Here is a 72,089-nt window from a genome sequence, read left to right as displayed (position 1 = left end):
AATATTGTACACTACTTGGGAACTAAATACTAAGGGCATGCCAGACACCTAGGCTGGTCTCTTTCCAGACCACTTGTTTCAAACTATTGACTGGATTTAAAAAAATTAATAAAAAGGCTTCATACAGACCAGTTTTGTAACTATACTTTTTTTGATTAAGAAATACATGGCAATAAACAATAGGGCTGTTAAAGTCATTGTTTTGCCTTGTGACAGTCATCAGTCAAATGAATATGCAAGTACGAAAAACCCCACACATTTATAGTTTCTCCCTACTGAGAATGAGTGTTCATATCTTCACATCATTTCTTATCAGGTTATGCCAAATTTATTCTCTGGCTTTTTTGTAAGTGCAGTTCCAATATATGGCTTATGACTAGACCTTCCAAATACTGCAGCTATATATATAATAAAAAATGCATACTATAAATCTCAGTTGGCAAAGTTTTGATTTTGCATTATGCAACCTAAGAACTACAACATAAGACTGGAGCTACACTGCATGATAATCTGATCCTAGTCTGCATTCAGCCTGTCACTCTTCCTACCAGATGTAGATACTACTCCAGTGCCAACTACAGGCCTTGAGTACAACACACAACACTGAGGAAAAATTTACAATATGGAAGAAGGAAAGATACTTATAAGACATTTGAATTATATTGCATATAATTGATGATAAAAATGAGAATATATGATGCATAAATTAGGCTTTAAGAAGAAAATCATGGTGGTTTTGAATAAGAAATATTTGCATAATTTTACACTGTAGTACTGACTAGATGCAAGAAGCCAGTATGCAACTTCTGTGAGTACAAAAAAGAGAGAATTTTTTTGACAAGTGCCTTCTAGGCTTACCAGTTACTATGCACTATCCTCCTAAACAGAAGGAGTATTGGAAAGAGTGTTCTTAGGAGTTTTACACTAACAACAAATGATTAGGGTGTCACTTTGGCAATAACAGGTTTCAAAAGTTCAATAACCCAGGACATAGGCTTTCTTTCTATATCGTATCATAGCATTGTGCTGAGCTTTACAATTGGATGGGCAATCTGAATGATGGGAAATCGTTGAAAATAGCTGTACCTATTTTTTTTAATAGGACATTAATCGTTAAAAACAGCTGTACTGTTTGAGCAGATTGTAAATTGCCAACATTTTGCTTGTTTTTCCACGAAAGAGCAAGTGTGAATTCTCTGCAATGTGCGGAGGAAGTGGGAAACAGAAACCTTTCCATTTACTCAGCCTCAAGTACTCAGTCATTGAATACGCGGTTTCCATCTTTCACTTCTGGCATCTTCGATGTGTTCAGACATTCAGACAAGTTGGAGTAGACACTGTGAGTCTGAACAGTAATTTACATCATTTTATAACAAGAAAAAAAAAAGTGAGCAGAATTATGATCACAAAACTAGTAATAGAGGTTGTATCACCCAGCTTTAAATATTTATAGTGTGGGGGGTTTTTTAACAAGCACAGTTTTTTGTTCTCCACTACTTGCACTATCTAAAAGCAGAGGTAAAATGGTTGCAAATAGCTGTATTTTTAATAAAAATTAATTCCAAAGTTCCTAATGTTGGATACCTGTGCTTACAGTGAATAAAATAAGGATCTCCTTATAAAAATATTTTTTTTTTAAAAAGTGAATTAAAATTAATTGTTTTGACATTCTAAAGTTGTTATGCTGATAACATTATGCATGATAACTTCATGATCTGTCTGGCCCCTTATCAGTTTTTCTGGACCTGGTGAAGCACATACTTGAGACAAGAGAATGAGCTGGAGGCAATGCAATTTTAGGATTCTGCTAATTGGTGATTGTACTAGAAAGCAAAGTTTAACAATCAAAATAGGTTTGCTCACTTTCTTCATAAGTGCCTTTTTGTTTTTATAATTATTTGAATTATAAAGAAGATGGTATGCACAGTGATGATCAAACTAGAAAAGTAAGATCATAATGAAATAAAAAAAAAACAAGAATCATAATTCTTATAACAAACGAGCAAAAGACAGCTTTTCTTTAAAACAAGGAGAACTAGTATTTATGAGCATGTCTGATGTGAAGATTAAGATAAGCAAAAGAGCAGATAACAGAAGTACCTATAAATTTAAGCAGGTGTATTTTTCAAACTTTACACATCATATCTCCACTCACATCAAATTCAGTGGTACTTGTGCAATTTTAAGCTTCATATCTGACTTTGAAATTCTTTCTGCTTGAGGGAATATATCACTGCTAAGTTTGAAAGTCTGTAATGCACAGTTGTAAAATACAGTTGTAAAATTTTTACTTTTTAACTTATAATTTCTGTAATCTCCTTTCACTAGTCTCTCTGTATAAGTGGCATGTAAGCAAATACTTTAGCATAACAGCAAATTATGGATCAGATTTTACTTGTTTCTTCTACAGATTACATTTATTGTGCTTATCTGTAAAGCATCGTTTTGTATAAGTTTTACAGAAAGGATTGCATGGAATTGCTTTCTAGCAGAGGACAGGACCTGGTGCCAAGGAGGTCTCTGGCAGTCGTATATCCATATAATGGTGTTGGAATACTTTACACAGGGTGAGCACTGCATGAGAGCTACGATTTACAATAGTTTACACATCTGAAAAACTGTGCTATTACTTAATCGTTTCACATTACTTCACTGTCATAGCGAGCTGCCTCTGTGTATACATTCCATAATTTCATGCACTGGCCATAAACTGGGTTCTCATTTGACATAATGAAGATTCTCTAGAAATGGGTGGAGCATGCCTGTGGAATACAAGGAGCAACTCTCAGAGATCACACGTTGGCTAAGATCAAAGGCATGTCTTAATGACACTAACTCTTCAAAGCTTTGTTTCATCCTTATACTTGCAAAAAGATTAACTCATTTAGTATTGCTAGTGTGGCAGGGTGGGGAAGAAATGAGGGAGAAGAGGGGAGAGAGAAAGGGTAAGAAAGGAAAAGGGGAGAGAAGACAAAGATAATAGCTCTCTAGATAGAAACAAGAAGATGAAGTTATCTTGGGCAGGATCTGAAGTGTTTGCTGATGTTTTCCTGCTAATACGGAGCTACCAGAATAGGACATTACTAGGGAGAAAGAAGACTGTAGTGCAATGATTTCATTTAAACACTCAGAGAATACCGATCTGCTCCACTTAACAGCCACCACCAAAATGAAGCAGATAGAAAGTCTGGGTAGCAGAAGAAGTCGATTTCCTTCTCTCTGGTACTTGCATATCAAGACTGTTACATAATCAAGAGATACATATTGCACTCCTCGGAGAGACCTGAGTGTTACACTACAGAGGAAAGTGAAGATGGTGGTTCTGCAGGGATTCTGAGACTGCGGGATTCAGGGCTTGCTTTTGGCTAAATTTCAGAAAAGCTACCCAAGCCTGTCATCAGTAGTCGTGTTTACTCCCACACCCAGGAATGCAGGTCTAGAAGAGAGTCTGTATTTGAATCAGGTATGCACTCCATGTGACTGGAGAGCCAGTAGCAGGCCTCAGGTTCAGATAGTCAGCTCTCCAGGTGGGAGTTTCAATCAGAAAACAAAGGAAGGGAAAACATGCATAAAATCTAAACCTCTTCCATGATTTAGAAAGCAGGATCATATCCCATTCTGTCATAAGGATTGGATGCAATAACCTACCCATCCACCGACCTTAACTTTGTGATTTTATTTCTTCTTGCTAGTCTTCTTAAACTTACAGCACAGACATGTCTTTGTTTAATGTTACAGATTTGGATAATTGAGATAATAATAACTGATTTAACTATAAACATATATGCCACAAATCAGGTGCAAACTTGCAAGAGGAAATGGTCGATTGGCTTCTGCACTTTACAAAACAACTCTTTGGGTAAAATACTATGAGAGTACATTGAAAATCAGTGCCCACCCCCCACCTTCCCCATACTCTACTGACTGATGTAAAATCTCTGCCTTAAAAAAGTTTAACAAAACTGGCATGAAATGAGGCACTGCAAGAACAGCAAAGGGATACACAAAGAGTGTGGCACAAGGTGTGATAGTATCAGGAAACTATATTTAACAGAGAAACTCTGAAAAGCATTAGCCAATTCTTTTTTGTAGAGACCAGCTAAACTATCAGGTCTGGCACAAACATGTTCCTGGCTGATCTAGATGACAGTGGACCATGGAGTCATTCTAAACTCAGGTGAATATGAAATCATAATTTTAGCATGTAACCAACAGGAAGAAAATGTCAGTACTTCACAATTACAAGACTTTGATAGGGAAACAGATACATTAGCATGAAGAACCTTGAAAGAGAGGAAGGGAATTTTACGTTTTGCTAACTCTCAAAGTTAACAACATAGTGGGAGCTGATCTATACTAGATGTCTTTTTAAAGCTGGCAGGATAATTAACCCATGCTTTAAAGGGTCAAACCATAAGATAGAGCTGAGGCAGTTTTCCTCTACTTTGTAATACATTCTCATTGATGTATTGCAGCAAAAAAAAAATTGGATAAAACCTTAGGTCACATTGTGTATCTTCTAGTAATTCAAGGACTGTTCTTTAGTTGAGAGTTACCAATCTGCTTTCAAAAGGCTATAGTGAGAAATTTAACCCATGGTACAGTGAGCCATGTCTTAATAGAGTAATCATCAGCACCATATTTTGTGTTATCTGATGAGCTATCTTTCATGTTTTCATTTTCTTTAAAGAAGGCCAAGTAGCAATGATGCAGTGCATATGCTGAATATAAAAGCATACATATATCCTCAAAACATACATCCTCAAAAGGACTGTTAGGTACTGGGGATTTGCATTTACTACCAACAGGCATGGGAAGACTAATTAGCCAACAGCAATGCCAGCAGTATTAATGAATAGTAGGAGGTCTGGGTAGGCAGGTGACTGGAGCTACTGTTGTCTTGGACAAGAATAGACTCTATAAATGGGTTTAAGTGCTGCAAACCCTTTCTACTATTCAGTGCCACTTTGAAGGTGCATTATGCCTAAGCAAGCAAAATGAGTGATAACACTCCTGTCTCCACTGACCTACATAACAAAATGTACACTGACAGTGTTCCAATCAATTACTTTTCTAACCCAGCTGGCTCTTCCATTCTCAATCGATGAGCTCACAGATGAAACACTCATTCCCCATTTCCTTGGTCTGAATTAATATGGATTTGCTCATGAACTTAACACAATTATTGCTGAAAAGACAGAGTGGAAAAAAAAGGTGCTTCTCAACTTACAAGGCTGGTGACAAAGTCCTGAAGGACCTACCCCTTTTCCTGTGAAGCCAACAGAAACTTTTCTGCTTATTTTAACTAAGATACCAGCAGGCATTCGTCTGAGATAAAGACTGAAGTTACAGATTCCTCATATGCATCTGGAATGTGAAGGTCTCAAATTTCAGAGAACCAGTGATTTGCTTGTGTATGATGAATTTAGAGCACTGCTGGAAAATAAAGAAAAGGTTAGATCTAACATCTGTGGTGTCAAGGAAGAAAAAATAGGTATTAACAAGCTCTTGACAAGGTTATATGTTGATGGCAACCTTCCCATGTCTTTTACTGAGCTACCAAAAATTTTCTTATTTTTCCTCTCAAGAGTTTGGAGCTTTAAAACAATCTGGCAGGAAATTTCAGAAGTAAATATATTTTTGCAAATCTCAGCTAAAAGTCAGCATTAGACAAGTAAAGCCACATTTAAGGATTTGAATATGCCTGACCTGGTTTTCAGAAATGCTGAGTATGAACAACTCTCAGTGTCATAAGTGTTAGTAAACAGCTGAAAATCAAATAAATAAATACCTGTGTTGAGGTTTAACTCCACCCAGCAACTAAGTGCCACAAGATACTCATGCACTCTCCTCACAGTGGAATGGGGGGAAGATAACTGGAAAGGTAAATGTAAGAAAATTCATGGGTTGAGAAAAGAACTGTTTTATAATTGAAATTTAAAAAAAGAAAAGTAATAGTAATAGCAATAATAATAATAATAATCATCATCATCACCACCACAACAGTAATATTGATAAGAATAAATTGTAGTGAAAAGGAAAAAAACAACAATAAATAAAACTAAAGAAAAAAAAGCTATGTGGATGTAAACAATTCCTGACCACTAACTGACTGATGCCCAGACGGTTCTTGAGCAGCAGCTCCATGGAAAACCTTCCCCATAGTTTAATTTGTGAGCATGACATATGGTCTGGAATATCCCTTTGTCCATTTGGGGTCAGCTGTCCTGGATGTGTCCCCTGTCGACATATTATGCACCTGAAGCCTCCTCACTGGTGCAGTTGGGTGAGGAGCAGAAAATGCCTTGAACCAGTGTAAGCACTGCCCAGCAGTAACTAAAAAATCCCTGTTACCAACACTGTTTTCAGCACAAAGCCAAAATGTAAGCCCATACTAACTACTGTGAGAAAAATGAACCCTACCTCATCCAAAATCAGCACAACTCAACACCCAAAAAAACCCCAGACCTAATCCCAAGTAAGGCTTTAAGTGATTACAAAATGCTGTGTACTTAGCAACCATTCTCTGGGAAGTATGGAAGGTTCTCTTTTAGTTATGCATTTCTCTATGTCTGCAAGACTCCAGTACGCTTAAAGAAGTGGTGAAATGTCCCTTTCTCAGTGAGAAGTTAACTAACTAAATGTAGACAAAATCACAAAAGAAATGCTGGGTCCTAGTACTGATAACACAAAAAGAAATTTGAATGCTATTTGTTATATTCATTGATTAAGAGTGTAATCATTTAAGATAACATTATACCAGCACTGAGACAGAACCTAAAAAACTGTACACAATTTAAGTATTACATACTTGCAACATGGAAATTACATCAGCAGTAACCACTTCTAGTTAAGCTTTCTTTAAAACATGGATGGAAATTGGATTTTGTCTCCATTCATCAGTCTTGAAAACAAGAAATCCTTAAATGTAGTCAGAAAGCATTTAGAAAGATGTAGCAGAACTTGGATCAACTCAATAATATTTCACTGTGGGCTGTTTTTGCTATCTATTTTAAGCCATAATAACATCAGCATGATTCTGCTTATAAGTTTGCCTTACAGGACAGGATTTTTATACAGGCTTTAAGTTAGGATATCCTCAAAACAGTAATTAGATTTTTAAAAAAAAATTTTGTTTTTTTGACAGAAACGGACATGGAAGTCAGAAGGTATGCACAGGGTACAAAGTCATTGAACGTATTTAAGTGTGAAGACTCAAAGGAAACACAACAGTAGCTACATCATTTGTGAGAAGTCATCAAGCAAAAACAATTTTTCTCTGACACTGTTTTTTAAACTGCATCCAAAATTCTATTCAGTACAAACATACTGGGATTATTTGCAAAATGGTAGTTCTGTAGGCAGAGGAAGTTATTTCTATTTTTATTATGTTTCAAAAAAATCTTTGTTTCACATGACCTAAATTTCAGGCTTCAACTTATAAGTATCCATTAACATTCTTATAAATTACCCAAATTAATAGTTACAGATTCCAGAGAACCATCTTCTCCATTTGAAAAGCAAAATGCTTCTTTTCTGATGCCTAAATATATCAGATTTTTGACTGAAAAAGAGAGACAAATATAGGTATAACAAAGAAAAATAACTAGTAATCAGATGAAGTGAGCAAACGGACGAATTCCAATTTTACATATTTATAGTTTATATGTTATATTTATAGCATGTGTGTTTTTTAAAGAATGCCCAAAGCTTATGAATGAGAAAAATACACTGTCAACATAAGAACGGGTTTCCAAAGCAAAGAAACTGAACTCGTCCACGTGTAAGTCACAGCACAAAAAATTACCTTTTCTTTGCCAAGACATTTCTGGTACAACACCTGATAATAAAGATAATACTCCCCAGGATCACTTGCCCAAGAAAACTAGATATCTCTATGCTAGCCACTGAAATCTGACAAACTGATCAGCTGCCTATAGTGTATTTGGGTCAGTCATCAAGATGAGTGTGTGAAAATGCTTCAGATAGAAGGAATAAGTAAAATGGAAATAAAGAATTGGAACTTCAGTGATGCTGCAGCTCAGATGTTAGAACTGGAATGTTAGGGAGGGGAAAGTCTTCATTACGCACTTCACCTGTCCTAAGTGTAGGCCATGTAGTCGTTCTGCTGCTTTCTGTAACCAAATACAGGGTAGGTGTAATCCTAACTGATTGCCATCGGATGTTACTGTGCTTATTCCAAGCACATGCTGAGAAAAGTAATGTCACATAAGCATTTGCATGTGAGGTCTGGGACTTGACACACCTCTTGCCTGTGGTGGTAAGGAATGACCTCAACAATCTGCCTTAAAGCAGTTCACAGAGCAGCTAATGCTTAGCATGATATAAGAAGTTTTATATGTGATTTAAGATATTACTAAAGTAAAAACTTCACAAATAATTTCAGGGTTTTTTTCTTTTTTTTTTTTTCTGACCTTATAACTGTAAGTGCAATCATCTAATCAGGCAGTTTCTAAAACTAAACTAAACTAGACTTTTCATCTGGGTCAGCTCTTTGAACTCACATTCTGTTTTGTTGTGATTGTCTGTATTCATAGTATGTCTCTGATCTGTGCTTATTATCCACTATCTCAGCAGCTGAATAAGCGTTTTACAAGTCTAGGTAACAGTTTCACATCAGTTAATCATTTTTACTGACTGCTCATTTCAGTCAAGTAATCATTTAAAATTCGTTAATGTTTGTCTTCTATCTTTTTATAGAGAGCACAGGACAGAGTGAATCTGAAATGTGTAAATATCAGATAAACAGCTTTTAAATGTAAGATGAGATTTGTCCAGAAGAATCAAGGAAACCACAAAGCCACAATCAACGTCATGAAAAAGGTACAAATTAATGTTAAGCTCTATAATTACTTTACAATTTAGAGGCCTCACATATATGCAGAAAATATCCTTTTGTGATGTGGTTGAAATTATATTTCTGAAAACAGATGCTTTCTCCTGCCATCTGTCATAAGCCTGTTTGTACCCTAGCCTTCTTACTTGTTTAGAAGCCAAAAAAAAATAAAACAAAAATGTGTCCTGAAAAACACTGGTAAAATAATGTCAGTTCATTAATTTTTATAACACATCACTTTCCCATGTTAACACACAGCACATTTTTTTTCTCATTTACTGTGAACAATAAACTTATCATGATTTTATTTTATTAACAATTTTTTCAAAAGTTAAAAAAAAAAGTTTTCTAGTCCATTCTAGATGGACTTAACAGACTGAGGAGCCCCTCAGCAAAAAGCTGATAAAATTTTGTGGCCTCTTTCTAGCCACAACCCAACCACGCCTATGACCAAGGAAGTCTTGAGAAGCAAATACCTTGGTTGAGGGCTGGTCATGACCCTTGCACTAAAAGCCAGGAAAAGTGCTGTGGGAAAAAGGTAGAGCTTTAAAATCTGTGCATCTGCTCTAAATTTTGGCCTTAAAGTCAGAATTCCTTCATTTACTATTAAATTTTGTACTGCAAAGTATTTTTCAGTCTATAGGTACATATAAAGGGCCCTGATCTGATACTTATGAATAGGTAACAGTAAAAAACTCAATACAGTAACTAGCTGATATATACATATATATACACACATTCTCCCTATATCTATCTCTGTCTATCACAGCTGCAATGATTCTATGTGTATTGAGTGGGTTTCACAAATATTGGCTTATAATTCACTTTGTTAAACCAGCTTTTATACACTGGATAGAAAATTTAAGAAGCTTTGATGTGTAATAGATCACAGTAGGTGGATATGTCAGTATTGTCCAGCAAGAATGTGAGGTTTTTTCTTTTTTCTTTTTTCTTCTGCGTCCTTTGCTTTTTCACAATGATATCTTACTTGAGATGAGGGCAAAGGAAGCAATAAAAGGGATAACAATAAACTTGTGTCTCAACTAGAGATAAACAGACATTTCAGAGAGAAAATAAGAGAATTTGCCCATGAATTAAATGGTTCAGAACACTGAGATTAATAGAAAGTTTATTTTTGTCCTTCCAATTTCTGTCTGCAGACTGCTGAGAATGACACTGTAACGTGTTCTGATTTAGCGGTTATCTTATGGCTAGGACCTTACAGTGCACTCGAGTCTTTTCATGACTAGGGAATCACTGTGTGCCTTAGTCTTTTCACCTTATTATAAAGAGAAATAATTGCTCTAAGAGAGGATGGTAAGAAGTCTATCAGAGCTTCAAAATATAGAGGCTGGAAAATACTTTATTTCTTTTAAAACTACTGTCTTCCCACTGAACTTTACAGCAAGTGGCAAAGAGATATCACACAATCCAACGGGTCTGTGAAAATATTGGTAGGTCAGCAATATCTGTAAAACATTTTAGAATGGTAACATTAAATCTCTTGCCATTTAGCTATAGTTTATATTTTTTATATTTTTCTTCACACATGTTTATTTTGGACTCAGAAGCATACATCCAAATCATTTTCTCAAGGGCAGTTTAACTCCACAGTAAGACAGAGAGTACAATTAAAAATTATTTTCTTTGAGAAACCTATAAAACTGAAGTCTTCAGTGCGTGTTTATGGCATATCATAAAGTTGGTTTCGTGCTAGCTTGAAAAGTAATATTGCGTAAATAGTAAAGATTAAAGAAAAAAAAAGGCCTGGAACTTTCACATATAAATTCTAAATTAAGGTTTTCTAAATAAAAAGAGATTAAATGCAGAAAGCTTAAATACACACTGCCAACAAAACAACCACTGTGGACTCCTCTACAAGGCATTGTGCCAATTGCAGAAATAAAAAGACTTGAAAGCATTTGTATACTTGTTATAATAAATTGCTTTGGGACAATGTAGTATCATTTTTAGACAGTTAACACTCAATAGAAATAAAAATATTTGCAGTGTCATTCCCAGAATCTTGAACCCGAATTTGGGGGAACAGAACTGAGCAAATACTTGGAGCAAATACTTTAATCGTAGACTGTCCGGATCTCTGATAAATGATCTTGTAAATTGTTATCTACTTTGATTTCAGGACACCAAAGACCATCCAGATTTCTGCATAATGCTGAATCCAAAACACTTAATGTTAGTATGACTGGACTACCAAGACTGACACTTTTATTTATGTACTGATCCTCCTGTAGTCAGCAAGATAGAATAGCCAAAAATAAGAATAGGCATTCTTTCTCAATAACATGAAACCTGATTGGTTTGACATGGCCTGATTTGGTCAGATAAATAAAGCTATACACATGAAAAACACGTCCATAAGTACTCTAATACAGTACCAAAGCTATCAGACTTTGTCCTTAAAATACAAAAAACCAAAAAGAAAAAAAAAATTTTGTTTTAAAAATCTTCACACTGTACTCTAAATTATCTTATCTTAATTCCCTCTTTTCTACAAAGGAGTACTGATATGAACATTTAGGAATCCTGGTATAAAACTCAGAAAAATCTAGTTTTGCTCATATTCTCTCCCTGTGTGGAAAGGTTTATTTCTCAGATCAGAGTGTCTTAGTGTCATATTGGCATACATGGATCCATCCTGGCAATAAAATCTCTGTATGTGTGAGTATTTCTATGTGAGACTGTGTATGCATATTATTATAAATACATGTGCACATATACTTGCATGTGTTTGGATATTTATATATACACATATATCCATGCTTGATTGTATTAGTTACAAAAGACAGAAAATTTAGTCTTCTGTTTTTAAAATCTTTCAACAGTTTATAAGATATACCACTGAAATTTTCAAAATAACAATTATTGGATGGACTTTTTGGCAAGAAGCAAGGAATATAATAAAGGCCATTTACCATTATATATCTAATGCTCTCTATTTTCTCATATATTTTCAATTAGTGTTTTTAATGTTTAATTAATCTTTAAATTTTCACAGTCCAAGGATGAAATAAGAAAAAAGCAGTTTTCAATTCTACTTATGTCATCCACTTGTAAGGGTGGAGGAACAGTAAAAGAAAAACAAAATAGCAGTCTGTTTTGGGTGAGTATATTTTAATGACAAAACAATGACAGAAAAATATGGCAAGCTAGGAATCTTATTAAATAGGATCCAGCTGCATTTATTGGACAGAATGCAGGAGAACAAGGTCCAAGCAAAAAAAAGGGATTTATGATCAAAAATTGATTCCATTTTTCTAGATATATGTGGGAATTTTTTTTTTTTATAAGTTATATGCATACGTGTACCAGTAGTTTTTTAGCTACAGCAGACATACATAAGGTAGAGAAAAATATCCCAACAAATTCTAAGTTATTTTCTCTTTATCTATCCCCATTTCGCTGAGTATAAAGGAATATTCATGCGAATATTGTGAGAAAAATGTTCTCCTATAATATACAATGCCTTCAGAATGGAGAAATGACATAAAGTCTGAAGAAAATATAATTTCTATTCCCAGATTTAACTGATTACTGAATCAAAGGTATTCAGAAAAGTATACCTTCACAGGTCTTGCCATAAACAAGTTTACATGAAAACTGGCCATTCCCTAGGCAGTTAAGGGAAGATATGTTGACACTCACTGAGATTTAACTGGTATATATTGAGAAAGACAGCATATGAAGAGCATGTAAAGAGCATATAAATAGTTACAGTAGTTGCAGTAGATTAAAGCAAGGCAGACATTTCTTTACCAAAGCAAGGATGACAGAATTGCTTATCAATATTAAAAAAAAAAAACAAACCCCATATGGGAATTTATTAATTTGAGCAGGACGAAGGAGCTGGATCATCCTGTGTTTGCCCATACTGTAGCTGCTGCATAGGTATAGCCACCTACAAAGGGAAGGATTTTTTGAGTCCTGGAGAAGAGGTCCACCAGCTGACACTCTGCCTTAGCATAAGTAGATGCAGATCTGTAGTCCTCTCTCACTTATTCATGCATTTTTTGTGCACACACATATTCATGGAAGTTAATACATTTTAAGAGAAAATAAAAAATCTGAATTTAACACAATAATAGAATCATTACTTGAGCCCTCTGAAAGGAAAACAAGTTGACAAATCCTGCTGGGAAAATAAATCGAGACATCACTGTAATCTTACCATTTTAATTCTCCCCAGCTATCTCCAATAGTTACCTACACATTCATTCCTTATCAATCACACTTTTACAGCTAGGAATTGTTTTTTAAAAGAGGTATATCATGAAATATTTGACCTATGCTATTTTTCTCTATTGTTTACATCAGATTTTATGTACACCATTTTGCAGAAGGATAGAAAAGTGACCTGAAGCAAGTTTGAAATTCAGAATTCTGTCTTAAATGACCCACCTGAGTCTGTGCACAGCAGTGTGTGATTGTCTGTGTGTATGCCCATGTTTTCATGTCTGCATCTTTGTGCATAAACAGGTTTCAGCTTTCCATGCCTGTGCTCTGACCTAATAAGCAAGCTCCAGCTGAATTGCATGTCTGTCATGCCCAAGCCAGTTAAGTTCCATTTCAGCTGATCTTATTCTCTCAGGAATAGCACTTCTCTACAACGTCTGAACAGCATCTGGCTAGTGTAATGTGGGCACACACATATGCACACATTTTTGTAGACACCCTAAAAACTAAACTCTCTTCTTGTCATATAAGTCTAAAAAAATTACCCTCAAAAAAAAGATGTCAGGATTTTTTCCACTTGTTTTTGTGGTGAACTGTACATCATATGAACTTACTTTTTTCTCAAAAACAAGAAGCTCCTTGGCCTTTATAAATGTATTGCTGAGTAGCCTGGACTTTAGTAGTATCCAGAGAGTTTTTTGAGGTCTTGTTTTTTTCAGGTGAACCTTCACTTTTTATTATTTAATTCCATCCTCTTTCTACTGTAATTTGTACACTGTAAAACTCTACCAGTTTAGTCAGCAACCAGTATGATCCTTGAAAGTCCATTTAGTAATCTTGTCACACTCATTAATACCACTTAGTGACTGTTATTAAATTACCTTTTCTCTAATTACTTAAATGCTCTGTGTTCACTGATATGGATTAAGTCTTCTGATATGCTAAGAGCTGAAAGTGGTTTTTTATCAATATTTTAAGTGTCATTCATAGATGTGGGAAGTTAGGCTTAGCTAACAGCCAAATGTCCACACAACAGCTCACACGCTCTCTCTCCTCAATAGGACATGGTGGGAAAACAGGAATAGAAAGCTGTTGGGTTAAGATAAAGACAAGGAGATTGATGCAATTCACTGTCACAGGCAAAACATAGTCACTGGAGAAAAGATAATTTAATTTAGTGACAACCTGGGTAGTGAGAAAAAAGTAGATAAACTTTAAATCAACACCTGACCTCTTCTCAGGTCCTTCTCTCCACATTGACCTCACCACTGAGCAGCACAGTGAGGGTCTGCATTTGGTGTGTGTGTTACTGTCAGTACACAGCAGTTTCTGCCTCTCCTTCCTCATCAGCCTGTTCCTCTACTTTTGCTTTGTCTTTCCATCAGACATCATTCCTTCATGAATATCCAACTGCTCCAGCAAGAATCCTCCCCAGGCTGCAGTAGATATGTACTCCTCTGTGAGGTTCTTCATTCTCCTTCTCTGACCTTCATATTTTCTTTATTGTTTGTCATACTCTTTGTATGCTCTTCCTCTCAAATGTGTTTTCCCAGAGATGGCATCATGTGCCTCCTGTGGTAGGAGACAGATGGAACAGGCTGTGTCTGGCACAGGTCAGACACTGACCTCTTCCCACAGAGGCTGCCCCTGCAAGCCCATCCTCTCTTTCCTCTGCCTCTTTGCTACCAAAGCCTTGCCAAATGAACCCAATGTTTTAGTTTTACACTTTCAAAAATACAATTTCAATATTTAGGATATAAAATTATATTAAATTTATTTCAACTATGTGCTCCTTTTGGGACATTTTTTCATATCAGATAAAGAGGTCTTGGATGAAAAGTGGAGGAGTTTTAGCAGTACTTTGTGATAGGTATTCTTCATAATCTATAGATTTTATGGCCAATAGGTGACTAAATTAATTTGTTCTAATGTACTATATAATGCAGACTGCAGAATTCCAGCCCTTGTAATTTATTCTGTTCTGGTCCTAATAAATGATATTTGACTAAAACATATGTGTTAGCTGTACTTAGAAGCTGTGAAAAAAAAAGCCTGTTAATCTTAACCTCCATAGTGACTGCCTTCAGTTTGAGGTGACTGTAAGGAATGACCAAGTCCCTTCAACAATACCCAGATACATGAGAAACCTTAGGTAGTAGTTGCACTGTATGTTTGAAGACATTCCATGAAACTTCATGCAAAATTCTTGTTCTGTATACATAAATAAATAAAATAAATAGAAAAACAAGTAAAACTCCCAGAAATGAAAAAAAAAAAAAAAAAGAACAAAATCCACCAAGGACAACCAGGAAATCTTTTGCAACATGTCTGACTGATAAACAGATGAGAAAAAATTTGCGTGATGTGTGAAAGAACAAAGAAACTAGTTTGTGTTCCTCACGGAAAATTCCTCATACACTGTTTGTAAGTAAGCCCTGATGCATTGAAGAAATACTAAATTCTTTTATGCATTTTTCTTTTTATACTTGTAACTTCTGGACAAAAAAAAAAATATTTAGGAAAAAAAAATCTCCAGTTATTCATGCAGCCATTTAGTCTTAATTTATAGACTTTAAAAAAATATAGAGAATATAAGGCTTTTCTGTTGTGAAAATTCATTATACTCAGGTCTGTATGTCATCAGCACCACCTATTTTTTTTCTACACAATGTATTATATGCCTAAAACATAACTTGTTCCAGCAATATAAAGAGCAGTTTTCTATTGACATTCTTGACAGAGACCTTCCAGCAAACAAATAGGACAGTAACACTACTACTCAAGTAAACTCATGCAAGGGAGCTATGTTGATTTACCAAAGCTCTGATATCATACTGAAAATATCTGTAAGTTATATTCAGCCTCACTGGCTCTGTTCAGTCTGAAGTTAAATCCTGGGATATCAGTGTACCAGGCTGTGGTCAGGAATCTGAAGAGCTATCACACGAAGAACCAGTGCAAAATGACTGTTGTCAGGTTTTTATATATATAAAATATATATAATCTCAGGTGTCAAGACTGGATAGTGAATACTCAGGCTTCATAGTGAAGTTGCAATGAATCGGGGAGATATCTGGATCAGCTGACCAGACGCACCCCAAGTTCAGTAATTCCATCATTATCAAATGAAGTATTTGCATAAAGGACACTAAATTAATCCCCAAGTGCATTCTTGCAAACTACTGTGCTGTATTTCCTAACATTACTAGAAGCATTTTGTGTCACGCTCCAATAGTGGGACTAGCTCAAAAGATGGGCAATCAAATGCAGCTTAACTGCAGGTTAAAAAGGAAAAAGTCAATAGAGGCAAAGGGCAAAGCTGTTAGCCGAAATTTATTGATGTCCTTCACTGTCTTGTCCAAGCTTTGGTCTTTATTGCTCTACCTCTATTCTTGCAGGATGGAAACACTCAAGTCCACAAATAGAAAATAAGCAGAGCAGTTACCACCCAAATCTTGCTGTTTCCCTCAGATCATCAGCTGCTTTTTGGAACATGTTGCTTTTGTCAAGTGATGCTGTGGTTTAATTCCAGAGGCTTTATTGTAAGTGAAGAAAGCACAGCCAAAGCCACCAGCAGTCTGATTCAACTTTCAACAGGCCAGACAGAGTTAATCCTCAGGAATTGTTACCTGCTACAGGAAGATGAAAGCCCAGGCTGGGGAATTAGTGTGAGCTTGCACCATTAAACAGGCACAGATACAGCTAAAGGGAAGCCTGCTCTCTCACTGATGTTACATAGTCTTGCTCTGAGTAATGATTCCAAAGAGCTAACCACAAAGACAAAGGGAAAAGGACACAAGGAAACGAGGGGATTAATAAAAATCAGAGATGGAAAACCACAGGTTTATTGTGACAAGTATTAAAAAAATACATAAAGAGCAAGAAACATGGCCACTACAGGAACCACTATTGCAAGCCAAGGTATTACATGGGATTACAAGAGATGTTTGGGTTTTTTTCCTGCAGGCTCTGGTAATTTATATGGTTCTGTTTCGATTATCATTAAAATGAAGGGGAGACACACTTTTACTACAATAAAACATTGCTACTGGGAATTTGCACTCAGAGGAAAGAGGTAGCATTCTATTCAAACACAAGGTCTAGGCACTGAAATGTAAGTTTCTTTAATTCACCTTGTAGCTTGATAGCAATGCAAAAATCAAGGGGCTTTCCAAGAAGCCTGAAAGTGCTTCAATGCATTTTAAAATAATGTTATGTCAACAAACTCAGCAATCTTTTGACAATCTTCACATAGAAGAGTAGGGGAAGTAGCCTGGAATAGCCCTAGGCCTTATTCATACTCTGTTACTTTTGTCCCTTGTGTGCTATTTTTCGTTTTTTGAATAGAATTCTTTTTTTCCCTTTTTTCTTTCTTTTGGATCAGGGGGAAGTTGTGGTGGTGGTGATAGAAGGGGATGGAAGAACAACCTTCTCCATTAGATTTATGCAAAGAAATAGGGCCAATATTGTAAGCTGGGGAGAAATTTTAAAAGATATTTGTAGTACTGGATTGACAAAAAATATTTAAATAAAAAGTAAATTACATACTTATCCACTGTACACATTGCAGATGTTAATGCCTGGCAATTATGAAATAGATGTATTGTTTAATCTAAAAGAGTTTACCAAAAAAAATTGAAAGAAAGATTCATCCTGCTTTTTTAATTTGCAGTAACTATTCCCATTTGGTGTGATTTATTTACAAAACATAATTTCATAAATAGAAACAGATCATTATGGAGACAAGGGAATGATGATTTTATTGACAGCTTGGATTAAGTTATGTATGTATTTATGTATTTTTTTATTTATTATCCAGCCTAAATTTAACTGTCAAATTTATTTTGCAGTCTGCTTTAAGATTCTTTTCTTCCAAGTGACCATGATGTTTCCAGGCATCATTTTACTCTGTTTTCTTAATTGTTAAAGCTTGTGATACTTTGTGTCCTGCCAATACACAACAGGAGAAATTCTGAGGATATCTCCCACCTTCCTTTACATGCACATATCTGACTTTCAAAAAGTGTTTGTGTTTAATATGAATGCAAAGTCTTCTGTCTCTGGGTGATTGATTCTGTATGCACATATGTGTCAAATGACTTTTTCATTTGAAAATACTGACACAAACATATATGCACTTGAGGTACGTGAACACATTTTTTCTTGTTAAAGGTAGTTTTAGGGAAAGGTGCTAATGAATCAAAGAAATATATATTCTCTGTGTTTCACAAAGCTTCAGAGACTTTTAAGAAATCTGGTCTTTTAAATAGTCATAGAATCAAAAATGCAAATCCTACCAAATATTACCAGGTTCTCTGAAGTTAGGACACGGAACCAATATATTTGATACTTAAATTCAACACAAACTCGAAGGGAGTGGTTTTTAATGAATTTTTTTACATTATTTATATTGATGTTGTTTCTTTATTTCTAACTTCTTGAAGATGATGGAACCACCTGATTTTTCTGATGTAAATCCAAAATATCTGAATTAATACAGATGTTTGGAATTAGAACTCAAATTTTTCCTTTATTTTTTTTCTTTCCTTTTCAAATAGATGTAGCTTATTTATTAAAAGGCAAAGTTCCAATGGAACATTTCTTGGGAAGAGATTTATCAGATGCTACATGACTGTTGATATATGATACCTTTTTCTACACCTCAGAATATTAAGACAGTTGGAACATTCAGGTGGTTGAAACCTAGCTCTCGGTCCCTAATTTCCCTAAAAAATCAGAAGCTTGAAGATGGATGTCATGTCATGAGGGAAAATCTTAGATAGACAAAGTTTCTTTGTATGTTCCAGTGAATTAAATCTTGGAAAAGTTAGATCTTGACCAACAATTTAAATGTTGGAAAATTTAATCCTGGGTAAAATTGCTGGATGGACAAAAAGCATTTTGCACCATAGTGTACTGGGATTTTTCAAGGAAAAGGAAAGACTATTCAAAGGGAAAAGGGAAGGCAAAAAAGAAAGAAAAAGGGGAAGGAAAAAGGAAAGGAAAAGGAAAGAGGAAAGTAGAAAGGGAAGAGGAAAGGAAAAGAGAAGATGAAAGGAGAAAGGGAAGAAAAAAATAAGGAAAGTGAAAGGAAACAAAGGTTTTATTTTCATTTTTATTGAGTAGCAAACTTACTACAGCTCCAGAATAAAAAATTTCTAAATAAAGGAACATCCATTTAGGCACATTACACTTGGTACCAATATCCAGCATCAATCATTGGAAGACAGATGAATTAGAGGGATTTTAAAAAATCTACATGAAAATTCTTCTGCTAGCGGGGACAGAATGAGAAGACAGGCTTATGATGGCAGAGGGCAAAAAAATTCATCTTAATATCTTCCTTCCTCTTTCAAACCTGAGAAAAAAACTTTAATTGTGAGAAAGAATAAGGATAAACAAAATAGCCTTTTCTATTTTGGTTTTGAAGTGAAATGTAGACTTCAGCACTTCACATTTCCTTATAGGTTCAGATCTCATTGTCAGCATTGTAAGATATTCTGTACATCATTCCTGTAGTTTGCCCTTACCCTCACCTCATAAGACTCGGATAAAATCCCTTTCATGGCACTACCAATGGGTTTTTGTGAAGTTTGTGTCTTCCAAACCCCTTTAAGACTGAATTTCGTGATGTACAGGATCTGTCAAACAGAAAGTGAAGAGAGGCAGAACGGGTACATTTGGAAAAGATAGGTCTTTGAGAACACAGAGCGACTGTGAGCGTGTTCAGTTCTTTGTCCAAGATGCTTGACTTTTCAAAGTCTGAGAAAAGTTTCCTTGAGGGATATGAATTTTACATGAGCTACCCCATGTCACTGTATTTGCTTCTTTGGCAGTGTCACTTTTTGAGCTCTTTAATACTATTTTCAATGAGTGATTTAATCACTAATATGTAGGAGAGATTTTATCTCCTGTATGTTAGGTATAGCTCAATAATTGCTCATCTCTTAAAAGTGTGTGCCAGCTTTGATTCCTATATGGTCCTTAGTATATCAAAATAGTGTTTAGATACAGTGTGTTTTCCTAATGTGCTTTCAATCATTGCTCAGCTTACGTCAGGAGCAAAGGATATGAAAGATACTGGCCCCAGCTGTCTTCTGTTCTAGCATTAGCTATAAATTGCTAAATCAGCTTGGAGCAAATATGGTAGTATCTAGTAATATCTAGCAGGCCAAATAAGAACATGATGCATGTGCATGCAACTGATGTAGATCAGCAATTTTTGCTGCTGCAGTTCTTCTAAAAGTATGTTCAATAAATATGATTTTTCTCTATCATTCTTTTTTTTTGTGTGTGTTTTGGATTTTTATTTTGTAGAAGATTCAATAAATAGCCATTTCTCATTTATATCAGTATGTTTTTCAGATCCAGTTACAATTTTTTTTTATTTTTTCTGGACTATTTATTTTTCTGGCTGTCTTTTTAAAATTTGTTTCACCATTTTCCCTATTGAACAGTTAATTGATGTTCCTATATACTGTCAAATCAAAAGAATGAGTGTATATCCAGTCCTGATTTTATGATTTCTATCTCTGATCCTCCAAAGTAAGCCAACTCATTTTGTAAAAGGGTCTGGATGATGAGTGTTATGTTTTCTTCCACTTTTTCTAATGATAAGATCCTTAGAAGTAATGTGATGATAGTTGAGAAGAGAAAGAGTTCATGACAGCAATCAGATAGCAGAAACTAGATTGAAGAGATCTCCACAAATAATAGGTTTAGGTTGCTACTACCTCTCAGACTGGTATTAAATCTTTAAGTGTTTTGTTTTAGTATTGTTCTGGCAGTAAGAGCTTGAACTCCAGTCTTTCCCTTGGGTAACTGTTCTAAGAGTCCACTTAATGAATAATTCATGCGTATTCTTTTCTTCTCTCTAGCCTAAACACTTGGTAATTTCATGAAAACAGAAATAAATGCATCAGGAGAAAATGAAAATTGCCTATTTTATGAAATTATAACACATTTATTATTTTCCCACGGAAGTGAAGTTGAATCGTCTCATACTGAAGGAAATTTTGCTCTTTGGGACAAGGAATAAATGAAATAATGAATACTGGACATCACATTTCCATTGTCTTTGGTACTTACCCTGTGAACAGGCAGAAATGTCTCTATATTGCATTTGGGCAATACGAACCTTCTGATAGCAATGAATAAGCTACCATAGTCTTCAGAGCAGTAAAGCTTAATGCATCCTCTTCTAACATTACTCCTTTAACTTTTTTTGGAATCTTACTGCATTATTATACTACCTTTCCTGTCTCCATCTCCCAGACACTTAATTCCTTCTAGACAAGAAGCTAAGGAGGAAGCATCTCAGTCAAGTACACAGATGATGGGAATTGAAGAGACCAGAAACTGGGTGCTGCAATAATGACTTGAAACACTATTCTTTTCAGAATGTACTTCTCAAATTCTCTGTGACTTCATTTGGATAAGAAATTCTTCCCTACTTTTTTGGATATTCTTCCCCACTTTTCAGGAAAGAAACATCTGCAAGATATCCTCATCCGCCCTGTTAGGGTGCATATAAGCATCTCACGCCACATCTACTCAGAAGGACAACATTAAGATAGAAGAGAACTTCGGAACCTTGGTCAGGGAACTTACTTGCTTATACATTGAAAAAGCATCTAGCACACATTCAGTTTATCAATTTTGAGAAAATTAAAATTAACAAGGAACACAAAATAGAGAGCTGGGTTCCCCCCCAAAGGACATTAGACATCAGCAATTCTTCAAATAAGGTGGTAAAGAATCCAACTCGCATGCACTTTCTAAAGAGAGTTATGTTTCTCTATAAATGGATTTGGGTGATCAGTTACAGTCAATTAGTAAAAATACCCATGCCTTATATGGTGTTACTCTTATTGCCAGTGTTGCAACTGATGCTCCTATCACTGTTTTAGTATTACTAGTACTAGTACTGGTACTGGTACTGGTACTGGTACTATTACTGCCGCTGTTATTGGAATTTCTATTATCTCTCCTTCCAGTCGAAAACATGGATTTTATTGTTCTAGTTTCTTTTTCTGGTTTAAGGCTGAGACTTCTTTTTGTTTATATCTTGTGTACATTGTCAGAAATTCACTTGTTCCCAGTTTATGAAGCAATGAGAATTGCCAAATTTGGCACAGAATCTTTCAATCTCTAAGAACAGAGAAGGAAGAGTTCTAAGGAAGTCTTCTAAGAGTAACTGCCTCTCCCTCTCTTTCTGATACACATGTTCATTCACACATACAAATATAACTGAAAATGAAAATGACACTCAAAGAATGTTTAAGGTGGCTACAGAAAACAAGGAATGAAAAGAAATGTGAGTCAAGGGTGAAAGGTACCATATGTCTTCAAAAGCCTTGGCACAATGGGGAACCACCTAAATAGCTTTCTTAATGCATCCTGTCGTGCCTAGGCATTGATGGACATATGGTACATTTCACCCTGAACTGTGAATTTCCTGAAACAGCTGTAATGCTCTTTTAATGTTTTTCTGGATAATGACACATTCACAGCATACAATATTTAACCATTCTTCCCTGACCCTTCAGGTGGCCCATGTACTTTATCAGACTATAGAGAAAAGGATATCAGTGGATCATTTATCTTCTGGTTGCATAAATATGTCTTACTCATTGACATATTCTGCAGAGGCTTAAAGTTTTTGGTGACTGCACCATGAGAAGGCCAGCAAGGTATTCAAGATTGCTGTCCTCTGGGAAGATCATAAACAAACTCAAGATACAGACACATAAATAAGAGAATTAAGCATCAGAGTATCTCTTTGCTTTAATAATTTTATGGTTAATTTCCTTACTCTTATTTTTGCACGATAAACTGGGAAAAATTCATGGGTGTATATGGAAAAATCAAGATGCACACAATTGTAAATATATAAGGTAATGAGATATTATTATATTGGTATATATATGTTATTCTCCCCATAGATTTAATTCCTCTGTGTAACTCATCCTCTGACTCATCCTTTATACATGGCACAGTATCATTCATTTTGCATTTCACTGCTGACTGGTAAAATATTATTTTTATTTTTATGATCAGTTACTGGCAGTGTGAGATCTAACTTATAAATCTGCTTGGGTAAATAGATTGGTCTGTTTAGGAGAGAAATTACATTACATGTAAGAATCTCTCTTTCTTGTTATTAAAAAAGAAACAGATGTATAAATTTTCAGATTAAAAATATTTAAAAAAATAATCATTTGGTCTAAATAAAACTGATTTTCTTGCATCAGAAACATTATTTGAACACTTTTCTTACCATCCTTTAGGGGAATTACTGACTGATGAAAGACTTTAAGTTAATAAAGTTTAAAAGACTGTTGTTTCTGTTTTATTGTTACTGCCCTTTCCTTTTGTTATCACTTCCTTTATATAAAATGGACAGCATATTTCACAGGTCATCAGTCTCTTCATCACTTCTGTGAAGCAATGCACTGCAGAACCAGAATTTTTGTGTGAGAAAACCAATCAGGCATCTGAGTGGATTAGAGATTGGTACTATAGATTTACAATAATTTCATCTTCTCTTTCCTGAAAATTTAGTTCACATTTGAAACACAACAGCTAAAAATATGCATGAAAAAAGTAAATAACCAGTTTTCCCATCATATATATTTTATAGAAGTTGTATAGACTTCATTATGTAATCACTGGTTCCAGTACTACATGCTAGATTATCATGTTAAAGTGCTCTCATATGTAGAATCAAACAGTTCCTTTATTAAAATGTTTCCAGAAATGCTGTGGTCAGTGAAAATACATATATATTTTCAATTGTTTTACCTCTGAAAGCAAAACTCCTGAATAATGAAAATGCATTTACTTGTTGGATTTTTGTTTGGATTTTTTTTTTCCCTGTAGGGATTATATTTTAAGTTTTTTGTATGTGCCCTAGTTATAGTCAATGTGCTGCTCTGAAAACTGATATTGTTCTCCGTGGATTTTTAAATTAAAATAATCCTGTCTCTTTCATAGGCCTTACCCATGCAAATGCTCATTTCTTATTCAGAGAATAAGAATACTTCTACCCACCCAAATTTCAAATACATCATATACTGTCAGATGGTGCATCAGTTCTGTCCCAGCTCTCTACTTTCACATGAAATTGGCAAAGCAGATCCTCCCCCTCATTTAATTTTACCTTTATATTCTGTCCTCCTGATTCTTCTGGCATGCTTCACCATTTTCTTGATGCTTGGGGAATGAAGTTGCAAGGTCCTCCCACCTTTTCAGGAGGAGGAACTGCACTGAAGAGGAATAAGTAAAGGAATAAGTAACGGAGGGAACAGAGTAAAATACAGCAGAGTTTTCCTGAAGCAGAACTGACAGTTCTTGTCTTCCAGAAGAATGCAAATGGGGCAGGCAGGTGGTTGAACAAGTTTTCCTTCCCTCTCCCAAGTAAGACAAAAATTTGTGAAAATACTGGAATTTATTGGTTTTGTATGATAAGAATCCAGAAATATACTTGCCTAATCTCATTGAAAACAGAAAATACAAGCTATACTCCTACAAGGTGATGTGTTTGTCTCCTGGAGAATCATCAATGTAAAGATTGTGATGACTACAAAGTGGTTAGATTTCTATCCAATAGGATGTACCTTAGTTATAAAAGAATTGCCTATCTTTCATTGTTTCAGAAAGCAAAGAACTGGAAATGTTATAAAATAAAAGTCATGATCTTTAAATGATGTGATTTTCAAATACTTATTTTGAGGTTTTATAGTATTATGATTAAAAATGATACTAATACAAAACCATGCTATGATTACTCAAAAAAAAATCACAAGTAAACATCACTGATAAATTTTTTTACATTGAAGTATTTCAGGTTCTTCATGCTGGCACAGGAGAACACACCTAATAGGACAATGGTGAGCTGCTCTCACCACTGGTTTGTGTATAGAAAACTTGTCATTACAGAGAGGGTTAAATCTCACAGTACGGCACACAGTATTTCATTAATAACTTAAATGTGTACTTACATCTTAACAGAAATGGGCTTGTTCATTTCAAACTCAAAAAAAGCTGGAAAACATGCTTCAAGATGAGGTTGTTTAATTTTCAATATCTTTGAATGTCTTGGATTGTATTGTCTGCATCCATATTCTATATATTGAATCTACAATCAACATAAAAACCTGGCAAAAAACCCTCAAAATTTCATTTCTCTTCACTTGTCCACAATTTGCCAACTTTCCAGCACAGCACTTCCTAATTGTATATTCAAATACCAGCCGTCACACATAAAAGTATTGATGGAAATGGAAACTCCCGGAACTTAGCAGCAAACAAATACTGAAAGATTTATGAACACAAGTTAATTTTTGACATTGTTAATGTTAGAAAGTATCTCCATCTAAACTTCCTGTTGTACTCCAAAGAGCTAACCTATGAGCGCAATTGCTGCACACACGTGCAGTTTAAAACTACTATTAAATTAATTTAGATTACACCTATCCACAAATTATTTTTCATACCTACATGCTATGTAAAGTTCAGCCTTGGAAAATATTATTGAATTGTAAAGATTGTTGTAGACCATGTGAAGACTTTTTTTTTTTTTTTTTTACAGAGGAAATATTAAGATTTACTGTAAATAGTAATTGTCTAATCGAAATATAACTCACAGATTCACAAAGGTCTCACAAGGTGCTGATTTTATAGATCCTGATGCTTTAGACAGCAATAATTACTAGTCAAAATAATCACAGTTGTGAAAAGAGAGAACACAAAGACAAATCTGCACCTAATTAGATGGCAAATATGTTCTCCAGTTACCAGAAACCCACCCCCTCATGGGAAAAGATTGCTTGTTCCTTTGTAAACAGAAAGACAATGGAGAGCAGCACTTTTGTCACATAAACCCAAATCTGTACAACATACAGGCCCACAACTCATTCTATTTAAGTAACATTGGGCAGGAAATGGTTCAATTCTTTAAAGGGTTCACACCTAAATTTACAAACCCTTTTTAAAAATAGTTTCTAAAAGGACTTAATCTACTTCATAGATTCACTCTTGTATACATTTTTCCATTGCAAAATGGAATATGAACTCTATGCAAGCATGAATTTTAATATTCTAGATTAGTAGTTACAAGCAAATAATATTCTTTGATACTGGCCTATGTAAAACCCAGTGTATTATACAGCTCCTGCAGATACTTGCTCATGAAATAAAACACGTCTAAAATGTAAGCAAGACCAGATGAAGCTCAGATATAATTCTTCATTCTTTGCTGGCAAGAAAGTGGTTATTCTTTCATAAAATAGCTTCAAAATTTTGGTGGGATTTTTTTTTTATCCCCATTTTGTTGCAGAAAAAAATTAAGTAGCCTTTTATTTACTTGGAAATGCACACATTTGTGCACCTATTATTTAAAAAATTGACAAAACATCAAAATTAATGAAAAAATAGGTAAGTCTAGGCATTTAAAATGGGGCATCCACAAATTCCTACTGCCATCTATTGGTAGTAGCTTGGAACTACAAGTTATTGCCATTTGCATAGCATTAAATAATTAAGTGCTTGAGTTATGACAACCTAGCAGCAGAGACACTTAAAAAGGAAATAGGATATTACTGGAATCACTTGCAAGACACTAATTCTGGAAGAATATCTTTAGTGAGAGATGTGGATATGTTTGGAGGTGTTCTTGTCTATTTTTCCATGTTAAGAGTATATTCTCTTTTTTCAATAAAAGATATTACGAAAGAACCTGGACCTAATAGTCCCTAACCATGCAAAATAGTACTATTTGCACTATCCAATTAAGGACTCAGGTGCCTAAAATCTCTTCACAGAAACACAAACTTTCTGTCCCTTTGAACACAGCCCAGCCCTGTGTTTGAGCAACCTGCTGTGAGCACATCAGGAGAGGTGAATGACTTCTGGCTGGAACTCCAAAGAGCGGCACCTCTGAGCATGCAACTGCTTAAATTTTACAGCCAGGTGCTCAGACGAGCACTGGGCTGTATCTGAAACCTGTCTTGACCTGATGCATTCAGGTAAGGGTTACACAAGAAGAGCTTCTATCTGAACCTGGACCTACAGCTTGAAGGCCTCCCTTCAGTGTCTAGACTCTGCCACTAGTGTGAATAAGGTCACTTTCATGTGACAGCCCAAATAACTTACTCTTACAGAAAACAGGAAGCTCGTGGTTAGCTTGGCTGCGCTAGCATTCCCACATGTCCTCCCAGGAGACTATTCTTCCCATCTAGTATGTTTTGTTCTGAGAGCAAGAGGGAACTGTTCATCTACTGCTCTCACTGAAGATGAAAGACAATAAATCGAACAACAAAGGCCATGGTCTAGTACTGTTGGGCAATTGGCCACAAGATGAGATCCCTTGTTTGCAGCTTTCTTTTCAGTAGTCTTTCTCCTTTTTGCAAGAATCAGCCTTACCTTCAAGACGGTTTATTTCCCAGGGGATGCACAGGTCTTTCATGCCCTGGGCAAGTGCTTTGACCAAGAGTGTATTCAATGCCAAAGCCAGTAACAATACTCAGCACCAGCATATGTTAGAAGTAAGTGGAATCTGTGACTGCAGGCCCCTGCAGAAGCTGATGCCTGTGAGGTGTATGGTAACAAAATAGCTCAGGACACTCAGGAATTAGGGACCTAATTATCACCGTAAATGCCTAAGTGCTTTCTTGGTAACAGGCCTTAACCCCTAACTAACCATTCTGAAGATGCTCCCTGAGTTTCAGTTTTCAACAGTATAAATATCCAGTCCAAGATTATTAAATCTTCTCTTCAGGAAATAATACAGAATTCACAGCAAATGAATGATGGAAAAATAATTTTTTTGAACAATCGCCAACATTGCCACTTGGTGATTCCGTTTTAATTTTTATGCCTGATTTTCTGAGAGATAACACCTTTATACAATATAAATGTTTTTTAAAGCAGAAATGTTGGCTTTGAAATGAGCCACCATAAGTAATGGTTGGTTGATTAAACAGTGGGTTAATGTTCTGTTTCAAAACAACTCAAATACTGAAAAATGCTTCATATTAATGAAATAGATCCATTTAGGTAGAAGTTATCCAGAATTTGTACATATCTTCTTCCTTAACACAGAGAAGACTCTTTATTTTTTTAACAGATAAGAGAAAAAAGAGTTTTGCCTGGTTTTTAGCCTGTGAGGAGGGATTACAGTATTAATTTGTTTACACAGTAATAGCATGGGCATTGTCTTTACTGACATATGTCACTACTTCATGTTCCTAGTTTCTCAAAATAAAGGTTCTTACTCTATACTCAACCCATTTTCTCTCTTTTCATTGGTGTTTCTTTTCAAATCTCAAAAGATTCTTTAGGGTGAATTTTCCCCAAAAAAAATCAGTGTTCTGAGACAGACAAAGCACAACAGGCCCTGAAATGAACACACACCTGTGTGCCCAGCTTTTGTGCTTTGCTCAGAAGTAACAGCATCTCTGGTTTTAGGGAGGTAGATAGGGGGGTACAGGGCTATACTGTAATACCTCTGCTGGGATAAACTTATATTTAAATGGATTTTTTTCCCAACAAGAGTGCATTAGGGGTGATAAAAAGGATAAGGTTGGATGTGCACAACCAGGGGCTGTAGCCAAGGACTGGTGAGGCAGAACATTGCAATTCTTGGGAGGCTGCTGTCTGCAGAAGCTGCTCTGCCACTTCTGCAGATTTTGCCATCAAAATCTCATCATGCTGTTGCCCTAGGCAACTTCTTGCTCTGCCTAAGGACATCCCTGGTGCCTAACAGCACACAAGCCAGATTTCAAACTGGCGCTGTTCCCATTTCTGACACCTCTGTTGCATCCCAGCATCAGCATCCCTTTGAAATTGTTCAGAAATTACTAGCAGTAAACACTATAGTGGCTGGGTTTCTTCTGCCTAAAAAGTATGTCCTACTAAAGGTATTATTTTCTAGTGATTTAGTAAAACGGGCTTCATTCCATCTGGTTAATTCATGTCAGCAGAATTGGACCTAAACTTCTTACTCTAATCAAAAAGGCAGTGTGACAGTGTCTATAGTTTAGAAGGTGAAAATGTTTTCAATTAAGTAGTATTTACCTTAGGAAAATATCACAGATTTCCTCCTGCCCTTTAGATTACTATTGTTTGTTGAAGGCAGTTTTTGCAAGACAGTGTAAAATGCATATTTGTTTGGCTATATTTGTGCAATGTTGTGAGTCAGAAATATTATGTCTTTGATACAGAAAGAACAAATTTTTGAGTAGAGAAAAAATGTAAAAAGAGCTTGAATCACATTATGCTCTCTTTTTTTTAACCTTCCGTTTTCTCTTGTGCCTACTCCTAAAGCAATTTTCTAAGTACTTTGCTGTGTTTCAGAGAGGCAGTTACCATCTCCATCATGCAAATTGTCCAAGCAGTCATGTAAAAGCAACACTTTTTGTGCTTGTCTGACTGAAGGACAGAGAAAATCTGCAATTTTCCCATCCCATGGCTGATATTGAAAGGGGTGGGGAATCCACCCAACTGTTAAAACCTTAGCAGATTCCAACTGAGTCATTTCTCTTTTTTTATCTCCCTCTTTTTTTTTTTTAATACAGAACTCCTTCATTCAAGGTCTCTAACTATAACCATGATTGCTGTACTCCTGGTTAGCAAACAAACACAATTCTTGCAATGCAGAAGCTCACAGTTGTTACTGCTTCTGAATTCTAAAGGGGTTGAAAAAAAAACTTATTTTCATCTTGTGTTTCCTGTCTTTCGCTGATAGCTCAGAGATGGTACTGTCAAAATTGTGTTGTAACTAGGGATAACTTTGAAGAGCTACACTGAGAAGGTGACCTTCAAAACAGACATATTTTATTCTGAAAATATTTTATTTTCTGAGAGTAATCAAAGGAAAAACTGGGGGATTTTTTTGGAAACAGTGGCAAAACTTTATTATTGTTATCAAAAGAAGATAGGTACCACTCTTGTGGGATAAATTGGTAATGGTGTTTTCTCTTTTTATATATTTTTTTAATACATGATACGTTATTGCAAAGGTGAAGTGTGTGTACAGTGAATTCAATATTCCATTGTTTATTGGCACCCTCTCTGAAATAAAAGCCACATGGCAAACATAATTCCATGCTGACAAAAGGTTTGTGCTGGTGTTCCCTTTTTCTGGCATGGAGCTAGTAATGTAAGCACAGGTACATCAGGGAGGTTCCTTGAGTGATTTGTTGCCTCATAACTGTGTGCTCTGGGATTTTCTGTCTCACAGGGCAGCCTGGAGCCGCACACTGTAAAGGTACAGCTGCAACCCTGTCAGTGTAGCAAATTGAGCTTTAAACTGACTCTGTCTGGTATTAAACACAGAGTGGAAGTCTGTTGAAGCAAAGGGTTTGACAAACACATATTTTTCAGGCTGGTCTGAACTTCCTGCAACAAAAGCTATGTGGATCCTGGCAGTTTAACACGATTTTTTTTCTGATCGTAGTGTAGTGACACTGACATCTCTTTGTTCCTGCTAAAAGTCTTTATTGTCATCAATTTTCCCCAACATACTGAATCCTAGGATGAGAATTCCATATTCACTGGTTTAGTTACTCAATAATTTTGATCCTTCTGTTTTTAACTTGAGCTTTTTGTAAAAATTTGGTCTGGGAGGTGAGTTTCTCACATCTGAAAGGAGATGAGAAAACAACATGGTGATTAATCTAATTAGTACATGTTCAAAAGCAATATTGTGGAATGCCATAAAAGAGGCTGCTTGGAAGCTCATGATTAGAGAAAATATAATGTTTTTATTTTCTTGTTTTTAAATTTTCTTCTTGGAGACTTTAAATCAAGCTAGTCCACTTGCTGGAATTGATTTTTTTTTTAATGCAGTATGAGGTATTTGTAACACATTTTAAAGAAGAAATTGAGTACGGTGACTGGAAGGATGAGATAACAGTTCTGTCCTCACTTACTTGGTGTACTAGTTTGAAAACAAACCAGTGGGAGGCACTAAGTCAGAATAACAATTTAATGGAAATTAAAGAAAAGGGGAAAAAAAAGGTAAAAGAAAACACTGTCAAACTGACAGAGTCAAGGTACAACCTGACACCCTGTTAGGCAGGGTGGTGGTAGCAGTCTGGTAGAATGGTGGCTGCAGTCCTCTGAAGCGGTGATCCTGTAGTAAAACAGTCTGCTCTTCCTCAGGAAGTCCAATGGTGGCTGTGTAGCTCCTGTCCTCTGGAAATCCAGTGGGAAGCCGGTGTCTCTGGTGTTCAGCCTCAGATTATATCCACGATGGGATGCTTGGTTCCTCCCTCTGGGCGGAGCATCTCACAATGGGGTAACGAGTCATGAGGCCAAGTGTTGATTAGGCTCATTAACAGGAGAATAGTCCGGAGGGAGTTATCTCTGAGTCAGGCGGCAGGACAATGATGGGCAATTAACAGAAAGATAGTCTGGGGGGAGGAGGCAAGGAAACACTGCCCCACCTGGTTTCAACGGCTCCTGAGGATGGTAATAGAATACACTGCAACCCAGGACACTTGGTTATGGCAAAATTCCCAGAGCCTATTCCATACAGGTATTTATTGTGCACAGCCTATAGAGTACAAATAGAAAACTGCAACTTAAGAAAAACTAGTGTCAGGAGCTTAGAAATGAAACTAAACTTCTTGTTGGAAGGAAGATAAATCAAAAGAGCACTTTGATTTCTTCTATTTAAAAATAAAATAAAAATAACAATCAATAAACAAATGGCAATAGCTGTTGATATGCTGAATAAGCAAGTGAAGAGCTACAAATACCAGGTAGATTTTCTGCTTATCTTCATTCTCAATTTATTGGACTACATGATGTACTACAGAAAAAAGTGACCAAATTCATTTTTTGACTATATGCCAAGCTATGTAGCAATACAAGTCTATTTACTAGTTGCCAAAGTGCCTCATTCTTGAGCTGCAATACCCCAGTATTATTTCAGGTTTCCTACCCTCTTTGGGGCAGACACCTTTATTCCCATTTAAGCAGCTATTTCTTGAGGTAGAAGTGTGGTCAAGGTGCTAGATCCATATTAATTTGTTTCTTGACCAAAAATATAATTCCAAATAAAAGATTGCTATAAATAATTCCTTGAACCATATCTTTGTTTTTTGTGAGAGCTCCACCAAAACACAGCTGTGTAAAATATGCCTGAATATTTTCCCAAGGATACCACATATTAATCCATTATAGCAGCAAGAGGATCACACTGGGCGAGTTATTCAAGCTTTTTCTGAAGGCGGATGAGATTCAGCAATTTGGTAAAGTATGTCACAGTGGAAGTGTACTGCAAAGCCCACACATGGTAATACAGTGACTGGAAGGCAAATATTTCTTGTTTGTTGTAATACTATGTTATGCATGAATGGAGTTGACTTGTGAAAAGCCTTGTAATAAGTATTGATATCTGGAGGTGGAGTAGAAAGCAAAACTATCTGAGATGCAGGAAGCTGAATTAATTCAAGAATATTTCTCCTTAGATGGGGAACAGATATAACTGTCAATATGTAAATAACTCAGACACTCTTTCACTTCTGTGTTAAGGTCAAAGCCTACATAAAATATGCTTAAAATTGCCTGAAATTTTAAAAATAATGGTAGATTATTTAAAACATTCAGCTTTTTGGTTTTTTTCCCAGGATCAGTCTTTTTCTTCCTTTTTCCTTCCCCTGCGCATTCCCCAATTCAATTCTTAGTTCTTCAGTACAGTGGAAATCTTAAAACTATGAATGTGACTCAAATTTAAGCTGATTATTTAGACCTCTAATAACATCATGACATTTATTTTCAACACCAAAAAAAAAAAAAAATCAAGAGAGTTCAGAAGCTTGACATGAGGACCAGTAATGGCTTTTTTTTTCTTTCATATTTATTCAGTTTCTGGTAATAAACTCTAGTTTCCCAGACATGTCATACACCAGCCCTTGAGGAGGAAGGAAAGACAGAGATAATGAGTCATGAACTGACTGCAACCTCCATTCCCCATCCCCCTGCACTAACTAGGGGGGAGAAGGTAGAGAAAATCTGGAATGAAATTGAGCCTGGGAAGAAGGGGTGGGCAGAAGAGAAGGTGTTTCAAGATGTAGTTTTATTTCTCATTACCCTACACTGATTTGATTTGTAATAAATTAAATTAAATTCCCCAAGTCAAGTGTGTTTTGCCCGTGATGGTAATTGATAGGTGATATTTTCCTGTCCCTATCTCAACCCACGACCCTTTCATAAAATTTTCTCTCCCCTTCCAGCTGAGTGATAGAGTGATAGAATGATTTTGGTGTGTAACCAGCCAGGTCAAGTCTCCAAACTAATTCAGACTATCATATGACTATACTTTTTTGCTCTCCAAGTTATAGTGACTGATGGTTTGGAAGTGTGGTACCAAACTTTTGACTACCCACCATACCATGTTTCAGTGATAACATTTATCTGGTTACCTATCCATATCTGGCCCTAGATTTTCATGACACTATTCAAGCATTCAGGGATGCTAAAAATGTGATGTACTCTGTCTGTGTCTCTCCTAATGTAGTGAGATAATGGTTTGTCTGCCTTGCTGAATGCTGAAACAGAGCCTGTTTTCTATTATACTTTCAAGACTTCTGGTGATAGCAAGCGATGAATAATGAAACAGTCTTTCCTTCAGTAATGGCTTTATATAACAAAATCACTTGATAAAGCAAAGAATTTCAGAAGGTGATGGGAGCTCTTAGATTTAAAACTAAAGCTCCAGACAAGAATATCTCAAGTACATAAATGCTTCATTGCTCTGACAGGGCAGAATGGTTAGTAATTGACTGCCTTAGTAGGATGCAGCATTGAAAGATGATTACATAAGTAGAAAGAGGCATTTGCAGGAAGCCTACACATTGTAATAACAGAATAAGGGTTTTTAACAAGACGGTTGCTAGAGTGTTGTATTGGTTTGGCACGGCCTGGTTTTAAGTAGCAGGGGGCAACAAAGGTGGCTCCTGTGAGGAAGCTGCTAGAAGCTTCCACCATGTCCAGCAGAGCCAATCTCTGATGGCTCTGAAGATGGACATGCTGCTGGCCAAGGCTGGACCAATGAGAGAGGTTGGTAATGCCTCTGTGTATTTAAGAACAAATCAAAACGAAGTCACAAGGTTTTGATTCTAGTCAGAGAATAGGAGGAGGTGAGAACATGTGAGGGAAAACAACATGGAGACACCAAGGTCAGTGCAGAAGGAGGGGCAGGAGGTGCTCCAGGCGCCGGACCCGAGGTTCCTCTGCAGGCCGTGGTGCAGCCCATGGTGCAGCAGCTGTGCCCCTGCAGCCCGTGGGGATCCACGGGGGATGCAGAGATCCACCCGCAGCCCGTGGGGATCCACGGGGGATGCAGAGATCCACCCACAGCCCGTGGGGGAGGTGCCCGTGCCGGAGCGGGTGGATGCCTGGAGGAGGCTGTGATCCAGTGGGAGACCCGCTGGAGCGAGAGGGCCCTGCTGCCAGGCTGGAGCAGCCTGTCCTTGGGGGACTGCACCCCGAGGAAGGAGAGAGCCCCGGCGCAGCAGTTTGGGAGGGCTGTGGGCCCGTGGGAGGGGCTCACGCTGCAGCAGGGGCGGTGCGGCCCCTGCTCGGGAGAGAGGGCCCACGCCAGGGAAGTTCAGGAGAACTGTCTCCCGTGGGAGGGACCCACGGTCTCACAGGGGAAGACTCCTCTCCTGGAGCAGCGGAAGGAAATCCCGGTGATGGACTGACCAAACACCCAGGCCCTGTCTCCTGTGCTGTCGGTGGGAAGGAGGGAGGGGCAGGGGAAAGGTGTTCTAAGGGCTTATTTTACTTCTCATTATCCTCTTCTGATTCTGTTAGTAATAAACTTCTGTTTATTAATATTGTTTATATTATTATAAATTCTGCTAGTAATTCACTTCGCAACTTAAGCTGAGCCTGTTTTGCCCTTGAAGTGTTTCTCCTGGTCCTTATCTCACTCACGAAGTGCTCGTTAACTTCTTTTTCCTTTTCCCTCCTCTGCCCTTCCCCAGGGTGAGCGAGTGTTTCTCGTGGTGCCTGGTGTTGGGCCAGTGTCAAACCACGACAAGTGTTAATAACAAAGATGAAAAAAAAGCTGGTGGTTCTTCCAAGCATGTAAATCACTGAAAGTTTCACATATACATAGAAGTCAGAGAACTGTCCAAGAGAAACCTATTTCAGATTTTTCTATAGAATTTGGGACTGCACTGAATTTTTAGATTGAAAATAATACTTCAATTATGTTTCAAAAATCAAAAAAAATCTTAATACTCTTGGAATATCTCTTTTAATGTGTTCTTCTCTATTCTTTTCCCTTCTATTTCATTCTATGAAGAAGTGTTTTGAATGAAATTTTATGGAACTTCCAGAAAGCAAGTTTCAGCCTTGGAGCAAACCCTGATGAATGATTCAAACACAAAATCAATCTGATACCTGCATTTGAATTGCTAATAATAACAAAATTCGCTGCTCATGCTGCCACTGCTGTAGCTCACTCTGCTAGTCCAAATGTCTGTTACCCATCCTTCTGCATGCAAACAAAATTGTTATCTTTTAGAAAGACTTTTTCATCTTGTATTGCCATGGCTTTTAACATCCACGACCAATCTCACATCTGGTATAAACTTTGTTGAAGACAGTAGGTTTTATACTAGGAATGATTCTGATTTGCAACATGAAGGCAGATTTTATCACTATCTGCTTTAACATAAAGCTGGCTTGTGTTTTGTCTTTGTTTTAGAAACTTATCAGTACTTAAAAATGTAATGCCAAAGGTGGTACGAATCAGTAAGACACTTTTAAGCCATCTCTCTACCCCTATCCACCATTTATGTTGTGATGCTCAGATTTGGAACCTCTCTCAGCAATAGCAGCAAAATGCACTGCTGTGACTCTGCTTTTTAAACTCTATCTTGTGTCTGCTTATCTACCTAAGATTTCTCTGACAGTGCCTTTCATTATGTTGCATATGGATTGTTTGAAAAATAAGGATTACACAATTTGAACTGCTGAATGGAACACACACACTAGAGTGTTAGAGTTATAAAAAAGGCAAATAACTGCAAAAGTGTTTTCTCCAGAAAACTCACAGAACATTAGCACCACTAGTTTTGTTAAGCCAACAAAATGCTTTCTATTTTATTATTTTACTTGATAATGGACAAACTACTGCTCAGTGGAACTAAGTTACTCACCCAAGTCTTCACAGTCCATCAGTAGCATAGTCAAGGATATATTCCTTGTTCCATTCTCATTATTGAAAAACAAAACAGAACAAAATAAAATCTTCTTAATTTTAAAGGGATTAGGATTTAACATCAGAGTTTAGGACTTACTTGTCCCCCTCTCTTTCAAACTGTCAGCTAAATGTGCTAGTCATAACACATATCTAAGTGGGATATCTAAGTATTTTGTCAGACCTGCAAAGTAACTGTCTTTTCAAAAAGTTAAGCAAACCTGTAGACTGAAAGAACATTCCATATTCAATGTCTCCTGAAAGTAATGGAACATTATGTAACTCCAAAAGCCTGCTCAGAGATCAAAGTTGTGCTGCTGCTTGTTGTCAGTTACACGTACACACCCTTGATACACTGTACTATGAGTGGGACACTAACACCTTCCACTGTGGTTACTTGGATGGATAATAAAGTGTCTTGAATTTCTGCTTTTTGCCTAAAGATAGGTCTTCTGTCTTTCTCTGTGACTGATAAGTATGATAAGTATGGTTCTACTACAGATTGATGATCATGAGAATTATTCCTAGTGAAGGAAATGGGGTAATATAATATTTTTAAGTAAAAGAGAAAAAAAAAGAGCGAGTTCTTCCTCCCTGCATGCTGGCAACAAAGATGGGCAAACTAAGATCAGAACTGGCTCATGATTTATATCTTCTTAATTGTCCCTTAGTTGCTAAAAGTAGTCTTGTAGTTTACTCTCCTTCAGAAAAAAATTGATGGATGCTTTGTTTTGATTTAGTCTTGTTGCACAGCTGGGAATCTCTTGCATCACTGCAGGGATTCTCTGTGTATGGCTGGTGTGATTAGTGGAAAAGGGCTTGGCTATTGCAATGGATTGGACTCTGAAAAGTCTGAACAACATTCAAATATTGTACTTCAATCAGTGAGTTTACTACAAGGAGAACACATGAATCAGAAAACCTCAGAGCTGAAGGTTGATTCCCTTTTCTGCTTGTCAATCAAACCTCTTGAGGTGAGTTGTTGAGTCCACTGAATATTTGATATCAACACAAAATTGATACATGACATTGTCACTCACAAGAACTCTAGGACAACATAAACTCTCCACAGCATAGCAAATCTCTATAATAATATTTTTATCAGTTGCTTTCTAATGTACTAACTCTACAGACCCCTGTCAAAGATGAAAATAATATCAGATAATGTTTCTAGGACATACATAGTTGTAGCTTTCCTAGAAGTACCAAAGGATTTAAATAGCTTTGCTATATGACTAATCCATCCTACATGGTCTTCACCCTTCTCACATTCCTGGCCATTAAAAACATCATTTGATGGGACATCCATTTATGTCCTTGTTACTTTGAATCTTGTTAGATTGTAAATTGGCAGCCTGGCTAACAGTCTATATGTGATTTTTCTTCTTTTCACAAAGAATATTTTACAGTAGTTAACACATTTTACCCAGCTCAGCTCAGGTTATATTTTTTCTTTAGGAGAATGATTATTTTATTCACTTGGAGACAATTTCAGCATGTTTTATATCAAGTTACAGATAATATCTGTCACGCACAGGTCTGATGATAGTTTTCTAAACACAGAAATGTTGTTAATACTTAGGGAACCGAGGCATTGGAAAGGTCATGTCCTTATTTTAGAATAGTGCATTATGGAACACCCTACTACTGACACAAACGAGTTTTGGTTAGAGTAGGATCTGAAGGGTGGTTTTGATTCAGATTCATCTGTACTAGTAAAAGTATAAAAATCCATGGTAAATTCCTACTTTGGGAACTCAAAGGACATAACCATCATAACCTTCTGCATGTTGGCACACGCAGAAGATAGATGTTCTGAGAAGCAAGGGACAATATGTCCTGATGCTGAACTTTCTTTACATACAACATGTAATAAAACAAGCTTTCCTTTCCCCAGTGCCCAAGACTGAGTCCTCATTCATCAAAGAACAAATCCTGCAAAACAAACAATAGAATGTCAAAAAAGGGCTAGAACACCTTAAAATTCTGTACATTTATATTATCAAGCAGTCATTGTTAGAAATAAAAATCATCTATCACAAAAATATATTTTATAAGCTCACTCAGTTGAAATGAGGTTACAGTTCATATTCAAGATGTTGATAGAACAGTCTAAATTTATCTACAGTGCCACTTCAAAAAGTAACTTGAAAGTGTTGGAATCAAGTTTTACCATGGCTCATTGCTTTTGGGGAGACCATGGCCTGATGCAATGAAGCAAATGTGGAAACTCCCACTGATGTAATTAAGGTTTGGATAATTCACTAAGAACAGAAGCCCAACCTAAATTCCTGTCTTGAAGTAAGCCCTATTTTACATGAATTTAATTTTTTTTTTTGATTAGGCAGTTCTGTGTCAATTATATCTAATTAAGAGGAATTACTCTTCCTTAAATTAATAGCTTTTTGTTTACATGTCTATGAACTTAAAGAGGATTAATTATCAACCTGGGGACTTATTCAGAAACAGAGGTCAGGTGTCATCTCAAACTGCTCATTACATTTTCTCTTTTTACTCTAATTTAAAAAGTAATAGGCTAAATTTGAAAAATCTTAGACTACATTCCCAGTTTAAATGCTGAATACTTGTCTATATTATCATCCTACTAAATTTCTGAAAACTGGCTTGGTTTTTAAATACATGCTGCTTTACAGCTTGTGACAAGAAGAAAACTACTTCCTCATGACTTTTGAGGAGCAAAACAAAAGACAGACAGAGCTGCATAAACATCAAATACAGTTATAATACTTGGTGATGTACTCTTTTTTTTTTGTTTGTTTGCTTCCCAAATTTCTGTTAAGGGATCAGTTTGGAAAAAAAAAAGTAAGTAAATTAGTTATTTTTTAAAAGAGATTATTGCTTTAAAAATACCTGCTGTATTAAGACCTTTTGCTGAAGGATGGTTTTTTATGGGTATGTGTTTCATGATCTATGTTTCCTAAGTTCTTTGACTGGAGGTATTGTATCATTACATATCCATAATGTGGAAATTGAAACTCAATGTCAGATTGTCATCCACAAGATAGTGGAGAAATTTTCTCAAGATAACTACATTTTTTTTCAGGTTATGTCTGGCAGTGATTGGTGAGTTCAGGAACATATGCGTGCTGGATGTACACATATTATGCAACTGATCTGCAGGTACACAGCAAGTCCAACACCTGAAAGCTATTCTGTTCTTGTAGAGTGACTTTATGCTACATGCACTGTGAAATCAGATATACCAGAGCTGTTCTGCCCAAGCCTTCGCAGTCCCCAATAGGCTTGTAAAGCTGCACTGTGCAAATGTAGAATTCTCCTGTTTTGCAAATATGACACAGATATGTGGTCACATAGGAATTCTTCAGAAAATTCTCCAGAAAATCTGGTCATTGAACTTAAAACTTTTGACTATTTTTACTGTCCATAATCATTAGGCTGCCAAGGATATGAGTTTCCTGAGGAATGATGTGTACACACTTAAAATTTGAGATTAAATATTTCTGTATGGAGAATAATTTTTTTCACCCAACTTCTAAAATACAGAGTAAACTTAACCTTCTAATTTTTGTACTTGTTGTTTTCTGCCATGAAATTGTACTGATGCAACACTGCTAATTTAGTACTGTTCTTTTCCAGTGTCTTCTATTTGAAGTAAAAGTTGTCATTTAGGACATATACTGTGGTATTTTTCGAATATGACCATTAACACGAGGTATTCAAACTTATTTTCAGTTAAGAGATAAATGTGTTTTGAATTTAGTTTCTTGGGCTGTTTCACTAAGCCGTTGCTCCATTTGCCTCCCTTCGTAGGAACAAATATTTCTTCAAAACAAGCCCTTTCTGTTAAATGTCTATGGCAGTCTGCTTGGCCGCTGTAGACACAATTTGGGTCACTGTGTTGGAATTTGAGTATGTATGTGTATATTCTGTGCCACCTCTGACACTATTATGTCATGAATTGAATGCACAAGTGAATAGATGATGATGGTGATTTATTCTGATAAAAGAGACAGAATGACCTGAAGGTAATTCTTTACACTAAGGACACAATATATAATTAAGAACATTTATGAGCTTAAGACCTTTTCTTACATAGCTTTCTGTATTTTCTCAAAACTCTACCCCTAATGACCTCTCTCTTAATTGAAAAAATGGAAAGTCCCCGTAGATGTTGGTTAAACTAACCAGTGCAGAAGACATACAGACAGCATATAACAGAGAGAGAATGGAATTACTGTGAGATAGTCTCAGCTGGCATAAATCAGTGTTGTTGTGATGATTTAAGCCATCAGAGAAGATGGACCAATATTACTTTTATATTTCCTAAGGAACACCAAAATATAAGTACAACTCAAAAATTCACATTCTTGTTTAGAAGTTTATAAAACTTAAATACAGCATGTCATAGGTAATGAGGGCTGTAAACAACTGGTGAAGAAAGAAAGATTTTTAAGGGGAGAGAGCTAAGAGCACATTGTCTCAATTCATGTGTAGCCATTGACTTTACCTGATCTAATGAAGCAACAGTGAGGTTGATCTAGATGATCTTTAAAAGATTCCTTTCAATACAAACAACTCTATGATTCTATAGGTTGAGAAGATTGAGGGTGGTAAGACCCATACCTGAGTTTCTTTGAAGTTTCAGAATAGATGTAATTGTACAAATATAATTTCTGTTCTCACTAATCACAGTATTTAATTTAGTTTCTTGCTCACACCATGTTTGAACTGCTTTTAATAACTCAGTAACCAGATCTCTGATGTTTTGAGGTTTTGATTCCATCAAATTTAAACTTCCCTAGTACTATCCTGGGAATAATAATTAAAAAAAAAAAAAAAAAACAAGTAAAATGAAAATGAAACTGTTGTTTTCTTGAAAGTAAATAGTTAGAAGGAAACTTAAACACACCATCAAGGGTTTACATTTCTTCTCTGTCTAACACAAAGAGATTGTAAATTTGTGAACAATTTTTAATTCATCAGGCTGGAAGGATTTTTAAGTTTAAGAAAGATACAGCTACAATGCAGATTTCCTTCTTTTGCCTTTTACAATTTATCACTGAACTTGGGTGAACTGTGCTGGGGTGAAAAGACTGAATGGAGTTCATTTAGGGCCGCATTTGATGAAAGGCAGAAGATCATGATCAAGAGCATATGGGATTGGAGTTGGAGGAGAGGTTGACATTTTTATGGAATAATGATGATTAGCAAATCTAGGCTTTTCAAAATTGTCTATGAACTGTTCTGAAACTAAGACTTCTTGGTGTTCACAGATTTATAATCTATGGACAGAAAAAAAGCAGAAACTTTCATTGCTAAGGTATCTTATTTCGAGAAATCTTTACCATACAGTTGTAAAATGTGCACATCCTGTGAGCAGAAGTGAAACAGGTTTCTTAGTCATTTTTATTCTTTATGCTGTTCCTTGAAGAACCTGAAGGCTCAAGAGGTCATATATTGGAAGAACTAGTATCTACAGTAGCAAAAGAATATCTATAATTTAGACTCCTTTGCATTTGTTCTTGTTTGTTACCAAAATCTTAATGCCTATTTGCAGTAGGAATGAAATAAATGTACCCCTAGGCCACATATTCTTGGGATCCAGTTCTTTGAGTCTGGACCATTCCACTGTGTGAACCAAATATATGTGAAGAGAACTGTGAGATTTGCTTTGAAAGTGTGCTCCTGAGAGCATTGATATAGACACACTGCCTCTTGAAATCTACCTATGCAGACAGATATTGCACCTACCGAAAGAGAGAAATATGAGGGACAACTGAAAGTAAAGGTGGCAATAAAACTGTGATAACTAGCATAAAAGGAAAACAAATCACAGCAATATAGTTTGGAATCTAACAGGATCATGATAAAGAGATAGTATATCAGAAAAAAATTGATCTATTTTTTTTTAATAAATTTAAAAGTGCAAATACACATACACATGTCCATATATATATTATATATATGTGTAACCCCTTCATTGTCAAATATTTTGCCGCAGATTTGTTCACTGCATAACCTGGAAAGAACTTCCTCTTTGGGTACATCCTTCACGTAATTTCTCTTTTCTTACTTTTTTCTACAGAGTGTCTGACACATAATCAATTTACTGTGTTCCCAAGGTTCCAAGCTGCATTATTGTAATTTCTTTCAGATCCAGCTCTTTCTTTTGATTCAAAGTCATTCAGCATCTGGATCTGAAATATTCTCCAATCCATATCTGCTTATTATATTCTTAAATACTCTGACTTTAAACCAGCAAAATCCATACTGGGAGAATTGCTGAAGAGGTGATGGGGTGGGGTTTTTTTTTGGGGGGGTAGGGGGTGTTGGTTAGTGACTTTTTAGACAGTAGTTTGCAATACATTCCAAAAATAAGGTTTTGAGTGTTTATTGCTGTTCTACTCAGTTTTCAGGAGAATATGCTGGCATTGGTTTCAACAAGCAGTGTCGGTATTTCTGAGTTTATGACAAAATTCCATATAAGCCTCTCCTTTCCCTCTGCTTTGTTCTTATCCCGCTTCCAAAGGATAATCTTATAGGAGAACCTTAGAGACTGAATCATTGTTCAGCATGTAAAACACAAAGCAGAGCAATGAAGATAATGAATGTATTTGGACAGGATACGCCAGTTCAAAAGGTCTCAATTCTTTATGCCAGCTGCCCACACATTGTCATACAGTGTTATGCAGCTATTTTTTGGGTGATTTGGTTCATCTTCTTTGGTATTACTGCAGTGCTACCATGTCAATTGCAATACTTATTTAATACTACTACTTACCAGTTTTGATATTTTTTCATCATTCTATGAACCAAAGTATTTTACAGTAACTTGCATAGGAGTTCTGGCATTCTGTCTCCAATTTGAAATGCTGAACACATCTAAGAGGGATATTTAATGTTACCATCTAAATGAGAGTTCAGCCATGTAACATCACCATTTTGGTCGTTTTCTTTGAACATTACATCCTTATTTACAAGGAAATATCTGAGCCTTTTCCAAAACATCTTTTTCACTATTCTAGCATTCTAATTTTTTCACCAACACTCTGAAACACTGATATTGGCATCTGGCGGGAAAAGGGAGATGAAACGCATTGAGGAAATTCTATATTTATGCTAGTGATATGAAAGAACCAAAGTGTGCTTTCATTTTGTATGATGGCTTTTCCTTGGCAAAACATTAAAAGTTATGGGGGATCACTGAAAAAGATGGTCTTTGGCAGCCTGAAGTCTGGTGTAATGTTTACTCATCTGAATTAGATACTTGAGAGCAGTATTTTTACAATTATTTAGCTGTATCCCTTGTACTTGATGTTTTTTTCCTTCCATTGCCCTAAATAGGCAAGAACGTGCTATTGTATACATTTTAAAAGCAAGAGGCAAAGGAGCAGGATGTGTAGGGTCTACAAAGGATTTGGGTACTCAAGGTGTGACATATCAGTGTACAGTCTCTTTATAGCCATCTGTGAATATAATCCATTGGCTGGGTTCCCTGTACATTGAACAGACAAAATGTTGGAAAATTTAGAAGTCTGGGTGCTAAAAGACAACAAATTAAAACCAGCAAATAGGAAATATGAGACAAGGCTTTGGATAAATATATCCTCCATTCCTGTTTGCCCTAAATCCTTTTCTTCTAAGACAGTTCAAGTATGTCTTGGAACACAGAGACAGAAGAAATAGCAGAAGGACCATTTTCTAGAGTGTTTCTACAGCAGTCTAGGACATTATTTTTCCTGTATTTGTATTTGTCAATTATTCTCATAACCAGGAAATTCACATTCCTAAGTCTCCCAATATCAAATTCTTTTTTTGACACAATTGTAGAGGGCCTTATTATCTCCATAAAGATGCCTAAAATAGTAGCAGTCATTCCCAATTCTCTTGTCCGAACAGATACCTTTGAATTAATTATAACAGGGCTTGGATTTCTAACTTAGTTTCTTGTGACCAAGTTGATCTACCTATAGAACCATCCTTTCTTTACACTGCTAAAAAAAAGAAGAAAAAGTAATGCTAAATACTAAAGAACAAAATTCCTTACAACCCAGTTTATTGCAAAGATTTTACAATATATGTTCCTTTATAAACACCTCTTTCCTGGTTACTGCCTTTTTTATCCTTGTACTGAATCTTGACAGTTTAGGTTTTGTGCTTTAGACTGATCAAAACTGCACTAAACAGTACAATCAATCCTCCTTATCATTTCTGGAAGCTAAAGAGACAGCAAATATGGACAACTGAGGAAAGTCATAGAAAAGCAGAATAAAATCTTCTTCTGTACAAAGGTTGTAATAAGACACTGATGCCTTCCCTGTCATTGCAGTGCATCCTTGTCATTTGCTTATCAGACAATAGTTAATGCCTTTCACCCTCCCATATGAGTACAGTTTTAAGTCAACTTGCCACTACCAATTTTTTATTTCTCTGATATTCTGTAACTGTGTTGTCTCAGTCTTACTATTAAAAGTAATATTGTGCATGGGGGTCAACACTGGTGCACATTGTATGTCAGCAGACTGGAGTTCAAAAATGGCTCTGCCTCTCAGAACTTTAGTGTGGCATTGCCATTTGTTTTCTTTACCTTAATTTGCTTATCTAATGGGTTCAAATTTGCTAAATTAGTGAAAATTAGCATTGTTTGTTATCTGTGATATTGGGACAAGAGATGTGTGCAAAGCATTTACATACCTTGAGTTAAAAATTTCTATATATATATATATAAGCTGTTGTAGTGGCTTTCTACCTAGTACCACTTTATCAACCCCAAAGTTCAAGAGCACACAGTCAGAATTTTCTGTAGGCACACAGGGTAAGTGAAAGAAAAACAGTTAATTATAAATAGTAAACAGGTTTTTTTAATTGACACTTTGTATCCCTCCTGTTGTTCTGATACTTACGATGCATTAATGATGTTTAGTGAACAGAAACTTTGATAAGATTGATATGTATAAGCCACAAATCTTCCTCCTTTGGTACCTCAAACTGGACATTAAACTTTTATCAAATCTTAAAAAGACAGATGGACTAGGAACTTAGCTTCTGAGATAAAGAAAAATAAAAATGTAAGAAAATACATACACATACAGAAACAGTAACTTTAAAATATTATGAATTACAATATCTATGGAAAATTAATTTCAAATATTCATTTACCACCTATGCTAACAGATTGCATAACCATGTTTTATGAAATGTATATGCATTTACAGACTTCTTACTTCGAATGTCAATTTTGAAAGAAACATTTATGGAATGATTTATAATAAGCTTTTGAGGAGCAGCTTATTCTGAGACAATGTGCAGGCAGAAAAGAAGGTGGGAAATGGATTAATAGATTACTTACCTCTATTGTTTTTTCCAAATCTAACCATTTTAACTGCCCTAATGGCATTTAACAACACAAGGAGTACCTTCTCATGGCTTATGAATACCAGCTTATGTTTCACTTTCTTCCAATCAGCCTTGAAGAAACTTTCAGGTATGCCTATCTCCAAAAAACCCCCAAAATCTCTGTTTTTCTAAGGATGATTTACTATCTGTTCTCAGATAGAGCTTAAGAAGAGCTATATTATTTCTATATATTTAACAGCCTGACCTTTTCAGATTAAAGTCAGAGGTACTGGCATAAATTCTTGACAGCATAGTGAAGAAAAGATATCAGTACTCTAGAGGCAACATTGCATGTACGTGCTTTCCAGTACCATGCACAATCAGACATGTGAGGAATGTATAGAAAAAAATGGAAATGTTTTCTACTTATCCTAAAGGAATACAGAGTCTGGCTTTTGCTTTTTAAAAAGAAAGATGTTAAGATCTTAAAAGACAAGAATGTGAGAAAAACTTCATCAAAGGGAGACAAACCTTGCTTGTTTGTGATATTCAAAAATGTGAAGAAAGCAAAAAGAACGCTGTGTAACCCTGCCAAGAAAGAACAAAATGATTTTGCATGTAGTTTTAAAACAGATGTAAAAATCTACATCTTTAAAAAAGGGGGAAAATCCTAGCAATAACCGACTCTCTTTACTATCCATTGCACTGTAAAGAAGGAATGTTAATTACTTTTTTTCTTTTCAATAGCAGGAAAACCCTAATTTCGTCTACGCTGAAAATATGCCCAGACCACAAGTATTTGAAAGCAAGGGAACACCTGCAAGTCAAGCAAGAATGAAATGGAGACTGCCAAAGCCTGTAATTTTCTTTACTTGGTTCTTTGCTGTGAAATGCATCAGGGGTGTTATCAGATCATTCTGATAACAAGAGAATTTAAATTAAAAAATTTAATTTAAATTAAAAAAGAGGTACTCACAGATTTCCCTGTCACAAACATAGTTTCTGATCTGAAATCTACTGTGGCCAAGAGAAAGATTATCACTTACTTCAGTGGCAAACTATTTGAGGTCTAACATGTTGTTAAACTTAGTACAGTAACATCAATATAATCTATCAAAAAAATTAAAACTCTTAATTTTATATAAATAAATATAAATTGATGTAAATTTTGATGCATTTGCACCTACCTATGTATTTCATGGCAAGTTTTAAGCACCACTTTTTTCTAATTCAGTTCCTTTAGACCTATTATCAAAATTACTACTGTAAGGAAATTAATTGTTTTTTAATATAAAACACCAACTGCCTTTCACTTTCAATTTCTGCTTTTTTCTTTTTTTATTTGCATTCATTTAGAAATTATTACATTCAGTGTGACAATACAAATTTCATATATTTTCCAGTTGAAAATTTAAGTGAAAACTGTGTGTTTTAATGACTTCTGTTGAATTGGATAAAACAACAGACTTTGATCAATCTGCCTCTGTTTTACCATTCCTAAAAGTACTCTGTCCAGGTTTAATGATGTTGACTTGCTAAGGATATATTTATAGCAATATAAGTGCAATATTTCTATGTCTCTCTAAAGCTGAATAAATTAAACACAGGGAAAGTTGTTTTTCTGCTATTGCTATGTATAGTCAAAATTTATGCTACATGTGGCTCAATTTTCAACCTGCCTAACACTACATATGGGACACTAGCACATGATTTACTCATGCTGGGAGATTCCATCAGAACAGTCATGAGTGCCCATGAACTTTCCAGTAAATTCCATAAATTAGACACTTAAACATGTTGTGGACCTTCATCTCTTTCTCACTTTGTACTTGTAAGTTTGGAGGAACCTTATCTTAAATTTCTTATGTAGTGATATATCTCAGCATTTTTTTTTGTCTTTATAAATATTGCTGGAATTTAGGAAAATTAATTTTATAAGTTGGGCTAGAAAGAGAAAATAAATTGGATATCTGGAAATTCACTTTAGCCTGAAAAACCTGGTCTTGCTAGACGTCTGCTACAGTTAGTGTAGGGAAAAATGTCCTGTGCTTTGAGGAACATTCAGAATATTTGAATTCATGTTGTAAAACATCTTATGAAATAACATCTCTGTTCCTGTTAAAAAAGAAGGGAGTTAGCATCCCACAGCTACAGCTGACCTTCGTAGATGACTAAATACTCTTTAGTTTGCCAGGATGCTATACTGAAAATCTCAAGCTAAGGCCCAAATTGCCTTCAACAAAGTCATATTTCCTCTCCAGAAGTTAATTTTAAAAACCATTCTGAAAATCAGAACTCATGTATTCTACATATTTTTTTTTAATTTATGTTCAGAAAGAAAATATCTTTTTAAACTTTGCTCAGTTTTCATCTGTATCTGAGTATCTACATGACCAAATGGAAAGATCACAAATCAAGATCACAAATCAAGATCACAAATCAAGTAGCTGAATGACTTTACACTAGAAAATCACCCAGCATTCTCTAAGATTGTTATCCCGCCCCCCCGCGTCCCCCTGAGGTGGGGAAACTTGGAAGTCTTGAAAAAACTTTGGCATTTGTCACCAAATAGCCACACGTTAACTGGATTATGTAGATATTCACCAAAACTGCAACATGAGCACATCTTGGGTGAAACCTGATCACTGTACCACTTTTTTCTACCAGTACACCTGATTCCCACATCAAACATTTTATGCAAATTCTCTGACTTAGATTTTCTTATAATAGTGATGAATAGAACTCAGTAATAATAAAGTCCAGGCTGCTATGGTATTTATTCCCAATAAGAAAGGCAGTTTTCTGCTAGTAATGCCCAATTTGACAGGACTGAGAAGAAATTATGAATTTGGAAGCATGTCACAGACCTTTTTTGGCCCTAACAATTATTTATTTTTCTTTATTACATTCTTCAGCCTAGAAAACATTCAAAAGGGACAAATAACAACACACATGCACACACACACGCACACATACAGAAACAGAGTGGGGCTCCATCAAAGAGAAAAGGTACAAATAAACTAAACAGGAGCAATTTGAAATGTTTTAAAATGAAAATTCCAGAAGGGTGTAAACTTGATAGACTCCTGGTGAGATAAAGAAATAAGATTGAGTTGAAAGTTTACAGTACCAAACATCATTAGGAAAAAGCTTTGCAATTTTAGTAATGCAATTCAAGAAGAATATGCTTAGGCAAACACATGGCAGATAATGAAGGTGACAGCTTTTGCCAGATACCCGTGATTTACCTTTGTCAGAAGTTTTATTAATCCCAGCCCCTTCGCTACCACATGTACACTGATACAGTTTGCAGCTTTGAAAACTGGAAATCTGGAAGAACTGACTGCAGGAATTTTTGAGGTATTTTATTTCTCAGAGTAATTAGTGCTCTTGGAAAAACTAATCTTTAGTGAATCCCCTGTGGTGTGGTCTTTTTTAAGCTGAAATAGTGCCTTCATTGATATTCTAGTAGCACAGAAAATTTATCTATTTACTTATTTACTCTAGGCAAAATTACTTTTTTGTTGTTAATCCTCGTGGCCTACTGAAGGCTTCTCTAATGGAGGAAAAGTTATGTGTTTCAGGGGATCTTTCTGCAATGAAAGTATCATTTTTTGTCCATTAGGACTGACTGATAATGGGTGATTATTTCTCCATTGCAACATAGCATTTCTTCCCCCTTTTTTGTTTTTCTGAGTGTCTGCTGACATGGAAACAGCCATGTGAAAAATAGGCACTTTTATGTATTCTTGTGGCTTTCATTCATGATCATATTCCTCATGTGCAGCTCCAGAGATGCAGATGGGTGCCGTGCAGGCTGCAGCAAGGGGCACAGGACATCCTGCTCATTTTGTCCTGCTCAGCAGCAGTTACACCCTCCCAAAGTGTTTTCAGATCATTGTCAACTGCATTACAGGCATTTTCGTAAAGGGAGTTTTTAATCTGTATTACTGTGACTCTCTTATAATGTTTGTCGTAATGCCTAGAAATAATATTCCTAACTGTTAAGGATTAATTTCATTTTTGTAATGAATAGACTTAACACTGGCATTAAAAAGAGTGTTAAAAGAGTATGAGGATTACATAGACAAATTTAATCTCTTTGCTGAATAATTTGGTGATTATTGTGCTGATAAAAGAGCACCTTAGATCCTAACATCCACATTTTATATCCTATACTGCTTTCCTAGGTCACATTGCATGGTTTCCTAATGCTCCTGCTGTGAGAGTTTTGACACTGAGAAGAGCCATGTGTGGGAAGTGTGCTTGTCAGAGAGACACTTTGAGATGCTCTTTTTTTGAAACCCACCTGCCTTGTCGTGTGCTTGGTATAGACCCATGCTGTTTTGAAGAGGCAACAAGGAATCTTTATTATCTGTCTACTGTTATGCTTATGTGTTTCTTCATATGAAACTGCAGTTGTGCTAAGAAGATTACATCTGTGCTGAATTCAGTTCTGTCCTCTAAGAAGCGTTTACAGAATGAACAAGGGTGATAAAATTCATAGAGCTGGGAAGCTACTTCTCAGGTTATCAGCTATTTTATAATCTGAATGATATGAAAATCACACAAATCTCTCTTGTGATAACCCAATCCATCTTGTACCACTGATTGAAGTACACATGTATCTAGATAATTATATGGTACAGCGAACACCGGAAGTTTTTGTTAGCTGAACTGGAACTTGATGAAAAAGTGCAGAACTGGAGCTTGCTGAAAAGCAATCACTAATTTGCCAGGAAATATGATTTATTCCAGCAATTAGTGGTGTTTCAGAATTGTGATCAAATTCCATGTGTTGTCTGATCAGAAAGGGTGATGGTAAGAGGATAAAGACTGTTCAGAAGGAGCTACCTACTGTCCTTCAAGGACTCATTGTTTTCTTCAGAAGAGTTTTCTGTTTGGGACATAAACATGGTAATGTAACCCTGAGTGGGTTCAATGATGTTCCTCCAAAGTTTACCAGTCCAGAAGAAAAGTATATTAATTGCATGTAGAAAAAGCCTAAAACCTTGCCCTATTAGGGTCATCCCTTTTTCAAATATGTTAACAGTGCTGGCACCAGAGATTTTGCACAGTGTTTGTGTATTTGAGGTATATTAAACACACATGCCCACACACACACACAGATATATATATAATATATATAGATATATAGATATATATATACACATATATATGTATTTGAATCCAATCACAGTTTTGCAGACTAAAGCAACAGTAGCAGGCCATGGGGACTAGATGAAACACATAAAGTTTGAAGCAGAATTTTCTTCTCCTTCTAGGCAGGTGTGAGTCATGACACAAACTGGAATAAAATACCCTCCCATGGGAATCAAATGTCGTGCTTTTTATCCTCAGGTGGTATAAATAGCATAAATCAATATAGTAGTGCCAATTTACATAAATTTCTACACAGAATTTGGCTAAATGACAACTCACAAGGATATGATAACATTCTGCAAGTATTTGAAGGCCATAAACACTAAGCAGGGGGACAAATGATTTAGGGTGGCATAAGGAGATGTAATTAGGAGCAATGGGAGGAAATTAAGGGAGGAAAAAATTAGGCTGAATATCAGAAACAATTTTCTGACAGTGAGATGTATTAGACTCTGGAAAATAAGTCTCCCAATGGACATTCCATTGCTCAAGATGTTTAGACTAGACAAAGTACTAATGCATATCCAACAGGGACTAATTTTGCAATGTATGGTGTGTAGACAAGAAACCAGAGACATTTAATGGGGTAAAAAGAATTCTGCACTAAGAAAAAAAAAAAACAAATAAATATTTTCTTTTATCACTTTCAACAAATGCAGTAACATCTCTGTATCTTTTACATATGTGCATTTATACATGGAAACATATATAGAGAAACATTATTTTTCTTTTTTTTGTCTGTGCTACATTTTCTACTATTTAATTTTTCTTTTAACACAGGAAAAAATCCCATATATTTAATTTTTTTATTATACAAAATTTCACTCTTTTGTGTGTTGTAGAACCGGATATCCTTCTGGAACTGTTTAAGTACTTTTGTAGAAGTTGATTGTGGTATAATTTTTATTATGAAAATAGTTAGAAAATTGTTCTCAAATCATTAAAATATCTAATTTTAAAAATTTTACAATAAATGGCTGAGTTCTTGTTTTTTTCTGCATCTAGTTGGCCTTTAATCACTGGTAGAAATGTTTCCAAACTAATGTTTGCAAGACTGATTACAGGAAAAACATTTCAAAACTCTGTATCTTTACATTTTTTAGACAAATCAGAGATAAATATTGGGATATATCTCATTTTACTGTGGATGATGTCATCTAAGTAAATAGAATGTGCTCTCAAAGTTATTAGGTTACACATGATTCCATGAAATGCAAATGTGAAGCACACTCTGGCATCCCAGTCTATTTGGCTGCTGAATATCTAGAAGGCAAATTACAAAAGAAAAATATGCAAAACAGCTACCTCTAAAAAAGAAATCTGTGAGGTGTCAGTAAATAAACAACTCCAGGACCTATATATACAGCTTGTTTTACTGAGCACTGTATTGATGCAAGTGACAGAAGAGAAGCAGATGCATGATTGAGCTCACCAAAGAGAAAAAAATTACCTGAGTTGGGAAGGTATAAAACTATAAAATAATGATGATGATGATGATGATGATAATAATATATATTTTGGAAGCGCTTTGGTAACAAATAGTTCTTTTTTACTGAGGAGCATGTATAACCCCAGCATTTCAGAAGTTGTCAGGTTTTTTATTATCTACTTGTTTCCTCAGTTTCCTCACCTGTTTGGCAAATTCCATTATACATATTCAGATGCTTAATATAGCTGAAAGTTATAAATTTCCTTATCCTCTTTTTTCAGCATTTCTCCAAACTTAAAGTAGACCCATATAACTGACATGACAGTTCAAAGGGAAATACAGAGAACACAGAGACTTTTTAGCCACTTGTTCAGTCTACTACTGCTTTAGTTTTTCTGCAAAGAAAAATGTCTGGGGAAAATTGCATTGCAACATGGCCAGATGACCCATCTCTATTTTTGAAAACATTTTCATCATTTTCAAGAAAAAAACATCACTTCACCAGGAGTCATGTGAGAAATACAATCTTGAGCACCTCTCAAAAAAAAAAACCAAGAAAAAAGCTTGTTGCAGTTTTGAATAACAAGATAAGTAGTTTCAACTGTTAAAACTGCAGTATATTCAAAAGCATGGTTTATAGTATAAAAAGATCAGTTCACACTACCACAGTCCCAATTTCACCAAAATCCACCATCACTAAAGTATCTGCATAACTGTAGGAAATGTGCAGTTGGAAATTTGCACAGACATCAGTCTAAATCCTTGAGATTCAGAAGAAACAACCAGCTAACTTCCAAAGGAAATGAAATTGACGTTTAACACTTTTAAACTGCATTTTGATAACATTGGGGAGAGTTTACATATTTGTGGGTTTTGCCTGAGTGACTTCACGTGTTCAAGTTGTCATTACTATGCAGCAGTAGTAACAAAAAACATTGTGCTTCAAGTATTGTAACATAAAGAATCTGCTTTTATACCACGGGAATGATAGACACTCTTGGTTATATTAACACTAATTCTCAAGTGATGACAACTTCAAGTTTATATCTTGCAATCTTTATTTAGGTAAGTCAAAGTATTCTGAGAAAAGAGAAAATCACACCAATACATTTATTTTATTATTTTAACACCACTTAGAGTTGAAAGCTCTGTGATTTTTTTACACTATAATTGATTTCCTACGTAGAAACACTATTTATTTATCTTCACAGGACACTCAATATAGAGTGGATAAAATATATTGGATTTAATTGGAAGCCAGATAGAGAAACATGCTTTTTACTAGCCATATAATAAGTCATCATGTCTTATAGGTGTTAAAGTTTTCTCTAAATTTTATTCTATCAGAAAAAAAAATTATTGCTTTACTCTCTTTAGATCTTACTATATGTCAACAAAAGAGTAAAAAATTTAAATATATTTATTGGATAAGAGTGTGTTATGGAGCCATTTATACTGTTTGTGCAGCCAATTGTGATACGGCTAAAACTAGTTTTGACAGACCTGTCTTCAACTCTCTGTGATGGGAATTTTATGTTAAAAAGACCATAGTCCTTTGAAGAGATCAGGTTGTTTACACAGACACTTCTCAAAACTCGACTTCTGAATATCACGTTTGTTTCTCTTCCTTTGCTGGAATTACCTCAGAAAATTAAGATAATTTTAAAAATAAATCTATTTTAAAACAACAAAGGATACTTCTAAATAGAATAATATTTTTTGCTTATTCTCATGCTAAATTTTAACTTTTCATTTTAAAAAAATTGTTGCTTGTAATTTACTAATTAAAGCACTTCAAAGCAGATTGAAATCGTATAAGAGCTATCTTTGGTTTTGATTGCTGTAAGTATATAACTCAAACATTTGACAGACTCATGAGAAAAGCTTGAATGATAGCTAGGAAACAGTACAGAGTCGCTGTATTCAGAACCTACACAGGGGATAACCCCATAATATGATATCATCATGGTTGATGCAATGCAACCTGATTAAGCAAAAACAACTTTGTGATTATCTTTGTTTCAGAGGAGATTGATACCCATTCTTTAATTTCATTTCTGATCTTTTTCAGACCTCTCAGAATTCAGGAGCTCTATTTACAAAATAGGGGATGTTACAGAAGAACACTTTGTGGTCACAGCACGTAACGCCTTTAAAGTTGGTAAGATTCCCTTTACCTTGATAGCTGTAGGCCAGTGATGACTTTCTGTTGTCCTAACAGGGATTTCATAGCCATATGTGCCATTATGACATTAAGGACTGGTGTGTGCTGTTGATTTCCATTTCTATAACTGGATCTCCTGGATCTCCTGATCATACTCCAAAATGTGTTCACCCTAGAGATAAAGTGGACAAAATTTCTTCACCCTGAAAAAATGTATTCTTAACTTAAATGTGCTTGCCTCAGATCATTTAAAGTTAATACACCAGTAAAGACAGCAATTTTAATTGCTCCAGCTGAGCTATGGGCTCTCTTTGAACCAAAACTGGTGGAGTAAGTAAACTGCTTTGCAGACATCCTTCACATTGCGTACTGTCATTTGTTGTACAGAGTCATTGCAGGCATTGGAAAGTTTTAAGGGCTTAACTCAACCAAAGATTGAGATAACTTGTCTGACTGCTGCATTAGACGGATTTTATTTACTTGGGTTAGTGAAGCTGGGTTAGAAAAACACTCTTTTTCCTACAGACATGCCCTTTCTCTGTTTTCCTAAGTGAAGAATTTTCAAAGGTTTCTGGAGTTCAGAAAAGAGTTTGAATGTGCAAACAACAAAATCTTTTTAAGAACACAGTGAAAAATAAATCCCCACAGCTGCTGCCATGCAGGATGTTCTGAATCTAATGAGTCTGAATAAGTTAGCTTTTGAAAAGCTGCAGTCTATCATGCAGCTTTTCAGGCCCATTTGGTGACCAACATTTTGGCAGGACTTGAGCTGTGGTTCAGTGACAGCAAACGGTTTGCTTCCATAACCAATTGACAATGGAAATCTTTGGATTTTTCTCGTTTCCTGTTTTTGTTTTTTTGTTTAAATATTAAAATTTAGAATTTTCTAGAGGATAAAAAAATATTATAAATGTCATAAGTGACTAGAATTCTTAGAAAACTTATAATAAACATGATATAATATCAATTACTTAAAACACCTCATTTACATGCTGCAATGGTTTGAGGGTTTGGGATGTCTATTTTGAGACAGTATCTATAGAAAAGGTGTTGCATAAATGTACTATGAATTTTATGATTTCAAACAACACAGCATACAATAACTAAAGAATTCATACATACTTTGGAGTGAGTAAAACCATATTAATATTTAATCTGTTCTTTCATTTCTACTACAGTTGTATTAGGATTCTGCGCATTCTTGAACTGTCATGGAATTTTCTACAGAACTTATCCCTTCAGGAGAGACTTCTATCCGGGATTTTTTTGATGTTTTTTCTCTTTCCCTTTCCCTTTCCTTTTCCTTTTCCTTTTCCCTTTCCCTTTCCCTTTCCCTTTCCCTTTCCCTTTCCCTTTCCCTTTCCCTATCTCCCTTTGACACTTAATCTGAAAAACCCAAGCCCAGAGTGGAGTGTCATCCTTCTGGATTTACAGATAGAGACTGTAAGAATAGTTTTAGGAGGCGTGACTTTCTAAAATCATGTCACTCAAAATGCCACAAAATCTTTAATACCATACTCACAGAATCTGGCATCTTTCCAATGCATTATAGAATTCAAGACTTTAAAGAGGGAAACAATCATTTTGCAGCAATAAGACACCTGACACTCTAAGTTTTTTTTGTCTACTGGGAAATTCCTGTAGATGTTTTTTCTTTTACATAATTACATGCTGCTGACAAGGTGGTGGCAGTTACAAATGCTGTAGTAACCCACTGCATTATCCCTGGGGAAGACAAGCAATTTCTATTTGAAGAGCACACACTCCTGAAACAATCAAATGTCTCCCCCTGAGATTTGAAATGGTTGTATCTGCTGCAACATGGCAGGTTGCTTCCCCCAGGGGCACACACAGCCTGGAGGCTGCTGTTGTCATCTCAGTGGAATCTGCTAACAGAAGAATTAAGAGGAGCAGTCTGGCTTGTGCCTGGTTGAATTCACTTACTGCACTAAGCCTAGACTTGGTTAACATCCAGTTTGGATGCCATACATCTCCAAATTACACTACTGGATATTGAACTACGTTTTCCTGAAACGGCTTCTCCTTTTTTCCCTTTCAACATAACATCTTTACTGCAGAGACCTAGTTTTTTTAACTTTCTTCTCTTAGTTATTTCCTTATTTATCTTTCTTCTGGAGATATCTGGGACTTACAGTATGAATTATTAACCTTAATGCTTTTTTCCTCTGGAGCTCTTGATAGGTTTTGTACCTTTTAAAAACCAACACCAGATGAGAACCTGTCATATTTATTTTCCCAAGGATTCTCTTTCAAAGACAGCAAAAGATACTTTATCATCTTTCTCTCTCTTTTCCGCTGAACTGGAGTAAATTTGGTGGCAGCAGTGAGAAACGCAAGTTAATGAAGTAAACTTCTGTTTATTTCTGGGTTACTAGAAGAGTTAATTTATTACTTATTAATATTAATTCAGTATGGATTTGAAACAACTCCATATGCCATAGCTAATGAAACTGAATTATTATTTTAAAAAGTATTAAATTCTTTCATCTTACCTAACTTAGGGAATGAATAATTCTTAACTGTTTACTGTTATTACAGCACAGGTTCATTGCTCCTAACTTTACCACTTCTGTAACACATGAAAATTATGACAATGCCTGCCTAGTACCACTTCTTTAGTGAGAGAACAGACAACAGAGCTCTTGATTGGCTTTGATGGGTAGGTAGCATTGAAGGCAAAGCTTTGATTTCAATACCTTGAAGATGAGGAACTGAGAATTCATCTTCTAAGGATCTAATATTTTTCAGTTATATCTATTTGCATTTCTCATTTTATAGTCTAAATTTGTAAGTGGAACATGCTCAATACAGAGTCACTTTGGGTTGTATGAATTTTACATTGAGATTTTTTTTCAATAAAGTTATCAAAGTTTGATATCAAGAGACTTCAAAGTGATTTAGGCATGCATCCTTATTTTTTAATATAATCAGGTTTTAATTGGGCTCAACAAAAACCTAAAGGTTTATTTCAGGTTTGAAATACTTATCTGTATGGTTCTACCTACTACTGGACCTGCAAAATAAATAATCTGATTTTCCCCATAGGGCTTTAGACTATGAGGCCTTGTTCACCTCTTGATCTACAGCAGTCTTTGGTGCTCTTTACAGGGTACACGGTCCTTGGAGTGAATATTTTTTAAAATTATGTTTCTGTTCCCTTCATCTTACATTGAAGATATACTGTAAATCCCAGCAGTTTCTAGGCTGTATCAGCTGCTTATAAATGAAAAATATGGTACATTAGAAATACTAGTTCATCCTTCAGCTTCATTTGAATACCTGGTACAGTGTCTTTGAAACCACTGAAATGAACCTATGAAAAAAACTAAACGCAACCCCAAATATATTGTTTAAATTCCATATTAATTTGAAGATTAAATATGTGAAATATTTGAGTTTTTCTCTAGGTGTCTATCAGATTTGTGCAAATTTAGCTGTGGAATCAAATGCATGTATTTTCCTTGTAATAAAGACAAGAGATCTTAAATTTTTTTAGGCAAATTCATGTACTGAAGGGCTGTAGAAGTCTCTTCATTTTATACAAGACATTTAATCTCTTCTAATTAGCCTGCCATTCCCAATAAATATGAATTCATCAGCCTGCATTGTTTACTCAAATCTCTTCCCTAATCACTGGAAGTAGATGATGAGAGTCACAGGAACACAGGCTTTGCCAGCCCCGAGCAAAGGTAAGTGGTGACTCCAGTGAGACACTTACACTAGAATTTGTGCTCCAGCACCACTGCGTTATTAAACTCATGGAAAAGTGCTGGTGTATATGTGTACAAAATATCTCTCATTTCTACAATGTTATTTATTTCTTTATTTGTGGAATCACTGTCCAACATGGAGTGTTCTGGTGCAGAAGAGATTTTAATTCTGTCACGTTCTGCACAAATGCAGAATGGTGTCATCCCAAACAAGGGAGATCAGAAGGAACATACATGGGAATGCTGGAAAGCAGAATGGAGTTGGTTAGCATGAAATGTAGTGCCTTCTGTGAAGCAGAGCATAAATTTTTATTTGCAACCAAAATGTTAAAGAAAATATTTGAAGAAGTAGGCTTTTTGGAGTATTTGCAGCATGACAGATAGGACAAGATGTATTCTATTGTTGTGTCCTGCTTTGACCTAGAAGAAGCCTGTTTAATCCAGTAATTTTATCTTTACCTGTCTTTTAATGTTCTTTTGCACTTTTTATTGTGCTAAATCACTTTCTAACAGAAGACTGATTAGTATTACGCCATTATCAACAACAAAATGTTTGCCACAATTAATATACTTTGAATATATTAACATATATTAACATATTTTGAAATGTACAAAGATTTATTTCCTTTGATTTTTTTTTCCAAATCACTAGCAGAACTCATGTAAAATCACCCACCAGAAATTATGGAGTGGAAAGCAAAAGCCAAAACTTCTACTGAGCCCTGTGGGTCATGGAGAGATATTTTTATTGATGAATTCAAACTCTAAGAATTTATTTCCCATCCTTAATTCATTTACAGGGAAATAAAATGTGAAACTTCAGTAGTTTCTTATAGATGAGGTCTGTTTGTTCAAGAACACTGTTACAAAATTCACAAAGCAATGCATTTGCTTAATAAGGGATAAGAAATTTAAACCAGATATACAACAACACTCTTTTGTCTTTTATCAAGGTGGGTGTCTGTTGCTCTTTGAAATTCAAGCTCTCAGAAACAACAACTCCAGTAAGGCAGTTATAATATGCAGCTTGTTGTGAGATTTCAGTTCTGATTGTTGTAAAGTTACTAAGTAAAAGAACAGGAAAACACAGTGTAAAAAGCAAAAAAAACACTAATATTAGAATACCTTCTATTTTTTATCTCTCTTGTTTGCAAAGACATAGAACCCTGCTTTTTGCTGTGTGGAAACAGAAATATTATCCTGTGGGCTCTTTAAATTGCTGATGAAGCAGAGGCTGCTTCATCTCCTCTCAGCAGTATCTCAAATCATATGAGCAGAATTTCATTAGCAGTTGATAAAAATTTGACATTTTTGATCTGTTTTAGGCTCTCAGTCTCCATGAATGAAATAGATAATGGGTGATCTAATTAATATAAAATGAGAAACAGCCAGTCATTTTGCTCAACCTCAGCTCTTGTTGTAAACTAAATCAAATAACTATGATCCAAAGTTATCTTGGAGCTGTTGGTTATTTTGAAAGAATGGGTTTCCGGATTTCTTTAAGATAGCAGCTCAATTTGCAAGTAGAATTAGAAATCCATGAAAAATAATAATTATTTGGAACACATTCCAAGTTTGAAGACACTGAAAAAGTTGATGTGCATGCAAAACTGATCAAAATGCTTCCTTCCTTGTGGGGAACCTTGTTGCAATCTCCAACTTCCTTGTGCAGATTAGGGTTCTGTCTTTATTAGTTTAGTAGTCATAATGCACAGTGACATTGACACTGTACTAAAGAGGTGGGCTTGGTTGTGGTTTTTTTCACAACTGTTTCAACACAGAAGACAACAAATTAGACAGTTACATCTGTCTATGTAGTTGTGTAGAGGTAATTTTATCACCAAATTTTCATGGTTTCAAAGGATCTTAGATTTCACCTTACTCTCAAATTAATCTTTTTTTTTATTATTTTTATTTTTACAAAGGGGAAGGATCAAAATCTCAGTGTAGGAGAATGAAGCTGCAGATGCCAAAGATTAAATTATAGCATTGTTCCATTTTATCTGAGGAGAGCTTTTCTTATCCATGGTGATTGCTTTGTGTCATAGAAACTCAATCACAATAAAAGGTAAAAATTGTAAAAATCCAAATACATCAAATTTCAATTCAGTACTCTTAAGCTCAAGATTATCTTTCTCCTATCAGGAGACTTGATTTGATATTTTTTGTTTAAGTTATTCTATTTGTGCAGAGTAATATAGATATCCCATTTTTGGAAAGATCTAGACTTGAGGGGTTTTTTTGAGATTTTAATTAATCTGGGGACATCTGCATTAATTTGAAGTAGAAACACTAGTGATACCACATTGGTCAGAGCAGCAATTCATTATATCTTGACTTTCAAACCTTCTATCTGACCTAAATACAGTCCAGTTTCTCTCTGACATCCAAAAAAATTGTCTCAGAGTCTTTGTGTCATACATATTCACACATTTCTTTGAATTAATTTTAATAAAAAATTCCACTGCCCCAAATGTACTCTAGTTATGATTAAATGTAAACATGAAATCACATTGGCAGGATGAGATTATCTCATCCTGCAAAGATATGTTACTTTCTAGGAAAAATTAAGTCTTTTCTTCAAAAATAGGCAACCCAATAATATCAGTCAGACAATTATACCCTTTTATTACACTATCTGTTTACATTAATTTGGTTTATTATTCTTAAACAAACCAACACTAAACATGCAACAAATATATCTGCAGGTTTGTGATGCACAGAAGTATGGCAAAGTTGAAAACGAAACAGAACAAAATAGATTATTGAATTTATTCTTAATTGATAAGATATCAGGTCTTTATATTGATAAGATTTTAAGCCAGACCCACAAAATAAAAACTATATTTCATTAAACTCATATGCTCCCTGTGGCCCATAATAGGCAAATCCTTTGTGTTGTTTGCATTCTCCCTTCAAATTATATATGTCATTGTAGATACTTCAATTCATATCTCCTCTACAGGTGAAAATTAGCATTGAAACATCCAAGCAATGTTGTTTATATAGACTGAAGAACTGACATTAACTTTTAGTTTCTGAACTGAGCACAAATTTGACAACACATTTGTTATGCACATGTACATGACAGATAAAAAGGGAACATTTTGTTGCTTCTGCTGTTACACTGTATTGCTATAGTGAACAATTGAAAATATCATTTTCTTTCATCTGAAGTTCAACTTCAATAAATAAATTGTGAAGAAAAATCATAAAGAGATCAAGCTTCTGAGATATTATCATGCATATGTTTTTTAAAAATTACATAAAATTTTGTTGATAAACTACAGACACATTTTAATATATATTTGAGAATGCAGTATGTTTTTGGTAGATTTTTCTTTAGTTGCAGTAGCCCTGTCTCAAAGATGAAACATGTGAGACTGTAGGGTAATTTCATAGTTTTTAACTGCACTAATATCTTGGTGATGGGTTCTCAGCAATGAGCAATTTCTCCTTGTTTTACCTTTTCTTTTAGGTATTGGAGAAAAGCAATAATTATTAACAATGATTCATTTAATCAGGGAACTCTGATTAAATTCTTCATCATTTTAGTGTCCTTCAGGTTTAAATGAATTTTTGGATTTATGCCAAAAACATGAGGCCCACACTAACTTATGAGGAACTTGTTTAGCCCATCACACAATTGGAGTAATAAAAGAAAATAAATAAGCAATCAAATAAACTTTTTTCTGAGGAGATTTATACTAAAAACAAAATAAATCCTTAGTTACAGAAATAACTGTAATTTGTAGTAATTTACAGCTGCACAACTAAGAAAAGAACATGGGTTATTGCAGGTCTTACTACTTTTTACTAGGACATCACCTAGAGGCCAATAAACAGTGAAACTTGATTATGCTAGGCAATCGAAGTTAATTTCCTTTCATAGAGTATTGATCACAAATTAACATTAAGTGCACAGAATTTGGGACATCCTTAGTATCACCAAGATAAAAAATGCCAGAAAGAATGAAGGAATCTCCCAATTTTTTAAACTTTTTTTTTTCAAGATGTACTTGTTAATGAAAGCTAAAATCCATGGAGAAAGGAGGGAAGGTAAGGAGCAGGGTTGTAGGCATGAAATAGATAAAAAGGAAATCTGGAGAAGAAACAACTAGATTGTAGATGACAAGGAAGACTTTCTAGGAAGCACCTCCAAGCCCTGATCAGAGAATGCCTTTCATTACTACAGGAACAGGCAGGTCTCTGACCACCCAGCCAACATTAGAATTGCTCCTTATGCAGCAACTCCTCATACAGGCCCTATGAGTAGTTTGTCCCAATAGCCGCAGCTTTAAAAAAAAGTCATGAAAACTGTCACCGATGCAATGTAACATCACAGGTATATTTGTGGCTTTAGAAAGAACCATGTTGTATAAATGAATACCATTGTCATTTATTCCTTCTGTAGTTTATTATGTTGGCTAGGTGATTTCAGTCTTGTTTTATTTTTTTCTTTGACTTTTTATGCATCAAAGCTACTTTCCCATAGAACTGTGCTAAGGTGATTTCTGTATTTATTGCAATAGTGATGAGTGCGAGAGAGAGAAAGTGCTTGTTTATGACACTATAGATTTTCCCTTTTTCAGAAAAACTTTTCATCTTGCACTTCTGAGGTTTTGAGTACCAAAAAAAAAAAAAAAAAAAGTCTTCTAATGTTTTGGATTCAAGGTAAAAACAATACACTTTTATTTAGCTCCAGGACATGATCAGGCAATCCTTCACATCCATTCTCTTTTCTCTTCCTATCTAATTATCCTAGCACTAAAATATATCTTCATTTGTGTTTCTTCTGTTAGATAATACTAGAAGTGAAATCAAATTGAAGATTCATTTAAAGTAATCCCATAATCACATCAGGCCCCAAACTCATAAAGTCTGGGAAAATTCAGGAAGTCATTGATATAATTTTTATGTAGTACAGACTGTCTTCAAGGTCCATTTTTTCCTCACTTCAGAAAGAAAGTATTGAAATTATTGTATTGTGGTGCAAGATCTAAAACTACATATTATGTACTGCATACTTATAATGTTTTCTCTAATAAATACTGATTAGAATTAGATTCTTTGAAGTAAATCTAATAAATCACCTGAATGACATCACAACTGATTTGTTTTCGAGTCATTATGTGTAATTGGCTAATGGTATATTTACTCTTGTGCTATTGAATCACCCTCAGGGATAATTCCAGTAAGTCTTGCATCTCAAGAAGAATTTCTCTATAGAGGTAAATTGTCTTTATTTTTTTAGTAAAGAACACTAACTAATTACTTTTATTTAAATTCACTTGTAAAGCAGTAAGTCTGTCCTGAGGTCTCACTGCATTTTCAAGTGATGAATTTGATGTTCTCTGATGCCTTGAATTTCCCCCTTGAGCCAAGAAAGGGGATGAGAAAAGGAAATGAAGCCCTGAAATCCAGAGTTCATGAAGTGCAGTATTAAAAACATATGTAGCATATGTAGAGAGGATCTCAGTCAGTGCCCTCTGGTTGCGAATTACTATAAAAGACTAAAATTTTTGTTCAAAAGGAAAAGTATGGACTTAACATACTCAAGGCATAGAAGACTTCTCTGGAAGTGTGGAAGGTAGCAGATACTGGGATTCTATTGTCTGATATGTAGTGATTCTCTGAAAAAGAGTATAGAAGCTATATAAAATGATCTTGCTTAATGCTATCATGTAGGAAGGGAAACACATATTACATATTACAAATTATTTTTTCTTCTCTCTGAATAACTCTATATTTCACCTATGGATTTGCAGATGTACCTTTAAATACACATTTCTTACTGCTTATCAAAAATTTCAAAAATTTTTTTTGAAAGTTCATCTAATGGGGAGTTTTGCAGTTTATAAACTCACATTTACTGTGCAATAGACAAATAAACAGGAAAAAAAAGAAAGAAAACCCTAAAAAATTCTTGTTTTTAAAGCAAAAACAAAGGAAAAAGAAAAGACATGTTTACTGTTTGAAGAAATCTTGCAGAAGTAGGTGCTTCAAAACCAATCTGCATCTTGTTTCAAAGTAATAATAAGATAAAGATATTTAAATTAAATGTTTAGGAATAAAATAAATATTTAGGACCATGACATTAAGATTCAGAATTACTGGTTTCTGTTAATTAGTTTCCTTCAGTTGGTAGCTTTAGAGAGTTTTATTGGAAATGTGTGATTTCAATTAGGACACAAGACCTTTCTGAAGATTTTATTTATGAGTAAGCAGTAAAATTCATAGTAAGTGGACCACACATTCTACATTGATTAGAGGATATCATTACCTTTGAAATTTATTTTCTTTCCTCATCCTAAAGGCTAACAAGTTCATCTTGGAATTAAATTAGCAATTTAGTAAAACAAGTTGCTGTAATTTTATTGCCATAACATTGCTATTCAGTAAAATATGGGGTTTATTCTAAAAATCTATTGCTTTCTACTTGGTTTCACATTGACAAGTACACATCTTTTCCATTTTGTTTCTCTCTCTAGGCTGTTTAAACCAGTAGTGTGAAGTGAAAAATTGAGTTATTGGAACATCTCTTGACTTCAGTGGGGCTGGTAGAGCTTTTGGTTTTCAGGTGAAGGTTGGAATGTAATCATCAGCTGGAGTGGAGGAACAGAAACTGAAAAGGTAAAATTGCGTTAATATGGACAAAAGTCTTTCAGCCTGAGTTGCAAAGATGAATCAAAGCTTTCATCTCAAAGTAAAAAAATCCTTTGTGCCTTGGAAAAATAAGGCTGATGAGAACAGGACAGGAATCAGCTTTTTTAAAGGAGCCGTTCTTTGGACTTTACCAAGGTAAATACTGTGATTATTAGAAACTATGTCAAAGTGGTGAGATGTCCAATGGAACAAGAAAAAGTATTTACCATTAATTTCTCTGACTCATCTTTGATACTAAGTGCACAAAACAATAATTGATAAGAATGGCTTGGGAAATTTTAAATTACTAGTGTATAGAGAATCAAGTTGGCAAAAGAACAGCATATAAAGCTGTCCTTAACTTCTAACAACCTATCTCAGTAATGGTTCTGGATGACTGCAGGGCCAGATAAATAAGAAGTACTAAGAATAATGTTTAACCAGATGGTCTTTTGAGACAGTTATGCTGGTAGAGTTTGGCCCACAAATTCGGTTTTGCTCTTGTTGACGTATGGAATTATTCTGTTCCTGAAATATATCTTTGTGACTTCCACAGTGCTAGCCTTTCTATACTCTTTTTTCATCAGGCTGAGAATTTGAAACTGTGGTGATGACAAGGACTTTTTAAAGATGGAGAGGAGGTGGCTGCTTCTTTGAGGCCAGTGGTACTTGGATACATGCCTTCCTTAGGTTCCTAGTAGACTGGCCTTGCTTTGCAGTGAAATGTTGTGTCCCAGCTCCTTGTCACTTGATCTAGGAAGGACAGGTTTATGTTAGATGGATATATGAGCTGGGCTGGGATGTCGGCAGTTAATGGAACTGCACTGTGGTGGTTGTAGTTGGCTAATGTGCCGCTTGATCAGACGTCATTGACACACGATCACAAGAGAAGTTGATCTTGGGTAACTTTGCCTAAAGACAGTAACTCTTCTCTGCTTACTGGCAGTTTGAATAAGCCATGCATGTTTTAGTGTAATGCTACATGTTATAATATATGGGTGTATTCAGAATTGTTTTGACACTGACTCCAGAAAATAAAAATGCAATAAAGAGGCAGCTGATGCATTACACTTTGTTGGGATGAAAAACATCAGATACCATTAAGTTCTTTTGGCCCAAAATTAATGAAAATCCCTACTTGGTCAAATTCTGTTTCTGTAGTTTGTTTGGGGGTTTTTTTGTCTCCATTGGTAGAATTTTCTGACTGACAGAAAATCATTGTCTATTGAAAGAACAGATAATTGCCGTAATTGTAGTGCATAAAACATATCTCTATATAATTTAAGAAAGGTGTTTGAAACTGTATCAGTACATTAAAAGCAGCAAAAATATTCAAGGCTAATTACTAATGTAGTATCTCGTATATCTTTTTATTTTTGTTCACTTTAATGATGCAGAACTCTGGAGGTCAATTCCTATTCTGCTGTACACTAAAGCTTGCCTCTGCAAATGGAGAAAAATAATTGAAGACCATATAAAGTAAAATCATTGTTCATATAGGCTGTCTATTTCTCATATCTAGGAACTAAGGAAATCATCACTGAGAGCAACCTTCAAGAAATGTGAGATGAAAGAGAAGATTTACATACTTGAAACATCTCTTCTGGTTTTTCTTTATAGTCTCCCTTGAACACACTATAGCAATATGAATAAAATATATTTTAAATGTCTAACTAACCCTGACTTTTTCTATTTCCAATATATTTCCTTGCACTACCAAATAACAAACAAAACATTAGAAGCCCCTGATTCACTCATTTTTAGGTGATCTATGATGCAATTTGTAAGTCCTTACAAATTTTTTTCTCAGTAAGCACTATAAACAACTCAATTTTTTGAATATGCTTCACAGATAATATATTCAGGTTTGATTTATTTTATGAAGGTGGTATAGAAGCAAAACATACCTAGGAGGTACAAGAAAAAGTAGGACTTATTCTGTTAGAAGTAACCAAATCATCACTTTTTACACCACTCTAGTTTCTTATTTTAATAAAGAAGTGAAATTACAACAGAATTGGTTGCATTGCTCTTTTCAGTTCACTTCACTGAATTTCCTACTGATAAAAAGATAGTCCTATAACCATGAGGACAAAAATCTCATTCAATATCTATTATTTATCCAAAGTCAGAGCTAGTGACAGGCCACTTTATATTTTATTTTTCCTTCCATGTCCAGGCATAGAATCCAAGCATAACCTGGATGTTTCTATCTGCTAATTGTTTCATATCAGAAGACAGGCATAAAATGATAACTCAAAGTATCCTTACACTGCTTCTGCCAAGATTGCAGGTTTTATACACTTATTGTCAATATTTTCCCTGTACTCCTTCCCTGGCCAAATAAAGTCTGTGGCTCTGTAGTTCAGATTTTAAGGAAAGGTGGGACCATTGTATTTGGATATGCTTTTTTTTTAATTGAGGAATAAAATAATGGGATTATCATTCAGAAAATTAAATTACAGAAAGGACCTCTTCTGTCTGGTATTTTGTGAGAAGCAATGGACTGGGCCAATGGTATTTCAGTCCTTGGTGTGACAGGTAACTGATATCACTGAAGTGTGAATAAAAGCTCAGAAAAATGCCAGGATATAATACTATAAGCTAACATGCACATTTGGGGATTTAACTCAAAATTTAATTTGTCTGCTGAAGAAAAGCACTGTTCACTCTGAAATAGTGCACTTAGGTGCTTCTCAGCAAATCAGTAAATGCTTAATGAGTATAGAAAATTCTCTAAAGCGTGGTTTTTACACAGTGAGTTATTCCAACTCTGTATCTAAATCAGATCCATTCCTAATTTGTTCCTAGATTTGTGTAGGCTACTAAAAGTAGTAGCAGTAGAAGGAACGAAAGAAACTTGAGACTCTTGGGAGGGCAGGGGAAGGGGAAAGGGAGAGAGAAAGGGAAGATAAACTCACAAATTCAAACCCAAAATGACTAAGAGATAATAAGCACTGGAACCTTAAAAGTGGATTTTTTTCATTCATGTTCTTATTTATGTTGAAATCAGTAATGTCAGACACTAGATGAATGCACCTCTCTCTTTGTCTATAAAGTTGTAATTAGTGCAGACAGATTCTTCCTATCCTCTTCTTCAAACCTTGTCTTCAAGTTTCTCAAGTTCAAAGATGCTGTCTTGTTCTCCTAAGCAAAGAAAGAAGCAGAAGACATTTGTAAGAGGACAGCTTGTAAATTCCCAAGGAATTGCTGGGCATCATAATATTATCAAGGAATTAGTGTAAGTCAATTTTGGCACTCAGTCAGATGCTTTTTACTTTGAGAGCTGGCTTCACACTAGCCTTAGGGAATCACAAATGTCAGAAGTGGGCTACAGTATAGCTTTCTTTCCTTTTTAAACAGTGTCCTATGTTAACCTGTCTGGCACATCTGGTAAATTTCAAAAGCAGAAGTAAAAAGGCAGTTGTATGGAGGAAAAATGTGAGAAAGAAATTCAGAAGCACCATTCTTCTTTTTACAGACAGAGAATATCACCAGAGCACAGTTGGTATTTTTCATTATTGAGAACATACAGCAGCTTAGTTTCACCAAGGCTAATTGATTTTCACAGCTGGTACATGAAAGGCTAAAGATGATATGAAATTTGAAAAGGACTCTTGTCTAGCCCCTGAAGCTTCTGGCATCTGTGGAGACAGCAGAAAATCTTTGGAACTGGAGTTACTAATATATCCAACAATAATGTCAGGTCTCTGGGATATTTAAGATATTCATCAATCTGTCCATACTGCAGGTAGTTACAAGAAGCCATACCCTTGCTCTTAAGAGAATCTCACACATCTCTCACATATTTAATTTCATTTTACTACCAAAAGGTTGAATAGGTTTATGTCACATGTGACATCATTATCTACAGAAGGCAACATCTTACTGAATAAGCATGTTTTATTATTTGTTACAGGCAAAACAGATCATGCAGCTGAGACAAGTCTGCTATAGCTTGGAAAGGTTTGTCTGAAAAAGGGTTTGTCTGAAAAGGAAGGGTTTGTCTGAAAAAAAAGAAAGTCCACTGTGGAAGGGATTAATCAAGCACTGCTGTAAAAGTCATTCTTAAATAGCACTTAATCTTATTCAGGATATCAAATTTCTTCATGTGTGGTCAATCTTCCTTACCACTGATAAACAAATCCATGGGATGCACACATTTAGACTGTTGAGGTTTAAGCATGTACCCCAATCTCTTCCTGACTACTAAAGAGTTTTTTTAATTGCCTTTAGATGTTTAAAACCATCTCTCTTGATCCATGTGGTATCAGCATGCAATTCTAATGAGAATAAAGATCTTTTACCTGTTAATTTATAAAAAAGGAAGGACAGATCTCAAACTGCCAAAATGTCTTCAGCTTGTAGCTATGCCATGTCTTCGCATGAGGACTATAATTTAACAAGGTGTCATCTGCTCCATTTTATTGATTAGCAAATGAATCATAATGAATCTTACCTTTTCTCTCTTGGTAATTCGTTACTATGTTTCAACACGAAGCATTTCCTACTTTGAAAATTACTTTCCATAACAATTTAATATATTAATTAATACACATATTTCATGAAAACATCTTAGTCAAGGAAGTTCATATAGTTGTTACAAGCTGCTTATTGAAACCACACAGAATGGCAATTGCTGATTTTGGGTGACCATAGATTTTAGAATGACTGGTTAAGAAAACTTTTCTATGAAATCAATTCCTGAATTAACATACAGCCTCCTCCCCCCCACCCCACTCCATTTCAACACCATAAGTTAAATTTTGAAGGCAGTGAGAAAGCTCTATAAGGTGTGATATTTGGACTTTGATATTTTGACACAGTAGAGATACAAACTGTCCTGTGAGTCTAGAAGCATCTTAGAATACAAAATATCTAAAACTCCTAACTGTAATGTGAACGAGATCTTAAAAAAAAAATTGTGACATACAAAATATCCCTATCTAGAGATGTAAATGTTTAGACAAAAGTTTATAAAATGTCCAGTAACTGAAATGTACCAGTTATTTTGTCACAGAAACATAACATGAATTTTCCATACAGGCACTTCTTTCCAAATATTTTGCCTATTATTTGCAGAAACTCAGATAGTTTTTTACTAACCACTTCTTTCTTTCACATTGTAGGCAAATATAGCTAAACCTCACCTGTGAGGGGCACTCCCTAGCTGGCTTCTCTTCCTCTTAGACAAAAAAAATCAGATACAGTTTGATGGTGGCAGTGTCAGGAATTTTGAGAATAACATTAGGATTTAGCCTGGATTACACCTCCTGGGACCCAGCGTAAATGTGTGAGATTAACTTTGTGCCATCTGGGGAGTCATCTGGTCCAACAATAAAAGGCGTTCCAGCTGAAATTGAGGAGACTAATTATTATACTTGAGTTACAATTCACAATAATAATGACTTGAGGGAATTTCAGATGATCATTTGGCTGGCACCTTTGTAATAAGGAATCTTGTATTCAGCTGGTGCTTCCCCAAGTTCACCTGACTCACAGCAAGTCTGATATCTAGTAATGACCAGCAACATACTGATGCATCATATCACGGATCAGAAAAAAATTATATATTGTTGCTATGGGAGATGAGGGGAAAGCCTCATAAACTCATTTTGATTAAAGGGAACGGGATAGAGAGAGAACAATCTTGGAGGGAAATAGTTTTTGTATTGGCAAATAAACGAAACAGTTTCTTCTTTCTCTGAGACACAGTGTCAGGTAGAGAGTCCATCATATGCAAAGCAGCAGTAAAGTTACATTTTTAAAAAGGTTTCTAAAGTTGAATTGGGTGGGAAAGGTGAATTTGAGATTGCAAACATTTTGAGTCTGTAAGGCTTGGAATAATAAATGACTGACTTCCTCTTTTCAACAAAGCTGTGCTTTTCTCTCACGCTCCATTTCCTTGCAGCCAATAAACTAATGAAATACCAGCGTCTTTATATTTCTGTGTTGTACAGATGTCCTTTCTCACTTTGTCTCGTCTTGAGGCTAATTTGTCTCTCTGATTATAGGATTATAAGAAAGTTACATTCACACTTGTTTCATCCCTTTCATTTCTCTTTCTCTCTGTCTATGATGAGAACACTTTTTTTAATTGACACCTAAGAAAAGATATCACAGAGGCAATATAAAAAAGGGTTAGAGGACTTTAGACTTTGTCTCAATTGAAATGTCAGACAGACAAGTTAATTACAAGCACATAAAATGAAAGACAATTGACCCTTTGAGGCCCAATAAATAGTTTTACAATTTTGGTTCTTTGATTTTCCTTTCCATCTCCTATTTAACAAGAGATTGTAGTTAGAGATGGTTCCTTGAAAGCAAATGATGGCTGTCAAATGAGACTATTTCTCCTATTAGGCTGGTCCATGTACACAAAGTAGAATTGGAAGGATAATAACACCTGCAGAAAGAAAAATCCATTTAACATTATTTTAAAATATGGAGAGGGAAAAGGTGACACATTCTGTCATTAGAGTTTACCAATGCTGGCAGTCTTACACCTGCAGCTACTGTGCAGCTGAGTTTGGCAATACATAATCTCACATGAATGCACACATCTCTATAGAAATGCGAATGCTGCTACTCACAACAGGACTTTGTTTAGGAGAATAAATATAACTCTTTGACACCATAAATCTGAAACACACTGCTTTGCGAATATGCACAAATTATGCATATTCCACACATGAAGGCTAAAAGGAGTCACTGATAGAGCCAGATGAAGATTCAAGGGATCAAAAATTTAATTTGACTACACATGGAGAATTTGAAGATTTTTATGAGATATAAAGGAAATGTTGCATGATACTATGACATACTTTTAATGCTTGAACTTTCTTTATTTTTTTGACTGACTGACTGACTGATTGACTGACTGAAAACCTGTTTTCCAATCAGTGCTGCTTGAATTGACCTACTATGCTATTAGGACAGAGACAAAAATATTAGTTTTCTTTCTCAGAACAACAGCTTTTCCAAATTTGGCTCAATTTCATTAGCTTAGACTTAGAGGTAAAGTTTATACTACACTGAAAGAGCAATTCCAGAACAAACATTAACTGGGGACACCTTTTCTTTCCCATATTACATCAAGGTGTCTATCTCACAAGTATCCTGTGGATGTCTGGCAATTCATGAAGGTGTTGGAAATCTCAAGTGTGGGGTTCCACAGAAGTGTGGGGCTCCACAGGCTCTACAGAATAGCCTTTGTCTATGTTCCAGCTATATCAGAAGCCATGCTCGTAGATCTGCAGTGTGAAAGGAACTGTGAGTTTAAAGTCATTGATGGGTATATCATCAAAAAATGGCTAATGGATAGTAATTGTGGGAGCATTTCTGACTCCAGTGGTATAACTGTCTCA

The 72,089-nt window shown here is 35.4% G+C and overlaps 2 long non-coding RNA genes across 5 annotated transcripts; both read left to right on the top strand.

Annotated features, from left to right (window-relative positions):
- Nucleotides 1–34,148: 34,148 nt before the first annotated feature.
- LOC121673997 lies at nt 34,149–60,825 on the top strand. 4 transcript variants are annotated; one of them, XR_006019395.1, is made up of 5 exons: nt 34,149–34,239; nt 39,337–39,413; nt 46,338–46,448; nt 54,254–54,343; nt 56,539–60,825. It is a non-coding gene; the product is annotated as an uncharacterized LOC121673997 (long non-coding RNA). The 4 variants fall into 4 exon arrangements; XR_006019394.1 differs by having other exon boundaries at nt 54,254–60,825; XR_006019393.1 differs by lacking the exons at nt 54,254–54,343; nt 56,539–60,825 and having other exon boundaries at nt 46,338–46,507.
- A 955-nt stretch (nt 60,826–61,780) lies between these two features.
- LOC121673998 lies at nt 61,781–66,395 on the top strand. The gene is made up of 2 exons (XR_006019397.1): nt 61,781–64,710; nt 66,245–66,395. It is a non-coding gene; the product is annotated as an uncharacterized LOC121673998 (long non-coding RNA).
- Nucleotides 66,396–72,089: the final 5,694 nt, after the last annotated feature.

This window comes from Corvus kubaryi, unplaced genomic scaffold, assembly GCF_017639235.1.
Source record: "Corvus kubaryi isolate FWS band 111438036 unplaced genomic scaffold, C.kubaryi_AGA036_p1.0 66, whole genome shotgun sequence".
NCBI lineage: Eukaryota > Metazoa > Chordata > Aves > Passeriformes > Corvidae > Corvus > Corvus kubaryi.
The sequence above is the reverse complement of the archived record's forward strand: the minus strand, read 5'-3'. Positions and strand labels throughout refer to the sequence as shown.